Below are 72089 nucleotides of genomic sequence, written 5' to 3'. Positions count from 1 at the left end.
CTGTATTGAGTGTAGATACAATAAACTTCCCAGGCAGAGCTGTGTGAGAAGCCTAATGCAACATGTAATTCAGTGTACTTGCTATGTATATCTAATTAAGTAAAACTAACCTGCTCTATTTAGAAATTATGTTTAATTTAGTTACCTAATAAGAGGTTAGGTTTCAAAAGTGTTGAGAATCCAGTCAACTCTTTTCTCATTTTTAATAACTATTTTTATTGTTGTCCACCTGCAGTTATGTGTTCAGAGTGGTCAAGTAGGCAATAGCACTGATCAAGTGAATCTTGAGGGCCATTTACTCACGGATCTAGAATAAATGAGAACATCATTCTGATAAAATGGTCCCCTGTTTTTGTAAACATCAAAATAAAGCTTAGGCTAACAATGATTTTCTGCTTGCACATATGTTGGATTGTTTCTCCCAGTGCTATCCAAAGGGTTTTTACTTTTTAAAATAAAATATTAAGTCATAGAAAGATTGGGGGGAAGGTTATTTAAAAGGACAAAAATGAAGAAAAACAAAATGAACATCAAAGGAAATGTTTATTCCTGGTTGAAACTTCAACAACTGCTAAGAACTTCTCATGCACATTGACAACATTGTATAAGAATTAAACCAGTGTCACAATGTGGCTTGTAATGTGAACCAATCAAAAATAACTCATTGAAAAGAAAATAAATGTAATTTTCACTCTCATATGTGTCACATATATACACATATTTCTACATATACATGCATTGGAAAATCTCTACATACACATATACTTGAAAATTACGGTAAGGTTTGAAACCAGTGTATCTGTGAAGTGAAAAATACAATTTGCTCCACCTTCCTCTTAAGCAATTTTTGAGATTTTGGTTTGCAGCAAGTAACCTAAAAGCCTTCAGATCTGACAGTCATTTATTCTTGCAAAGACAAGCTCTGGGGTGGTATTGATTGATATTAAAGATGAAGCCAAATCTCTGGAGATAGGTTGCCATGACCTTGGCCTTGGGTCAGTGTTAGACTACTGACTTTTGAACCTAAGGCCTACCTACCAAATTCTGATATCTTCCATGCCACCTGAGCTAGTCAGCAAGGGACACATGTCTATGTGACTCTTGCCAAATCAGAATTGACTGGCCGGTCAGAAGCCTGTGAGCAGTGGGAAACATGGGTTAAAGTATGTCAATAATGTTTCAGAAGAATGATTTCTCCCAAGAATTGTAGCTGTTGGAATGTTTTGACATTTACTTGGTAGAGAAATGTAGCATGTTTTGTGAAGCACTTCAAGAGACCTGCCCGCTAACTGCTGTGGTATATTGATCTTTCTGTTAAATTGCATGGGCACACTTGGGAGATCATTGAAATTCAGGCAATGGGACAGAAAGGATAGGCTGCACCTGATGGTCACTAATGGTAATAGGTTTCGATCCTTGCACTTGAAGAAGCCATGATTTACTTGGTCCACTGATAAATTGAAGACACTAAATATTTTGACAAGAAAAAAAACATTTTTTTTTAGCATTTGCAAGGTAGTACCTCTATCATTAAATGTTATATATATTAGCAATGTAAAAATTTACCAAGTCATATTGTTTAAAATTCTGATTTTCTTACTGGTGCTGCTATTCTTTAATTACATCATTTTTTCATTGTTCCCTCATCTTTTGCATAAATAAATTTAAGACAGTCTCTTTATGTGTTTTCATTTAAATTTTGTTTCATCCTTATAAAAGAAATATGCTTTCCTGGTAGGGAAAAAATTAAACAAAAGCAAGATTAGATTGTACAGTAGAAAACAAAATGACCTCTTCTCCACTCAGTCATGAACTGTTTCCAAAATTTTAGTACACTATAGAATTATTATAACACACATCCCTACATATTAACACATATGCCACTATAATTTATTATTTGAGTAATTATATGTTACATAGTAGTGTAGTACTCACTTTGTATCAATATTTAGATTAATGCTAGGTACTTTTTTGCTGGCAAAATAAATTTAAAATATACTCGCATATTCTGATATTCTGAGTACTGTCACCAGTTTAGTTAAAGCATATTCTTAAAACTGTAGTCATTTTAATTTTAATAAGTATCACCACATTTTATTTTCAAATGATTGTACCATTTTATAGTGTTTTTAGAACTATTTTTAAAATTTTCCCGTTTATGTTTATTATTCCAAGATAACAGCTAAAGTTTGAATTAATTAATTAATTCTAATATAACTTTGAGGTTAGGATATAAAATAATTATTAAAATTGATTAGAGAATAGTTTATAAAATTATAAACTTCATAAATCAATGAAAGACCTTAAATTTTACTCGGGTTGATTTGTATTATGTAGTCCCATTCATATTCTGAAATGCATAATAATTTAAGTTAAAAAGTCCCTTATTATCTAAAGTAGGTTTAAATTTTGGTTTAGGATATATTTCTTTAACCCACAACTGGATGAGACAAAGATTCTCCTAATTAGAAGCATAGAAAAGGAGAAAACTGCTATTGGCTGTTAAACTTGAGGACATTTTGCAAACTTGTATTACATAGGAAATCACTTATGTGTTTCAATGAACTACATTCATGAGGAATACAAAGTACTTGTTGGTCTCTATTGTTGTTAAATGTAAAATGTTCACTAGAGCTCCTTGGGATACTTTCAGTTTTGAAGGTAAATGACATTTTCACATTGGCAGGAATCACAGGATGCAGACCTGTGACTGCTGTCACTGGGGCAGTTGCAGTGAACATGCCTTACAGATTTTTAAAAATATGCTTCAATAGTTTTTTTTGGAGGGATCATCACAGTGAAGATAAGGGATTATTCTTTCTATCCAACTAATTCACAGGACCTCATCTAACCTGGACAATAAATGTGCTAATTAGAACTAATAATTCTAATGGACACTCATCTAGTAGAAGCCCACAGATACCACTGTTTAATTCAAATAGGAAAGTATTTTGCTGCAGGCTATGAATGTGTTACAGAATGGACATGTGGGGCAGTGGTAGTGTGGTAGAGATTCCCTCCTGCAAGGGAGGTGGTACTCTAGAGACCCCACCCACCTACAGAGGGGCTGGTACTGTCATTGTGGCTCCCACCTGCAGAGGAAGTGGCATCCTGATAATCCCTACCACCTGCGTCACCTGTAGTAATGCCTGTGGAGGAAGTGGTATTGCCTGTGGAGGGAGTGGTACTGTGTTAGAGACTCCTCCCTCCTGCAGAGGGAGTGGTGCCAAGGCAGCCCCCAACACCTGTGGAGGGGGAGGTACGCTGGAGGTGGCAGCCCCATCTGCTGGGAGGCCAGAGGTGCAGAGACCTCTGCCACCTATGAGGACTGCAGTGCTAGAGGACCCACCTGCTGCAAAAAAGCTGCTGCAGCAAAGACTGCTCAGGCCTTGAAGGGGGTGGGAAACATAGAGACTCAGCCCACCTGCAAGGGTCTATTCCCTGGGTTCAGAGCATTAATGAGGCTGATTTTCTCATTATTCCTCTCCTTCTGTGTTCTACTATCAGGGAGGGTTTGTGAGACCACCTTTTTCTTCTGCACCATCACACAATTCTGTGTCTCTGGAAACTTGCTATTATGTAATGTTATCAGTGCATTAAGATAATGGAGTTCCTACCACCGTCCACACCATTGACAATACTGTTGCAATCTCATAATGATGCAGTAACTCAAGGAACCATTTACAGGCCACCTTTTATCATCACTCAAAACATATGTAGGGCAAACTGTCTTACAATAATAAATCAATATCTGTTTAGACATGGCATTCTTAGACATTGATTTACAGCAGTAAGTCTCCAAATCCCCTAGAATTCTACCCAGCAAGATCCCCTTAGGGACCAGCTCAGAACTATTCATACTGTCCCAGCAGAGCATGCAAAAACTCTTAACAAGGAAAATAGAGACCACATAAAAACTGGGTGTATTCTTAGGTGTTGTCCACAACTCTAATTCCACTATTCCAAAATAGTACTCAGAAGCAAATTTTCAACCAAACAGTTTTACTTCTCTGCTTCCTTCCCCATTCAATTTCCTTTTCACCTTTATTGAAGTGATTGAGCAGCCAATGCCCTCTGGAGAAGGGCAGAAAAATTCTGAGACTGGGAAAATCCTGGAGCCTCACTATCCCATACCTGAGGGGTTCAGTCTGCCATGGCCAATTCTTGGTCACATCTGGGTCACCAAAAACTATTACAGAATGGATCTATAGGGAGGAAAAAATACTATTACCAAATGGACTCTCCTTTTCCCCTGTACTAGGTTCGCCTTGCCCACCACCAAGAAAATATGGTTCTCAATGCCAGAGTTTGGTGAAAAGGAAAGGAACTATAGATTCAAAAGTTATGCAGACTTAGAGTAATGACTTAATGTCTTTGTTAAAATCTCAAAGTCCCTTAAAACACCCACAAACACAAACAGTCCTTCCTTCCCTGCATTGCTCAGTCAGGGGTACCAGAAAATAAATAAAAGTCTATGGCTCAGGTAGCCTCCAGTTCTTCCCAGTACTACATGGTTGGCTGGCAGGCCTCCAGCAGTTCCCAACACCAACAGCTGTGTCACCACCAAGATATCCAATTCTTAATCCAAACGAATGTGGCACCTTTCATTGCCCACCAGCAAAAGGCCTTTTATCCCTTCACTTCCCACAACATCATTTCTGCATTCTTCCAAACTACAAAGAGAAAGCTTTGCATCACTGCTACATCTTGCTTTCCTTCTTCCTAATCCATGTGGTTAAGGAAGCCCCAAAATGCTAAGGTTAGTCCCCCAAATTTTGTGGTTCCACACCTCACCAAAACTGCATGGTTCCAAATTTCATGGCTACCATGTCTGGGTAGCCATGAAAATTGCTGGGGTTTTTTTTGCTGGGTTTAAATCCCAGCAAAAATCTTTCTCTGCATCTCCATTTCCAACTCCTCCCACAATTGGCTACAACTACCAGCATTCCCATATTTCTCCAGCTTTCCTGGGCTGCCATAGGTAGTCCAGGCAGGCTTGACCCTGCAACATGGAGCCCATCATCTCCAAGCTCTCATGCAGGCACTGTAATCAGGGGGAGTTGCCTCCCAGTTATGTCATGGGTTGAAGTCACTTCCATTTCCCTGGCTCAAAGCTTGGCCACAGCTATCTAACATATCTATGAAGCCAGTCAAAAACTATAGATACATTAAATAACCATTTTATAGTTATTTGCAAAACTGTCAATATGCAAAATAACTCTCAATTGCCCTCCTCCATCTGTCCCATCTCCCAGTTCAGACTTGTGGGGGTGAAACCATCCTATATTTTTAGTATTTCTTTGACACCCCGAGTTCTGGACCCCATTACAAATCCCTCTTTGGGAGGGGGCCCTGGACGCACCCTGTTACAAATGCATGGAGTTTTAACTATTTATCTCAAAGTAAATATTTGTATGTGTGTGTCCAGAAGTCAGTAGAAGTCAGATCAGGAAATGTTCAACTATTGTTCTATAATGAGAATAGTTTATGCAACATTGATGTAACCTGGCAACCAAGGAGAGTGAACTGGAATGCACATGCACAAATAAGGATGACTTCACTGTATTAGTCGATAGGGGCAGTAGACACTGTTAAGTGAGCATGTGTAATGTGTGACTGCCACACTCAAAATGACTGAGTTAGTAGAGCAATGAATCTATCAAATTTTGCATTAAGTGTGAACATTTTTCCATGGAAACTATTCAGATGACAAAGGCTACACCTATGGGCAACTAGTGATTGGCAGTTCATTACTACAATGTGCCTGTTCATGTAACATGTCTTATGGAGGTTTTTGGTGAAATGTCAAATCACCTAGATGACTCAGCCTCACTATAGCCCAGATTTGGCACCCTATGACTTTTAACTTTTCTCCAAACTAAATCACCTTTAAAAGGGAAGAGATTTCCAACCATTGATGAGATTCAGGAAAATATGAGGAGTAGCTGATTGTGATTGGGAGAATTATGTGACGCCCCAAGGCACCTACTTTTAAGAGAACTAAAGTGTCATTATCCTATGTACAATGTTTCTTGTATCTTGTATCTTCTACAGTAAATGCCTTTATTTTTCATTGTATGGACAGACCTTGTATATGTTGAAATCTTCATATATTTTTATATACACTAAAATCTTTTCATAATTTCTAATAACCATTTCTTTGGGTTTTGAAAGAATGTTTAGATAAGAGAAGTTGTGGCTAATTTTCTAATTTCACCAATGAGCAAAATCAATTTTCTCTCAAAATATAGATTCATATAAAAGCAATATAAAACCAATTATGATATTAGATAAAATACTGTCTCCTCTTTTCCAAATACTTCAAATTCAGTTCTTTTCAGTAGATTTCACATTCCCTAATATTTCTCAGAATTATGTATATGTATCTCTCTTTCCACTAGAGGTTTTCCAAAACCCATTATCCAGGTATCTTCTGACTTTTGGAGATATAAAGATAGACATAGATTGACACATATAGTCATCCATTGCTTAATGATGAATATGCATTCTTAGAAATGCACTATTAGGTGATTTTGTTGTGCAAACATCATAGAGTGCACTTACACACACTTAGATGGTGTAGTCTACTATATACATAGGCTATATAGTATAGCCCATTGTTTCTATATAGCATGTTACTGTACTAAATATTATATGCAATTATAAAACAAAGGTAAATATTTGTGTATTTAAACATAGCAAAAATACAATAAACATATGGTATAAAACAAAAAATAGTGCACCTGTACAGGCCATTTGAGTGAGTGATTGGTAGGTAAATGTGAAGGCATAAGACATTACTGTACATTACTGTGAATTTCATAAACACTGTATACTTACTAAAACTATAAGAAATATTTTTCTTTAATAACCCATTAACCTTATCTTAGCATAAATATTTTACTTTAGGATCTTCTTAATTTTTTAAAACTTTTTGACTCTTATACTAACACTTAGCTTAAAACACAAATACATTTCCAGCTTTATAAACTACCTTCTTTTTATATCTTTATTCTATTAAATTTTTATATTTTTATTTTTTTACTCTGAATTTTTTAAATTAAAAATTAAGACACAAGTATACACATTAGGCTAGCCGTACACAACAAGGTCAGGATCATTCATATAACTTTCTTCCTTCTCCACATTTTGTCCCAGTAAAGGGTCTCCAGAGTTAATAACATTCATGGAGCTGTCATCTCCTATGATGAAAATCACTTCTGGAATACTTTCTGAAGGAACTGGCTGAGGCTCTTCTTGAGGAGGTATGACTATTTTCAGAAATATGCTCATGGTGGTTTGCTTGGTTCATTTATTTTTTTCATCATAAATATGCTTATAAACAGATAACACAAGATGAACATTCCTCTCTATTTATGACAATGTTTTGGTATTGGAATCCATGTGTTCAAACTTTTCAAAAAGATGATTGAAGCCTGAAAAAGCTTTTGCTAAATCTTCCACTGTAATTTTCCTTGGGAATTCTTTCTCTTTTTCTTCTCTTATGGTTTTTCTTTTTTCTTGCCTCCTCTTCAACTATTCATTACTCTTCTAGTTACCATGACTACTTATTAGTTAGTTCTTTTTTAAAATTTTTTATTGATTATGCTGTCACAGTTGTTCTATTTCCCCCTTCATTCCCCTCCACCCTACCCCTCGTCCCCACCATTACCCCCCTTTAGTTTATGACCATGTGTCTCAAGTTCTTTACGTTCTATATTTCCCATAGTATTCTTGCCCCCCATCTATTTTCTATCTACTGTCTACGCTACTTATTTTCTGTACCTTCTCCCCCCTTCTCCTCCTCCCACTCCCCTGTTGCTAACCCTCCTTGAGATCTTTATTTCTATGTTTCCACTCCTGATCTAGCTGTTAAAACACTGGTGATCAGGATCCTCACAGAACTGGTTGATTATAGCCACAAATTAGACAAACATATGAAGGAGAAACTAATTGAAATGAATGGAATTGCACAGGAAACCAATAGCAATGAAAAGGAAACTGGGACTCAAATCAATGGAGTGGACCAGAAGAAAGCAAATAATGGCCAAACAGAAAAGAGTCAAGAAGTAAGAATTCAAAGAAACGAGGAGAGTCTTAGGAACCTCCAGGACATCTTTAAACACTCCAACATCCAAATTATAGGGGTACCAGAAGGGGGAAAGGCACAGCTACCAGTGGAAAACTTATTAGTTAGTTCTTGAATAACTATTTCTAGGATCCCCTTAATATTATTCCCATCCACACCCAGGTTAAAGTGAAACACAGCCTTAATGATTTTTGAAACCTTGCCAAATTATTGACGTCATGGGTGAACCTCTTGTATGTTTTCTCCAAATGCCACTTATATATTCCTGAGTGACATCACCTTCATGCAAGGTAAGGCTATTTTTTGCAGTCATAAATGTAATGATCCTTCCAGAATTATATCACTATCTTCTTCAGTTGCAGCGGTTGCCTGGGAAATGGTACTCCTCTTGTAGTATGTCTTTAGGATTGCTATAACTCCTTGAATGATTGGCTGAGTCGAAGAGGTAGTATTTGAAGAGAGAAAAATCACTTTGATATTAGAATGAAGATCACCAATAAAAGGAGGATGTCCCAGAGCCTTATCAAATTAAGCAAAAATCTTGAAAGGTAATGTTATTCTCTTAATAGTACTTTTCCATTTTGCTACTATAGCAATTCTGGAGCATCTTGGAAGGGGGGGCTGGGTCAACCATGACTTCTAATTTCTACTGTAGGACATTGCCAGTGTGCACTTACTGATATGCTTGAAGGCCTTGGGCTTCTGATTGTAACAGATCACAGACAGTTTGTTTTCCTATTCTTAAGAGCCTTGTCACCTGGCATTAATTCAACCTTCTTATGTGTCAAATTTTTTCCAGGCATTCATTTCTAGAATAAGAAGGTTTCACTTGTATAAATATTTTCTCTGAAAAGTAATTTTCACCACATTCAGCTTATCTAGATTTTTCAAAAATTATTCAGCTGTCTTTATATCAGCACTCATAGACTCTCCACCAGTTTCACTGTAATGAATAACAACTCTTAAATTCTTTAAATGACTCAGAGCTATCAGTAATGTCAACACCATAACTGAATCCAGTTTTTTCATTCAACATTACAAACTTTTTGCTTTGGCTGTGATATCCATGGTGCTGAGAGGGACATGCTTCTGTAAATGGTCTTCCTTCAATCAGATCACATTAGAAGATTTTTATGTCTCATATAGACCCTTCTTAAATTTTTGTTAGTCTTGTTGCCTTCAATAAAGCAGATTTTAAAACATCTTTCATAATTTTCTCCGTATTTTTCAAGACTAGAGTTATGGTGATATGTAACATACCTGACTGGAGAGCAATAACCATCACTAATATTTCACCTTTGTGGTCATTAATCACATTTAATTTTCCCAGGTCAATCCATTGATGTGCTTTCTACTGCCAATGATACATAGGGACTATCATAGACAAAAACACGAGATTGAATCAAATATGAGATAAAATGGTGCCATCAACAGACACAATAAACATGAGATATCTGAGGCTCCTGTTGGCATTAAAGAAAATAACTCTTTTAAAGCAAATTATTTTTAATAAGAAAAAGAATACACTCAACAACAGGAGCATATACATGGGACCACCATGTATATGGAATTTATTACTGACTAAAACCTCCTCATACAGCACATGACCATAGATATAAATATAGACACTAGAGATAGAGATAGAGATGAGAGAGAGAGAGAGAGAGAGAGAGAGAGAGAGAGAGAGAGAGAGAGAGAGAGAGAACAAGGGATCTGAAAGCTTTGGTAGGTTGTTGCCCTAAGCTCATGAAATGGAATCATGAGCAGGTTCTCAGAGCCACTGTTGTTACCACACTGGAAACTCCTTGTTAAAACCATGCTATATGAAGAGATTGCAGCATTCCCATAGAATGAAGATATTCTCCTTGAATCTTTCTTATTTCTTTCAACATCACATTGTAATGCTGGGTCTGCTGCCTTTATGTATACATACCAGAATCACTGTTTGATTTCTACAAAATAACATGTTGAAATTTTGATTGGGATTCTGTTGAATTTATAAATCATGGATGGAAAAAGGGGCATCTTAACAATACTGGATCTTCCTTTTCCTGGAATATCTCTCCATTTATTTAGAATTTTTATTCTTTTTAATGTTATTATAATTCACAATTCCCTTATAAATGTTTTCTTCTTTCTAAAGACAGCCCTTGAAAAGGCAGAATAACCATATTAACCAACAAACTAGTTATCAAATGTAATAGAAGCTAAATGTAAGAAAAAAGTTGTTCCATTTTTATTCTATTTTATTCTATTTATTTATTTTTACTTGACTTATTTATTATTTAAAATATAATTGAAATATAATATTGTGTAAGTTTAAGTTATACAATATATTGGTTTAATACACATATTGCAATATGATTACTGCTGTAGATTTAGCTAACTAATATAAAGTTAGCAAACTCTAATATTGTGCACACTAATACAGATACCCTTATTTTATTTACTTTTATTTTTAGAGAGAGAGGAAAGGAGGGAGAAACAGAGGGACAGAAACATTGATGTGTGAAAGAAATATCCATCAGTTGCTTCTGGCATGCCCCCCAACCGTGGGCCTGGCCTGGCAACCCAGGCATGTGACCCTGACTGGGAATCAAACTTGAAATCTTTTGGTTTTCAGGACAATGCCCAAGTCACTGAGCCATACAAGTCAGGACCACTATTTTATCCTTACTGCTGTAACTCACAGGGACCTAATCAAATTACAGAAGGACATTCTCAGGTGGGTATTATTTAACTATTTCTGTTATAATATTGAGTAGGTCCACTACATAAGAATGTGGATGTGCAGTCACTTAATGTTTTTAAAACATAATTTTTTGCACATTAAAGAATTACTACTCTTCTAAGGGAGATTGCAAACTATATTTGATGTTTTTCTAATATAGTCAGTTTTGTATCCAAAGGTGAGAGTGGCCAGACAGAGAAGGTAAATCAATATGTGGACAGCACTTATGACAACATAATACCTTGGAGAATTTGGTTAACTGTGGCAGTATACTATAAAGGAAAATAAATTAGATTTTTCAAATTAAAAAGAGCCTGCTAAAGTGTTTTTATTAAAATTGAAGTTGTCATTTGTAATGTTGAAATTTTGATAAAATGTGTTAAAATATAGAAAATGTTACAAAATTAAAATTAAATTATCACTTTAATGAGGACACATCTTTATTTTTCCCTTTTTTATTGTGCTTACAGATGTCCCCATTCCCTCCATTATTCTCCCCCACCTTATCCATTCCCACCTCCCACATTCAATCCTCCCCTCTCTGTTGCCTTTGATGATGGGTCCTTTATATATATTCCCTGATGACCCTTCCCTTTCTCTTGGCCCCATTATTACTTTCCCATTCCCTCCTGGTCACTGTCAGTTTGTTCTTTATTTCCATGTCTCTGATAATATTTTCCTCACTTATTTGTTTTGCTCATCAGGTTCCACTTAATGGTGAGAATATATGATATTTGTCTTTCACTGCTGGGCTTATTTCATTTAGCATAATAATCCCCAGTTCCATCCATGCTATCACAAAGCGTAGGAGTTCATTCTTTCTTTCTGCTTGATTGTATTCCATTGTGTAAATGTACCAGTTTTTTTTATCCACTCATTTACTGATGGGCACTTAAGTTGTTTCCAGCACTTGGCTCTTATAAATTGCACTGCTACGAACATTGTGGCGCACAGGTTCTTCTGAATTAGTGTTTCAGGATTCTTAGGTTGTAATCCCAACAGTGGAATCACTGAGTCAAAAAGCAGTTCCATTTTTAGTTTTTTTAGGAAATCCCATGCTGTTTTCCACAGTGGCTTCAATAGTCTACACTCCCACCAACAGTGTACTAGGGTTCCCTTTTCTCTACAACCTCACCAGTGTTTATGTTTGTTGATTTGTTTATGATAGACACTCTGACTAGAGTAAGGTGGTATCTCATTGTGGTTTGAATTTGCATCTCCCTGAGTGCTAGTGATGCTGAACATCCTTTCCTATGTCTTTGGTCCTCTGTATGTCCTCCTTGGAGAAATGTCTGTTAAGGTACTTTGCCCATTTTTTAATTGGATTGTTTGTGTTTCTGGTGTGGAGTTGTGTGAGTTCTTTATATATTTTGGAGATCAAATCATTGTCCAAGTTATCAATGCCAATTATATTTTCCCATATGGTTGGTTCCTTTTTCATTTCACTGGTGTTTTCTTTAGCCATGCAGAAGCTTTTTAATTTCATGAAATTATCATTGGTTTAATCTTTCCTTTATATCCCTTATTTTAGGGGACATATTCATGAAAATAGCACTACTTGGAACATCTAAAATGTCCTGCCTATGTTCTCCTCTAGGATTTTAGTGGTGTCGTGACTTATATTTAAGTCTTTTATCTGCCATAAATTTACTTTTAGTTATATTATAAGTTGGTGTTTTAACTTAATATTTTACATGTAGCTGTCTGGATCACCTAGTACAATTTGTTGAAGTGGTTATTTTTACTTCATTTTATGCTTCTTGGTCCTTTTCAAATATTAATTGATCATAGAGACATGGGTTTATTTCTGGGCTCTTTATTCATTTCCTTTGATATGTGTGCCTGTTCTTATGCTAGTGCCAGATTCTTTTCATTACAGTGTCCTTGTAATATATTTTATATCAGGTGTTGTCATCCCACCTACTTTGTCCTTCTTTCTCAAAATTGCTGAGGCTCTTCAGGGTCATTTATGATCCCATAAAATTTGAAATATTTGTTCTATATTACCAAAATATGTCATCAGTATTTTAAAAGGAATTGCATTGAATCTATAAATTGCTTTGGGTACTATCGACATTTTAATGATGTTAATTCTTCCAATCCTTGAACATGGTTTATGCTTCCATATATTTGTGTCTTCCTTAATTTCTTTCCTCAGGATTTTGTAATGTTCTGAGTACAGGTCTGTTAAATCCTTGGTTAGATTTATTCCTAGGCACTTTATTTTTCTTTTTTTGCTATAGCAAGTGAGATACTTTTTTCTAATTTATGTTTCTGATAAATTGTTGGTATACAACCATGCCATCAATTTCTGAATATTGACTTTCTAATTTGCTGTTTTTCCAAATTCACTTCTTAGTTAAATAGTTTTTTGATGGAGTCTATAGCATTTTTATGCATTCTGCCATGTCATCCGCAAACAATGACAGTTTTAATTCCTTCATTCCAAGTTGGATGCCTTTTATTTCCTTATCTTGTCTGATCCATGTGGCTAAAATTTCCAATTCTATGTTGAATAGAAATGGCAAAAGCAGACAAATTGTCTTTCTCCTGAACTGAGTGGAAAAGATTTTAGCTTTAGGCCATTGAGTATGATGTTGGCTTTAGTTTTTTTGTATTTGTTTTTTATTATGCTGAGCTTTGCTCCCTCTACTTCCACTTTGCTTAGTGTGTTTATTAGAAATGAGTTGTCTACCTTTTCAAATGCTTTTTCCACACCTATTGATAAGATCATTTGATTTTTGTCTTCCCTTTTGTTTATGGGATGTATTATGTTTATGGATTTACAAATATTGTACCATCCTTGCATTCCTGGAATGAATCCCACTTGATCATGGTGTCTGATCCTTTGCATGTATTGCTGGATGCAGTTTGTCAATATTTTGTTGAGGATTTTAGCATCTGTGTTCATCAGTGATATTGGCTTGTAGTTTTCTTTCTTTGTTGTGTCTTTATCTGATTTTGAGATTAGGATGATGCTGGTCTATAAAAAGATTTTGAGAGTATTCCATCTTCTTGGATTCCTTTAAATAGTCTGTGAAAAATGAGGGTTAGCTGTTCCTTAAATGTTTTATGAAAGTCTCCTTTGAAACCGTCCAGCCTAGGACTTTCATGTGCTGGGAGATTTTTTTATTACTGCTTCTATTTCAGTAGCTGTTATTAATTCCTTCAGGTTTTCTGATTCTTGATCATTCAGTCTTGGAAGACTATGTTTTTCTAGAAATTTTTCCATTGCACCCTGGTTTTAAATTTCTTGGCCTATACTTGTTTGTAGTAATTTCTTACAATCCTTTGTATTTCTGTGGTACCAGCTATAATCTATCCTCTTTCATTGCTGATTTTTCTTTATTTGGATCCTCTTTCTTTTTTTCTTGGTTAGTCTGGTTAAAGGTTTGTCAATTTTGTTTATCTTTACAAAGAACCAGCTCTTGATTTCATTGATCCTTTGAATTGTTCTTTTAGTTTCTATGTCATTTCACTCTGCTCTTGTCTTGGTTATTTCCTTCCTTCTGCTCACTCTGGACTTTGTTTGTTGTTGTTCCTCCAGTCTTATAGAGTAGGATTATGTTGTTAATTTTAAATGTTTCTATCTTTTTATTTTAATTTGTTTAAATATATATCTTTTTATTTTTAGAGAGAGGGAAAGGAAAGGAGAAAGAGAGGGAGAGAAACATCAATGTGTGGTTGCTTCTCACATGGCCCCCACCAGGGACCGGTCCCACAACCCAGGCATATGCTCTGACTGGGTATCAAACTGTGACCGTTTGGTCCACAGCCCATGTTAATCCACTGAGCTACACCAGCCAGGGCTGTTTCTATCTTTTTTAGGTATAAAAAAGATCACTATGAACTTCCCTCACAGGATTGCTTTTGCTGTGTCCCATAGGTTTTGGACTATCGTGTTCTCATTTTCATTTGTTTCCAGAAGCTTTTTGATTTCCTGTTTGATCTCATTATTAACTCATTCATTGTTTAATAACATATTATTCTGTCTCTATGAGTTTGAATGTTTTCAAGTTTTCCCTTGAGGTTGGTGTTTGTTGAGGTCTTTGTGGACTGAGAAAATGCTTGATAGGATTTCAGTTTTCTTGAATTTGTTGAGGCTTGTTTTGTGCTCGATCATGTGGTCTATCTTTGAGACTCTTTTATGTTCATTGAAGAGAATGTATATTTTGTTTTTTTGGGAATGACAGGTTCTGTATATACCAGTCAAGTCCATTTGATCTAGGGCATTGTTCATTGCCACAATGTCATTGTAAATATTTTGTTTAGAAGATCTATCCATTTTTGACAGTGGGATCCTAAAATTCTGTAGTATAAGTGTGTTGCTGTCTGTATCTTCCTTGAAGTCCTCTAAATTTTTCTTATATATTTGGGTGCTTCTATGTTGGGTGCCTATATGTTTATAATGTTTATGTCTTTTTTATGGATTCTTCCCTTGAATATTATGAAGTCTCCTTCTGTTTCTTTTTTTATGGCCTTTATTTGGAGGTTTGTTTTGTCTGATACAAGTATTGCTACTTCATCTTTTTTTCTCCTCATTTTCTTGGAATATTTTTATAACCCTTTATTTTCAGTCAGTGTATGTCTTCTGTTCTGAGCTGTGTCTCTTGTATGCAGCATATATGTGAGTCTTGATTTCTTACCCATTCAGCTACCCTATGTCTTTTGACTGGAGTATTTAACCCATTTCCATTTAAGGTTATTATTGATATGAATGTATTCATTCTCATTTTACTCTTTTTGTACCTGAGTTCCTCTCTCTCTCTCTCTCACTCACTCTTTTTCTTCCTTTTCTTAAAGCAGTCCCTTTAACATATCATGCATTACTGATTTGGTGGAGATGTATACTTTCAGCCTTCTTTGTCTTAAAAATTCTCTATTTCACCTCCATTTTAATTGAGAGCCTTGGTGGGTAGGGTATTCTTGGTTGAAGGTGTTTATTTCTCATTACTTGGAATATTATTTGTAATTCCCTCCTGGTTTGTAGTTTTCCCATTGAGAAATCACCTGCTAGCTTATTGGGGCTCCCTTTTATTTTACCTCCTGTTTCTCTATTGCTGCCTTTAAGATTCTCTCTTTTTGTTGGGATTCTGGCATTTTAATTTTGATGTATCTTGGATTGGGCCTCTTTGTCTTCCCTTTGATTGGGACCCTCTATGCTTTCTGGATTTATAGTTTTTCTCTCATCAAATTAGAAACGTTTTTCATCATAACTTTTTCAAACAGACTTTCTATACCTTACTCTTCTCCTCCTTCTCTTATCCCTTTTATATGGATATTATTATGTTTCATATTGTCCTGCATTTCTCTTAACATATCTTTATTATTTTTGAGTCTTTTTTCTCTTTCTGGGAATTTTTTTCTACCTTGTCTTCTAGCTTACTTTTTTGATCCTCTACTTCATCTAGCTGACTTTTTATTCCTCTACTGTGTTATTCAATTGAAAAACGGTATCCTTCATTTCCTCTTGGCTTTTGTTAATAGTTTCTATGTCCTTTTTCTTGTTCATGTATTTTGCTGTAAGTTCTTTATAGTTCCCCTGTAGTTTTGGGTAATTCACACTGAGTTCATTGAGCTTCCTTGTAACCATTGTCATGAACTAAATATCTGATAGTTGACTTGCCTCTACTTCATTCAGCATTCTTTCTCAGGATTCCTTTTTTCTTTTTGGTTGGGTTTTTTTTTTTTTTGTCTTCCAATTACTTGTGAGGCTCTTCTTGGCCTCCACCTCTTAAATTGAACTGTTTTGACTCCCTATATTTGTGGTGTGCACTTCTGTGATAGGAATGCACCTGTGAAATTCAGTGACGCAGTCTCCTTGATCTTCTGAACCTGATGCTTTTGGGATGTCTGTTATGCCATTTATGCTGGTTTTCTGGATGTAATTGTGTTTTGATGTTACATCATTCTTTGGTGGGTCCTTCCCTTCAGGTGGTTGGCAGGTTCACTCTACCAATGAGGTCTTATATGTTGTTGTGCAGGTGTTGTCAGATAGTGCTGAAGCTGATTCTTTTGTCTGTCCAAGATTTTAAGGCTTCTCTCTCACTACTGTTCAGTTGTGTTTTTCTGGGTGATTTCTGCCCAGTTTAGTTGTATTTCCATAGTGATTCTGGGAGGTTAGTTTGGCTTCCATTCACTCTTCCACCATCTTGCCTCCTTTTAAAATATTTTATTGATTATACTATTATAATTGTACCACTTTTCTCCCCTTTATCCCCTCTGCTCTGCAACCCATTCCAACCAACATTCCCTCACCTTAGTTACTGTCCATATGTATAAGTTCTTTGGCTTCTCCATTTTCTATATCATTCTTAATACCCCCTGTTTTTTGTACCTATCATTTATCCTTCTTATTCCCTGTACCTTTCTCCCAATTTCCATTGATAACCCTCCACATGATATCCATTTCTGTGAATCTACTTGTTAGTTCTACTTGTTTGCTTAGTTGTTTTTTTTTTTGGTTTTTTTAGGGTCTCTTGTTGATAGTTGTGAGTTTGTTGTCATTTTACTGTTTATATGTTTGATTATCTTCTTTTTCTTACATATGTCCCTTTAACATTTCATATAATTAGGGCTGAGTGATGATGAACTCCTTTAACTTGATCTTTTACGGGAAGCATTTTATTATCCCTTCCATGCTAAATGATAGCTTTTCTGGATAGAGTAATCTCGGATGTAGGTCCTCGCCTTTTATAACTTTGAATACTTCTTTCCAGCCCCTTCTTACCTGCAGGGTTTCTTTTGAGAAATCAGCTGATGGTCTTATGCAAACTTTTTTGTAGATAAGTGTCACCTTTATTTTGCTGTTTTTAAGATTCTCTCCTTCTCTTTAATCTTGGGTAATGTAATTATGATGTGTCTTGGTTTGTGCTTCTTTGGGTCCAACCTCTTTGGATGTGTCTGACCTTCCTGGACTCCCTGGAAGTCTATTTCCTTTGCAAGATTGGTGAAGTTCTAGTCAATTATTTTTTCAAATAAGTTTTCAATTTGTTGCTCTTTCTCTTTTCCTTCTGGTATTATTATGATTTTGTTGTTGGAACATTAAAGTTGTTCCAGAGTTTCCTAAGCCTCTCCTCGTTCTTTTGAATTCTTGTTTCTTTACTCTGTTCTGGTTGAATATTTATCTCTTCCTTCTGTTCCAGTCAGCTTCCAACTTGTTTCTGGATCTGTCTCTGGTTTTCTCTGAGCTCCAGATCTTACTGTCCTACTCTTGAGAAATGAAAACAAAAGAAAAACAAAAAAAGCTCCTACTGTCACTGTTTGCAGATGACATGATAGTGTACATGGAAAATCCTATAGACTCTACCCAAAAACTGCTCAAACTAATTAATGAATTTGGCAAAACATCTGGTTACAAAGTCAATATCCAGAAATCTAAGGCATTTTTGTATACAAACAGTGAATCAGCAGAAGCAGAAATCAAGGAAAAAATCCCATTCGATATAGCAAAAAGAAAAATAAAATATCTGGGAATAAACCTAAGCAAAGAGGTAAAAGACCTGTATGCAGAAAACTACACAGCACTTTAGAAAGAAATCAGGGAAGACACAAACAAATGGAAACATATACCTTGTTCATGGATTGGAATAATTAACATCATCAAAATGTCCATACTACCCAAAGCAATATACAGATTCAATGCGATACCTATTAAAGTACCAATGGCGTATTTCACAGGCATAGAACAAACACTTCAAAAATTTATATGGAATCATAAATGAGCCTGAATAGCAGCTGCTCTTTTGAGAAAGAAGATCAAAGTAGGAAGGATCACAATACCTGATATCAAACTGTATTACAAACCCACTGTAATCAAAACAGCCTGGTACTGGCATAAAAACAGGCACATACACCAATGGAACAGAACAGAGAGCCCAGAAATCAACCCAACCCTCTACAGTCAATTAATATTCGACAAAGGGGGCAATAACATAAAATGGAGTAAAGATAGCCTCTTCAGCAAATGGTGTTGGGAGAACTGGACATCTACGTGCAAAAAAATGAAACTTGAGCACAGACTTACACCATACAACAAAATAAATTCAAGGTGGATAAAAGACTTAAATATAAGCCATGACACCATTAAAGTCCTAGAGGAGAACATTGGCAAGAAAATCTCAGATATTTCTTGCAGCAACTTCTTTACTGATATGTCCCCTAGAGTAAGAAATATAAAGGAAAGAATAAACAAATGGGATCTCATCAAAATAAAAAGCTTCTGCATGGCTAAAGAAAATAGTATTAAATTAAAAAGACAACCAACTGTATGGGAAAACATATTTGCCAATGATACCTCAGACAAAGGTTTAATCTCCAAAATATACAAAGAACTTACACGACTCCACTCTAGGAAGACACCCAACCCAATTAAAAAATGGGAAAAGGACTTGAACTGACACTTCTCTAAAGAGGACATACAGAATATCCAGAGACACATGAAGAGATGCTCAATATCGTTAGCTATCAGAGAGATGCAAATTAAAACCACCATGAGATACCACTTTACACCAGTCAGGATGGCTATCATAGACAAAGCAACAAACAACAAATGTTGGAGAGGTTGTGGGGAAAAGGGGACCTTAGTTCACTGTTGGTGGGATTGCAGACTGGTACAACCATTATGGAAAACAGTATGGAATTTTCTCAGAAAAATAAAAATTGACCTGCCTTTTGACCCAGCAATTCCACTGCTAGGATTATACCCCAAGAATCCTAAAACATCAATTTCAAAGAACCTATGCACCCCAATGTTCATAGCAGCACAATTTACAATAGCCAAGAGTTGGAAGCAACCTAGGTGTCCATCAGTAAATGAATGGATCCAAAAATTGTGGTACATATACACAATGCAATTCTATGCAGCAGAGAGAAAGAAGGAGCTACTACCTTTTGCAACAACATGGATGGAACTGGAAAGCATTATGCTGAGTGAAATAGGCCAGGCATTGAAGGACAAATACCATATGGTCTCACCTTTGACAGGAAGCTAAGGAATAAAACAAACAAGCAAACAGAATAAAAACAAAGACACTGAAATAGAGAACAAGTGGGCAGCGACCAGAGGGGAGAGGGAAAGGAACTTAAGGGGAAAAAGGGGGAGGGATTTTGAGGAACAAGTATAAAAGACACAGAGATGAGGACTGGGGGGGGGGAATGGAAGGGAGGGGGGAGACTGGGCCGGGGGTGGGGTGGGACGGGAGAAATAGATAAAAAAAAAATGTACTTGAAAAGTAACTAAATAAATTTTAATATTAAAAAAAAGCTCCTGCATAGCCAGTTTTCCAGATCTCATTTCCTACAGGCAGAGTAGGGCTGGGATCCATTTTGTCCTTTCCTGTGGTTCCAGAAATGGGGGCTCAAACTGGGCTACAATAATCGCAGTTGCCCAGTTTCTAGCCCATGCCCTCAGACCACTGTGTGTGCATTTGTGCCAGGCTGGAGTGAATAATCCACCTTCCTCTGCATCTCTTTGATCAGTCAGTGAGGTGCACTTAGTGGAAGCAAATTGTGCCCTCACTCCTCCCTTTATAATGATCAGGCTGCTGTTTGCACAAGCTCCCTGCACTGAACTTCTCAGTTACCCTTTTGAAAAAAGTATTTTTCTGTGCCACTGTCAGTGAAAGCCTATGCCTGATTGTCCACACAGTCCAACTTTTTGGCAAGTCTACATTCTATCTGGGTCACAGCCAGTCACTGCCCACCTCTTCTACCAATTCCACGTGTCACTGGGATACCCCAAATTCTCTGGGAATATCCCAGCTGGTGAATGCTGTCCCAGCCTGGGTACTCAAATGGCTGTGTCACTTGCTGTCTTTTTTTCTCCTCAACAACTTTATTCACCTAGGTCTCTCCTGATGTAAGTCTGGGACTTCTGTGCCCATGTAAGAGAGTGTGCCACTAAGCTGTTATCACTGATCTGGCTCTCCTGCCATTGGAGGAGGTAGCAGCTCCCACAGCTGCTACCTATGTGGCAGCTCTGATTTCAGGTGCCAGGGACCTCACTGTCACCCTATAAAACCTCATTACCTGTTTTGAAGCATCCTTTGCATATTTTGGCTTTCATACTTCATATTGGCTGAGATTCTGTTGGCTATTCACTTTGTTTTTTGGAAGATCAGCTAATTTTCCCAGCTGGGTGTATGAGCATGTGGGATCAGCACCCCCACTACATAGCTGCCATCTTTAACCTATCCACATCCTTTTTCCAATCTGTTGATGTGATCCCTGTTTCCACAGCATTTACAACTGATTATGTACAGTTCTAACTTTTGAAATATTTACAAATGTTAGATAATGACGACCTCAGGAGAAAATGTGGTAAACAGAAACACACAGAAGATAGCCCAAGGCAATCACAATTAGGTCATATCTATGTGACCTGTAGGCTTTACTTGTAAATCTTTTACTAAAATGTCTTCACACATGGTTTTGGGCTTTGTAATGAAACAAGTGTTCACCAAAGAAAAGTAGAGATATTTACTGCCATCATTAACAGGGAATCCAGTATTAAATAATATAAAAACTTGTTTTTTGTTAAACATTGCATTTATCAGAGTTTTTATCAGTTTTTATAGAAACTGATCCCATCTTCAGGTGCTCAAAGCAGTGTTTCTCATAAAATATCTATGATCAGTTTAAAGAACTGTGCACTGTTAATCAAGAAATTTTGCTTCAGGTCTCATGTTTGTCTTTCACTTCATGCTATTTGGCACAATATAGAAGAAGCTGAATCTCACAGGTCTATAGTCAGGATGTACCACCATGGCCTTATGAATGTTTGCATCAGTAAATAGGAGCAGATGAGACTGGGAGTTTAAGTAGGTAGTTTTTTGGTTTTTTGGTTTATTGGTTTATTGGTTAGCATATCATCAGTAAATAAAGCCGATGAATAAGGAATAATTTTATCCAGGTACCAAGCTAAAAATGTGATTGTTGTTTCTAATGTCATGTGTGTATGTGAATATATATATATATACACACACACACACACACATATATATATATATATATATATATATATATTCATTCAAGTTCTCCATTGGGTTATCTTTTTTTGATTTTTGATAAAATTATGCATTCAATTCAATATAGGAAAATTTTAAATGCTCACATATTTTTGGATTTTCTAACTATAAATTTATTGGTCAGGTAATTAGATCCATTTAACTTTCAAGGATACATTTTTAGAAAGTTGTCCAAATTTCCAACATATATAAAACCTGTTATTTTTAAACACATATATTTGCCTTATACTGCATGAAATTATTTATATTTATGAACCTCTTATTGAGGAAGGCTCTATTTTTATTTGACTTAAGAGTAAACTAAGAACATACAGGTCATAAGTAATAAAACTCTGAATTTATATAGTCTTAAGAGAATCCATATCTCATGCTAATATATTATTCATTTATTCATCAACAAATATTTATTGAGCATGGATAACATATTTGATCCTGTGAACACGGCATCTTTGCCTAATAGAGCTTATATTCTAGAAGATAATGATTGTCAGCCTTTCTCTGTAGAAGAAACTGCTGAGATACTCAGACTCTTGTAGTTGGTATCCTCTGAAAAATCCATATCTATACTTGGCTCAAAATCAGAGGATTCATTACACCACCATAACACTCTGTCAAGCCACCAGCTCTCTCCCATACCTGTTTCTCAACCCATTTCAAGGTACATGAAAATTAAGTTGCTTTATCCTCACAGTCTTGAGTTCATGGAATTTATGAAGCTCTCAGGCTTTGTCCTCCTCCCAGCCATAACTAATTTAAAGCTAACAAAACAAGAAAGCTAAAATTTTCTACAGAAAGCTTACCATCATAACAGAGAATCAAATGGAAAACAGGCACCAACATTCCAGCTTCTGCATTGGAGTTCTACAATCCACCATCATGGTCTCCAATTCAGGAAGGAGGGAGGGTGGGAGGATTCTTTCCTGAGATTCCACACACTTTTCCTCTGTGTTATTACTTCTTCCAATTGAGAAAACCTTTGCCATTGTTGAAATAGGAAAATTGTGAATGATTTTCACCAAAGTTTATTTTGTTTATTTTCTCAAAAATAGTTAAGATTTAAAAATTCATTTGAAAGCAAAAATCCAGGGCTTATTCTTTGTTCACTAACCCAATCTTCTTTCTTTGTTTTGTTCTGATATTTGGAAGAGGGGTTCTGAATCAAGGGACAAAAATTTAAAGCATATAGAAATGTGTTGCACTGAGTCTAAATATATTCCTTGTATATAACGAAATCTTGCTGTGGTATGTATGCAAGTATGTGCATACTTCTTTTTCTTTCAAAAAATATTATGTTATCTAGTATATGATCTTGCCTAAAGGATTACTTGCATACTTATTTTTGTATTATCTACAGATGATTATTTTTGATATATTTAAAATTCTCAGTTATGTTTTAAAGAACACAGTTTACACTGAGGGTTGATACACTGTTGAAACCCAGTTAAAAACTGATATCTTGAAATGAGCCTTTACAATATGTTATTGTTTTTAGGTAAATAAATAAATAAATGTATTTTAGCAGCAAGATCTTTCAGGAAGAGTAATATCAGGGTTATTAAAAAAATCAAAACAAGAAAACAAAAGAACCTTCTCCAGATAATTATAGTAATGATTACAAATGACTGAACTAAATTGTCTAACACTATTATCATCAAACTTTTCAAATGTGGAAGAACCAAAAGTTATCTTTGAGACTAAAGCAATATTTTTTCAGTATTCTTAAGGCTAGAGAGTGCTTTAAAAATATATACATACACATGCTGTTATATGTAGTCTGTTTACTTCTATTTACTTATTGGAGCAGAGAATATATCAACTTAATTCAGTGATGTCTTGGCAGTTTCTAATGCTAAAATGTAAAGATTTTTTTCTTCTGTTTATTTTTTTCTATAAAAGTTTTATATTGTTTTAGCGGATGGTCTAAAATCACCAAGTAAATTTAGGTGTCCATATAAAATGGCTTCCCAGACTGAAGTTGTAACACTCAAAACCCAATATGTGAGTTCAGCACAGAAGGTAACCAGCCATGTAACACAAAAAATAGACACATTTACTTAAGAAGATACAAGATACAAGAAACATTGTACATAGGACAATGACCCCTCGGTTCCCTTCAGAGTAGTCATCTTGGGACCTCATACAGTTCTCCCAATTGTCATCAGCTTCCCTGTAATATTTCTCTGAATCTCATCAATGGTTGGAAATCTCTTCCCTTCAAAAGTGAGTTTAGTTTTGGGAAAAGCCAGAATTCACAGGGCACCAAATATAGGCTATAGAGGTACTAATTTGATGTTTCACCAAAAACTCTGTACAAGACGTAATACATGAGTGGACATGTTTTCATGATGAAACTACCAATCACCAGTTATCCATAACTGTAGCCTTCAGAGTCATCTGAATAATTTTCATGGAGGAATGTTCAAGCTTAATGAAAAATTTGATGCAGATTCGTTGCTTTACTCAGTCATTTTGAATACAACAACCACACAGTACACATGCTCACTCAACCGCATCAACCACCCTTACTGATTAGTACAGTGAAATTATCATTGTTCATGTGTGTGCATTCCTTGGCTTCCAGGCCAAGTACAGTGCAGTACAGTGCACTGTCCTGGGCTTCCAGGTTACATCAATGTTGCACAAACTATTCTAGTTATATTAACAATGACTGGACTTTTTCCTCACAGACCTCATATGTTATTAAAAAAAGATTGTAAGAGAAAATATATACTATTCTAATAGTCATTTCTTGTGCTTTAAGCTCCATTCTCCTTTTTTGTTTACAAGTTCAGTGCAATCAGTGTCAAATCCAGAAATATATTACCTCATCCATTGCCATTTCATTATGAAAAACAGAACATTGAGATCGAGTACATGAATCAACATTGAGTAAGAATGTGAGAAGATCAATCTTTGAAGAAAAGACTAATAGATAAACAAATGTTGACGATTCAGAGAGATGGATTCCATGAAGAACTAATTCTACATGGAGGGAGGATGAGTGATTTTTCTTAGTAGACTGAATTGAATATGAAACCTGAGTAAAATTTTACCCAAAAGAGAAATTGGGTAAGCTTTTTTTTCAGGGCAAGGAACATCATGGATAAATGTACAGATAATGGTGATAATGTAGGACATCATGTAGTCCAGATGCTGCTAATCCTGAGAAATGTATGATGGGATTCAACCACCGATTGATTTCATGATACACGAAATAAGATTATTACAGCTCAAATATGAATTGTATAATCACTTAGGTGCTTTATATTAAACTCTGCACCAGAACCTGCTTGTGCCTCTTTTCAAATTGGTGTGAATCCCCTATGTCTCTTGATATTGACTCAATTGGAACTTCCACTACAGCAGTCTCATCTTTTGACACCACAAGTCTTTTTTTTGAAATTTTAATTAATTTTATTTAGTTATTTTTCCAGTACAGTTTTTTGTCTATTTTTCCCATCCCAGCCTCCCCCGCCCCTTGCTCCCCAACTCCCTCCCATTTCGACCCCCCTTAGTTCTCGTCCCTGTGTCCTTCCTATTTGTTCCTCCAAATCCCTCCCCCCTTTTCCCCTTAACTTCCCTTCCTTCTCCCCTCTGGTCACTGTCCCCTTGTTCTCTATTTCAGTGTCTTTGTCTTTTTTTTTTCTGCTTGCTGGTTTGTTTTGTCGTTTAGCTTCCTGTTAAAGGTGAGATCATATGGTATTTGTCTTTCAGCACCTGGCCTATTTCACTCAGCATAATGCTTTCCAGTTCCATCCATGTTGTTGCAAAAGGTAGTAGCTCCTTCTTTCTCTCTGCTGCATAGAATTGCATTGTGTATATGTACCACAATTTTTGGATCCATTCATTTACTGATGGACACCTAGGTTGCTTCCAACTCTTGGCTATTGTAAATTGTGCTGCTATGAACATTGGGGTGCATAGGTTCTTTGAAATTGATGTTTTAGGATTCTTGGGGTATAATCCTAGCAGTGGAATTGCTGGGTCAAAAGGCAGGTCAATTTTTATTTTTCTGAGAAAATTCCATACTGTTTTCCATAATGGTTGTACCAGTCTGCAATCCCACCAACAGTGAACTAAGGTCCCCTTTTCCCCACAACCTCTCCAACATTTGTTGTTTGTTGCTTTGTCTATGATAGCCATCCTGACTGGTGTAAAGTGGTATCTCATGGTGGTTTTAATTTGCATCTCTCTGATAGCTAACGATATTGAGCATCTCTTCATGTGTCTCTGGATATTCTGTATGTCCTCTTTAGAGAAGTGTCAGTTCAAGTCCTTTTCCCATTTTTTAATTGGGTTGGGTGTCTTCTTAGAGTGGATTCATGTAAGTTCTTTGTATATTTTGGAGATTAAACCTTTGTCTGAGGTATCATGGCAAATATGTTTTCCCATACAGTTGGTTGTCTTGCTAATTTAATACTGTTTTCTTTAGCCATGCAGAAGCTTTTTATTTTGATGAGATCCCATTTGTTTATTCTTTCCTTTATATTCCTTACTCTAGGGGACATATCAGTAAAGAAGTTGCTGCAAGAAATATCTGAGATTTTCTTGCCAATGTTCTCCTCTAGGACTTTAATGGTGTCACGACTTACATTTAAGTCTTTTATCCACCTTGAATTTATTTTGTTGTATGGTGTAAGTCTGTGCTCAAGTTTCATTTTTTTGCACGTAGATGTCCAGTTCTCCCAACACCATTTGTTGAAGAGGCTATCTTTACTCCATTTTATGTTATTGCCCCCTTTGTCGAATATTAATTGACTGTAGAGAGTTGGGTTGATTTCTGGGCTCTCTGTTCTGTTCCATTAGTCTATGTGCCTGTTTTTATGCCAGTACCAGGCTGTTTTGATTACAGTGGCCTTGTAATACAGTTTGATATCAGGTATTGTGATCCCTCCTACTTTGTTCTTCTTTCTCAGAAGAGCATCTGCTATTCAGGCTCATTTATGGTTCCATATAAATTTTCTAAGTGTCTGTTCTACGTCTGTGAAATATGCCATTGGTACTTTAATAGGTATCGCATTGAATCTGTATATTGCTTTCGGAAGTATGGACATTTTGATGATGTTAATTATTCCAATCCATGAACAAGGTATATGTTTCCATTTGTTTGTGTCTTCCTTGATTTCTTTCTTCAGTGCTGTGTAGTTTTCATCATACAGGTTTTTTACCTCCTTGCTTAGGTTTATTCCCAGATATTTTATTTTTCTTTTTGCTATATCGAATGGGATTTTTTCCTTGATTCCTGCTTCTGCTGATTCACTGTTGGTATACAAAAATGCCTTAGATTTCTGGATATTGACTTTGTAACCAGATGTTTTGCCAAATTCATTAATTAATTCGAGCAGTTTTTGGGTAGAGTCTATAGGATTTTCCATGTACACTATCATGTCATCTGCAAACAGTGACAGTTTTGCTTCCTCCTTTCCTATTTGAATGCCTTTTATTTCCCTTTCTTGCCTGATCACTGTGGCTAAAACTTCTAATACTATATTAAATAGAAGTTGTGAAAGTGGACATCCTTGTCTTGTTCCTGAACTTAGTGGAAAAGCTTTTAGTTTTTTTCCATTGAGTATGATATTGGCTGTAGGTCTCTCATATATGGCCTTTATTATTTTGAGAAATGCTCCCCACTTTGCTGAGTGTTTTTATCATAAATGGGTATTGTACCTTATTGAAAGCTTTTTCTGCATCTATTGATATGATCATGTGATTTTTGTCTTTGCTTTTGTTTATGTGATGTATTACATTTACTGATTTGCAAATATTGAACCATCCTTGCATCCCTGGGATGAATCCCACTTGGTCATGGTGTATGATCTTTTTGATATATTGTTGGATGCGATTTGCCAATATTTTGTTGAGGATTTTAGCATCTATGTTCATCAGTGATATTGGCCTGAAGTTTTCTTTCTTTTCTGTGACACCACAAGTCTTCAGGGATTCTGCAGTGGTGAAGGTTCAGTGCTAACTCAGTCCTCATCATGGATTCTGGAGCAGGAGCTGCAGTACCCAAATCCCTCTCACCTGTTTATTCACACACTTGTGGAAGGTACCAAGCTGTAGAGCATAGGAATTGGTTCCCCAGTGGCTGAGATAAAGGGTCGGTGAGGCAGACTTTTTCTAATGCTGGAAACCAACCATTCTTCTCTTCCCTCTGCACAAATGCTGTGTGTCTATTCCATGTAGAAATGATATTTAATTCTTCTCTTAAATTTTAAATCTAGTTCAAGTTTTAGACTTGCTTTAACCAACTTCAGGCCTGTGCGTAAGAGAACTGACTGCTTCTGCATTCAATATTTGTTGCCTAATTGCCAGGTAAATAAGTGTTGGTTAAAGTACTGAACAATGAAAATCTATATTGAAACAGAAAGGTCTAGTCAAACCGCAGCCATTGAGCTTCCCTAGCTGAGTTGATGAACACAGAAGAGAGGCTATTCTGAATGTCACCCCCCAGCCAACCTCTCAGCTGAATGATGCCACAAAACAAATTAAAATAATTAGAACTATATGTGTTATCATTGGGGAGACAATAAATGGTAGTATTGGGGGAATGGGCTTGGCTATAATAAGATGTTTCTATTATGACATCATTAAAAATGAAAATCTTGTTTTTAAGACAAAATACATAGCAGAATGTTATTTTTCTTTAATTAAAATATTTTCAAGGGTGTGACATATTTTAATATACCATGTTCCTTTCAATTTTATGCCAGAAATTTTATAAATTGAAATTAGTACATTTCATTATTTTCTAGCATTTCAATTTAAATGTCAAGAATTACACATGAAGGCTAAGATGGCAGAGGAGTAAGTGGTAGTTACACTAACCCCCTCCTAGGATCAATCTGGATTTACAACTAAATTGCCGAGAAGCCTTCTGGAATAGACAACTGAATGATATCTGGAGAGAAATCTTGTAACTTCAGACAGACAGAAGAAACCACGATGTGGTACAACTTGTTTCCATTCCACACTCTTACTATTTCTCCCTCCTCCAGCCTTTTTGAACTATTTTTCTTGTCATCATTCTTCTCACATTGCTTTTCCTTAAAATACCCTTCATGCTCCACCTTTCTCAATCTTTGCTCACTGCTTGTAGATATGGTAGTGGTTGTTGTATTTCTCCAATTTTGTTCCTAGATCTTCACTTATTTACATTTCAAACATCAATATTGACTGTTCCCTCCATCTACTCCATTTTCTCTTTCTCCTGCTCTTTGCTTCTCATTTTTAATTTTAAGTTTTCCCTGTCTTGGCCTGGTTTTCTTTCCTCCCTCTTAGTATTCCTTTTCCTTCTATCATCTCAAAAACACTCCCCTTTCTTCTATATCTGTCTTAAGCTTTTATTTCTACTTTTTACCTCCTATTTCAATTCTACCTATATTGATCTTTGCTTATTTGTTTTTGATAGTGCTGTGGTAGATCTTTTACTTCAATTTGGTTCCTATTTTTTCCTCATTTCTTTCTCTTTATACATACATATATATATATGTATAAAGAGAGAAAATATATGTATATATAAAGAGATAGAGAATATATGTAATGTATATATATATACAAAATATATTTTCAATATATATACACATAAATATAAATATATACATTTTATTTATATTTATATAAAATTTTATTATTCATTTATATATTGAAGTTTTAAGCTTTATTTATTTATTTATAACAAATAAATAAATTTGTTTATAAATGTATTTATAAACACCTGTACCAGAGAATACAAGATGTGATGGGTAGAGTGACTTTCAGATAGCCAGGGAGGTGGAAGATCCCATCAAAGGAAAACCCAGCAACAACCAACACACAATTACAGCCAGAGAGCCCACACAAATAGCATAAGGAGCATCCCAAGAGCATCAAGTTCAGAATATCAAGGAGACAGCACCATTAAATCTCACAGCTCTCCTGGCACAGAAAGTCATATTATAAAGACAGAGTCAAAGCAAATCAACCTAAGAAACAGAAACAAACACGAACAGTCACCTAAAATGGATAGACAAAAAACAACCCCCAATCAAAAAGAAAGGAGAAATCCCCAGAAAGAGTGTTAACTCATATAGAGGCAAGAAAACTATTAGATACTGAGTTCAAAATAATGGTTATAATGATTCTCAATGAGCTCAGGGAGAACTACAAAGAACTCCAGGAAAGCTATAAGGAACTTACTGTGAACTATACCAGCATGAAAAAAGACATGAACTCATCAATAAGAGCCAAGATGAATTGAAAAAAATTAAAATTATGAATTGAAGAAAACAGTAGAAGAAATTAAAAACAGGCTAGATGAAACAGAAGATAAGATTGGCTACCTGGAGGACAAGGTAAAAAATAATTACTAGACAGAACAAGAAAATTAAAAAGACTCAAAAATAACAAAGAAGGTTTAAGAGAGCTGCAGGACAACCTGAAATACAATATCCATATAATATGGATACCAGAAGGAGAAGAAGAGGAACCAAGGGATAGAAAAACTGTTTGAAAAAGGAATAACAGCAAACTTCCCTTACTTGATAAGAGAAAAAGTCGCACAAGTTCAGAAAGCATACAGGGTCCCAACTAAGATGAACCCAAAGAGTCCCACCCTAAGACACATCATAACTAAAATGGCAAAATTTAAAGATAAAGAAAGAATTTTAAAGGCAACAAGTGAGAAAGAGCTAGTAACATAAAAGGGCACCCCAATAAGGCTATCAGCTGATTTAACAACAGACACACTACAAATCACAAGATAATGGCAAGAAATATTTGAAGTAATCAAATGAAAAGGACTGCAACCAATTCTATTCTACCTGGAAAGGCTGTCTTTTAAAATGGAAGGTGAAATAAGGAGTTTAAAAGCTCTCTTTTAAAACTGAAAGTGAAATAAAGAGGAAGTTGAAATAAGGAGATCAAAAAGGCTAAAAGTATACATCTTAACCAAACCACTATTGCAAGAAAGGCTAAAGTGACTGCTTTAGAAAAATAAAAGGAGGGGGGAGAGGACCACAACTAAAAGGGGATAAAATGACAATGAATAAATAGTTATCAATAATAACCTTAAATGTAAATAGATTAAATGTTTCCATCAAAAGTCATAGGGTAGCTGAATATATAAAAATATATGACCCACATATATATCGTCTACCAAAGACACACCTAAGACCTAAGAAAAAATCTGTACACAGACTAAAAGTGAAGGGATGGAAAAAATATTTCATGCGCATGGACATGGAAAAAATACTGGTGTAGCAACACTTATATAAGACAAATTAGATGTCAAAACAAAAGCTATAACATAGGACAAAGGACACTTATTCATACTTAAGGAAGAAATCCGACAAGAGGATATAACCCCTGTAAACATATATGCACCTGAGACAGGGTAGCCAAAATATATAAGGAAAATATTGGAGGACTTATAAGAAAGAAATATACAGCAATGCAGTTATCACAGGAAATTTTAATACCCACTGTCAACAATGGATAGATTGGACAAACAAAAAATCAACAAGGATAGTTTGGCACTGAATGACACTCTAGATTAAATGTAATTAATTGATATTTATAAAGCATTTCATCTTAAAGAAGCAAAATATACATTATTTTTATACACACATGGATAATTTTCAAAGATAGACCACATGCTAGGAAATAAAGCAAGCTTAAAAATTCAAGAAAATTGAAATCATATCAAACATTTTTCTCAGATCACAATTGCTTGAAACTAGAAACCAACATCAAGGAAAAAAACTAAAAAAACATTCAAAATCATGGAGACTAAATAACATACTATTAAATAATGAATGGATTAATGCTGAGATCAAGGGAGAAATCAAAAAGTTTCTGGAAATAAATGAAAACAAAGACGGAACAGTCTAAAACCTATGGGACACAACAAAGGCAGTCCAGAGAGGGAAGTTCATAATGATACAGGCCTACCTGAAAAAGATAGAAACATTTCAAACAAAAAACCTAACCCTTCATCTAGAAGAAATATAGGAACAAAACAACAAACCTTAGAGTGAGTAGAAGGAAGGAAATCATTCAGATAAGAGCAGAATTAAGTGACATAGAGACTATAAGAACAGTTCAAAGGATGAATAGATCCAAGAGCTGGTCCTTTGAAAAGATAAATAAGAGTGACAAGCCTTTAAGAAGACTTATCAAGAAAAAAAAAGATGACCAAAATAAAATCAGAAATGAAGAGGAGGAGCTCCTTCTTTGTCTCTACTGTGAAAACAAAACAAACAAAACAGGAGAAATTATAACCAATTCAACAGATTTACTACAAAAAAATGCTATACAAGAAACATGACAACCTAGGCAAAATGGACAAATTTTATAATCATATAATCTTTCAAAACTGAACCAAGGATAAGAAGAAAGCCTGAACAGACTGATAACAACTAGCAAAATTAAAGCAATAATCAAAACCTTCTGGCACACAAAAGTCCTGGACCAGACAGCTTCATAAGAAAATTTTGCCAAACATTTTGGGAAGAGCCAAATCCTATTTTTCATAAACTATTCCAAAAAATTCAAGAAGAGGGAAGATTCCCAAACTCTGTCAATGAAGCCGATATTATCCTAATTTCAAAACCAGATAAAGGGAAAACTATAGTTATTTTTGTGATGACCAATATTTGTGATGAACATAGATGCTAAAATTATCAACAAAATATGGGCAAATGAGATCCAGCAATACATTAAAAAGGTCATATTCTATAAACAAGTGGGATTCACCCCCCAAATGCAAGGATGGTATAATATTCTCCAATCAATAATTATAATACACTACATGAACAAAATGAAACACAAAAATTATATGATCATATCTATAGCTGCTGAATAGCATTTGATAAGGCACAGAACTCATTTATGATAAAAAACACTCAGCAAAGTGGGAATAGTGGGAGCATACCTCAACAAAATAAAGGCCATGTATTTTTAAAAGGGATTGAAAGCATAAAATGGAGTAAAAATACCTTCTTGTACAAATGGTCTTGGGAGACCTAGATAGCTCCATGAAAAAGAAATGAAACTTGACCATCAATTTACATTATACATAAAAAATAAATTCAAGGTGAATAAAAGACATAAATATAGGTCACGACACCATAAAAGTCCTAGAGGAGAACACAGACAGGGAAATCTCAGATATTCTATGCAGCAATATTTTCACCAATATGTCCCCCTAGAGCAAGAGACATAAAGGAAAGAATAAACAAATGGTATTTCATCAAAATAAAAAGCTTGGGCATGACTAAGGAAAATACAGTGATCCCTCACCTATCATGGGAGTTACATTCCAGAGACCAGATTATAGGTGAAAATCCACAAAGTAGCAGTGCTATATTATATAGCACACTCCTGTAAACCTTTCCCACTCTCTTATTAACCTTTTCCACACTCTTATAAATACTTTACATGCTCTTAAGACACTTTCTACACTCTTAAACCTACATAATTTTAACAACATATAAAATTTTATATGGGTATAGTATACTGCAAAATCCCACGATATAGTGAAAACTCCACAATACAGAATTATATATATATATATATATATATATATATATATATATATTTTTTTTTTTTTAAATCCTTGATACAGTGAAGCCACAATACGTGAACCATGATACAGCGAGAGATGACAGTAGCATTAAAATCAAAAGAAAACCAATCATATGGCAAAATGTATTTGTCAATGATACCTCAGACAAGGGTCTGATCTCAAAAATATTTAAAGTACTCACACAATTCCACTCCGGGAAGACAAAAAAACACAATTAAAAATTGGGCAAAGACCTGAGCAGACACTTCTCCAAGGAGGAGATACAGAGGGCCCAGAGACCTATGAAAGGCTGTTCAGCATCACTAGGCATCAGAGAGATGTAAATTAAAACCATAATGGGATACCACTTCACACCTTTGAGAATGGCCACCACAAACAAATCAACAAACAAGTGTTGGAGAGGATGCGGAGAAAAGCAAACCCTAGTGCACTGTTGGTGGGAATGCAGACTGGTACAGCCACTGTGGAAAACACTATGGAATTTCCTTAGAAGACTAAAAATGGAGCTGCCTTTTTACCCAGCAATTCCACTGCTGGGATTATAGCCTAAGAATCCTGAAACACCAATCCAGAAAAACCTATGCATTCCAATGTTCATAACAGCACAATTTACGATAGCCAAGTGCTAAAAGCAACCTAAATGCCCATCAGTAAATGAGTGAATCAAAAACTATGGTATATTTAAATAATTGAATACTAGGCAACACAAAGAGAAAAGGAGCTCCTACCATTTGTGACAGCATGGATGAATCTGGAGAGCATTATGCTAAGTGAAATAAGCCAGGTGACAAAAAACAAATACCATATGATCTCACCTATAAGAGGAACATAACGCACAAGACAAACAAACAAGCAAATAAAACCAGAGGCATGGAAATAAGAAAGAGCCTGACTGGGACCACTGGGAGAATGGGGCAATATAAGAATGGAAAGAAGGAAAAGGGTCTAGTCAAAGAATATATATAAATGACCCATGGACATGATAAAAGGTGAGAATTGACTGGGAATGGGGCATGGGATAGGCAGGGGAGAAGAAAATTTGGTAAAACTGTAATAGAACAACCATTAAAATAAAAGAATTATACTGTTTTTAGACCTCAAACTTAGAATAAAATGTCTCTCTCAAATATCATAATGTTTTTTTAGTAATGATGCACACTTATGAGAAAAAATAGAATAAATTTATTAATTTGATTTTACATAAATGTTCAAAATATTTAGATTTAAATATGTAATATAATGTGATTGACTTCTTAGGACTTGTAAGTATGTGGTGACTTGAGTCTAATACTTTAATACTTTTGCTTAACATTTTTCCAGTTAGAGAAAGGGTTGGATTTTAATGACTCATACTAAAAAATATCATCATATTATCTTAATAAATCCTTTTCTGAGCATGTAATTGGGTCTAAAGAGTATAAACTATGCCATTTATCTTTTCATTTTCATTCCCTCACAACTACAGTCCTACAGGAAAGTATCAACTGTTTCCTGACAACATGCCTGGCATTACTTACCCATCTCCTGAAAGAAGCACTTAATCCCTTATGTGAAAGCATGGTTAGATCAAATATTTTCTTTAACTTTACAATAATTTTAAAAGCCAACATAAAACAACAGAAACTGCAAACTTAAAATTATAAAGTGGGAGGCATCACAAGGTAAATCAAGTCACAATTCAAATATGAGGAGTAAAAGTAAGCAAAATGATTTGCCATCAACAACACCTAAGCACATCCCCTTCATTTTATATTGGATTGATAGTGAAAATATATATAAATGTTGCAAAAATATTTTAAAAGTAATTTTCCCTTGCTAATGTGGCTCAGTGGATTGAGTGCCAGTCTGCAAACCAAAGGGTTGTTGGTTCAATTCCCAGTCAGTGCACATGCCTGGGTTGCAGGCCAGGTCCTCAGCAAGGAGCACATGAGAGATAACCACACATTGATGTTTCTCTCCCTCTCTTTGTCTCTCCCTTCCCCTCTTTCTAAAAATAAATAAACAAAATCTTTAAAACAAAAATAAAAATACTTTAAAGTGATTTTCTTAGAAGTTAGCAAAATAGGTTTGATTTTCTAGAAATGTAATTTTTCATATAATAGTGGATTTTTAATTACTGTGCACTATTCAGTAATTTATATAATAAACTAAAATAAGTTATGAAAAATTTGTAATAGAGGTACTATTGAGCAATGGATGGAATATTGATATTAAAGTTAACACCATTATAGTGGTAAGATACCACTGTTAGAAATGATATCAATAATCTAGTTTAAAGAAAATTTTTTCCATAGGATATTAGCCCAAATTTAGCTAAACCATATTATATTTGACTTTAGGTTCCTAATAACATATTTTAAACAAAGTGCTTTTTCTTATGTTTAGAATTGTAATGAATGAGTGTTGAAGATATTTTGGAAAATACATAAAAAGTCAATAAAAATTTAAAATATTGTACTCTTATTAACCAGTTAATATTAAGTATCAGTACAAATAACAACATCACTTAGAGTTAAGCAAGATGGCTGATTATTTCACTCATGTAAAAGTTCTTTCCACACTTCCAGGTACCTTGGTTCCCTTTTCTTGCTGCTAAGCCACAAATAAACTTGATCTTCTGGTATACTCCAAGATGATAACAACCACATTGTAAGTGATAGAAAGTGAAAGGGAAAAGAAGAGATCAAATGATGAATGTGATCTCATTAATGTGTGAGCTCATTATTTCTTACAAAAGCTTCTCTGACTTCTGGCCAAGATGGAGGCATAGGCAGACACACTGTACCTCCTTGCACAACCTAAAGAAGGACACCAACAAATTTAAAAACAAAAACAACCAGAACCAATAGAAAATCAGACTGTGTGAAAATTTGATGACCTAGGAGTTAAAGTAGAAACATTCATCCAGACTGGTAGGAGGAGCAGAGATGGGCAGCTGGGATAGGGAGGACTCCCAGCAAGGCAGCAAGAAGTTGAAAACTTACTTGAGAAGTAATGAAGAAAAATTTCCCCAATCTGGCAAAGGAAATAGGCTTCCAGGAAGTCCAGGAAGCCCAGAGAGTCCCCAAATAATTGGACCCAAAGAGGAACACACCAAGGCATATCATCATTAAGTTACCCAAGACTAAAAGTAAAGAGAGAATCCTAAAAAAAAAAAAAAAAAAAAACCAAGAGGAAAGGAGAGAGTTACCTACAAAGGAGTGTCCATTAGGCTATCAGCTGATTTCTCAAAAGAAACCTTACAGGCGAGAAGGGTCTGGAAAGAAGTATTTGAGGTCATGAAAGGCAATAACCTACATCCAACATTACTCTATCCAGCAAAACTATCATTTGAATGGAATGGCAGAGAAAGTGCTTCTCAAATAAGGTCAAGTTAAAGGATTTCATCATCACCAAGCCCTTATTATATTAAAGGAACTTAGCTAAAAAAAGAACATAAAAATATGAACAGTAAAATGACAACAAACTCACAGCTTAACAATCAAACCTAAAAAAAAGGATAACAAACTAAGCAAGCAACTAGAATAGAAACAGAATCACAGAAATGGAGGTCACATTGGAGAAATGGAAGGGTCATCAGTGGGGCAGTTGGAGGGGAAGAGAGAGGGAAAGGCACAAAGAATAAGTAGCATAAATGGTAGGTAGAAAATAAACAGGGGGAGCTTAAGAATAGTGTAGGAAATGTGGAAGCCAAATAACTTTATATATATATATATATATATATATATATATATATATATATATAACCCACAGATATAAAGTAAAGGAGGAGAATGCAGGTGGAATGGCATGTGCAGGTTGGAGGGCAATAAGGGGGGGGTGGAACAACTGTAATAGCATAATCAATGAAACGTATTTTTAAAAATGTCTCTGAAATTTTCATTTAGTTATAATATTATACCTAGTTGCAAGCATGACTGGGGCATGAAGGCTGCATTATGAACAGCCACTGCTTTGCATTTTTATAGGATGAGAAGAGCATAAAGTTTTTCAAGGGAAGAGTAGAAATCTATGTCATACCCACAGTGGCCACATTACCAATGTTAATACTTTTATTTTTAATTTTATTTCTTTGTTTATATAGGCATAAGTTTATATAGCATCAAAAGATAGCCTGGAATTTTTTTCATTAATATAATTGAGTAATTCTTTTTCAATGATGAACATTCCATCAAATGCGTAAGTCTTTATTTAAGGAAATTCTTAATGTTGAAAATTAGCCTTTCTCAAAACTATGTTAATACCACAAATTGACTGTGGTAGACATTATTTTCCTAAAATGTTACGTGTCTCACCATTCCCTTATATTTAATATTTTAATTTTGTAACTGGCCTCTTTGATATGAAAAAGAAAACAGATTAAATATATTTTTAATTAGTTGTCAAGTTACTCAAGTTATACTTTATATTTCTGAGTTCAAGTTATATCTTAAACTTTTAGTGTCAATTTACCGATTATGGTATTTAAGCAATTTAAAATTTAAAATACAGTATTATTTGCAATTGTAAAAGCAATCACATTTTTCTTGCCTATGATTAGCATTTTATTTACTTATACATTAAAAATTTAAATCCCATGTTTTTTAATGACATTTATCAATTACTAACTAAATTGTATTAGATGTTGCAAATGAAAATTTCAAATTCAATATAGTTAATTTTATCTTAAAAAATTAATATGGTATACTTAGAAATCTAACATAGTGACTTTTTATAAGTACTTCCCTTTAAAACTAATAAATTAATATCTTTAGCATTTCATAAACCTTAAAAAATTAAATGGTGATCATAAACTAATTAATACTATTCTGTTTACTAAAATATACTTATTTTTACAATAAAATGGGATTGCATATCAACTCCTATTACCAAGAAAAAACAAATTAACCATTACCTGAAATATGGATATTCAATAATCAACAGACAATATGTATTGCTAAAACAGAACAAAACAAAACAAACATTCAAACTTTATTCATCCTGAGAGGCAGGTAAGAGGACAGTACGACATCCAATGGATTTGTACATTAGTGATCTGCTAGCAGAAGGACAATGTGGCACATAAAGATAGGACTAAGATATAGGATGACATGTTGCCCTTTGATGTAAGACTTCAATCATTAGCAAAATGAAAACAAGTCCTGCTCCTGATTCTGAAGTACCTGAAATCACTATTCTATGTGGAATTAATTTACATAATGTGGTTTTATATTCACTGCTTTTGTTTCTCATTACACATTTATATTTCAACTTCTGTTTTCTGTTAACTATAACTGCTATTTTATTAGTTATCAGTTACTTTGAGTAAGCAGAATAATGACCCCCTCCAAATATTTATAGATCATAATGCTCAGAATGTATTAATATGCTGCCTTATATGGAAAAAAGGACTTTTTCAGATGGGATTAAAGTTATAGATACATTATCTTAGATTATCTGGGTAAACTCAATTTGGTCTCATTAGTCCGTAAAAATGTATAAATTTTCACAGCTGTGCTCAGCAATAGAGATATAATGATGTAAGAAGATTCAGGCAGATGTAATATTGCTGGCTTTGGACACAGAGTAGAGGGCACTTAGTCAAGGAAGGCATATAGATGCCTTCTAGAAGCTAGAAAAGACAAATACACAAATTATTTTCTAGATCCTCAAGAAAGAAATGTGGCTCTGTCAATACTTTGATTTTAACCTAGTGAGACAGGTGTTGTGTTTCTGACCTATAAAGAGTAAGATAATAAGCTTGCATTATTTTTTTAAAGATTTTTGTATTTTTACTTTTTAGAGAGAGAGGAAGAGAGGGAGAAAAAAGGGAGAGAAACATTGATTGGTTGCCCCTTACTTGTCCCCAACCAGGGACCTGGCCTGAAACCCAGGCATGAGCCCTGACTGAGAACCAAACTGGCTACCCTTTGATTCACAGGCTTGCATTCAACCACTGAACCACACCAGCCAGAGCAAAGCTTGCATTGTTTTAAGCCAGTGTTTATAATCATTTGTGATAGCAACAATAATGAACTAACAGTGACCTATATGTCACCAAACTCAAAGGATTAGGTAAAATTATTTTGTTACTCTATATCATCCTGTGATACTTCTATCTGACTACTGTTTACATCATAATCTCCTGAATGTCTTTTCCAAGCTTCACTCCCTTCAACTTTTTTACCATTTGACCCAGTTAAATATTTAGATGACTACTAACACAAATTTAAGCTGTTTATGGAATGAAAATTGAAGTAAAACAACATCTGACTCCAAGGTCTTTGGAAATCTAGTAGGTAGACTAGTCCAGAAAATGTCTAGTCAAGGATAAGCCAAAAAGGAGGAAAGGTATTGAATGAACAGAAACCAAGTTGTAGACAATAGAATCCAGAGAATAAGAACATAATTTAATCACTGAGCTAAACACTGGTAGTTTCATATATGATTTCCTACATCGTTCCTTCCACTATATTTCAACACTGTCAGCTTGAACTTCACCCCTGCTTGAATGTACTTCCATATGCAGGTATGTTATAGATCTATAATTATTTCCCTCTCTGAATGTCATAACTATTAGCAATGATCCTTGGTTTGAAATTGAGTAAATCTTGTTTGGTTGTTTTTATTCTTCTGACTACACTCCTCATCTTTTAGCTCAAGTGACAAGCTTCTGCCTAGATGCTTTTTTCCTTGAATTAACTCTGACTTGATATTCAATTCTTTCATAGGACTAGGATACTGCCTTTCTTTAATCATCTCTGATGAGCTGGTACTGAAGGAAATGTCTGGTTCCAATTACTCATGTAAAACCTTCCAGATTCAGTTTGCAAGAATATATGTAATTCCACCTGTGGCTCAGGCCTATGCGATGCACTTCAGTAATATTAAGATAGAGTAGTCAATACTTAGGATAATAGTAATGGGAACAACTGTTCTGTTTTCTCCTACCTCTCAGAAAATTATTGTCAGCATATAGTACTGAATGGTTTCAATGAACCTGTTGTTTCTCTGAGCAGTTTATAGTCCCAGGTTTGAGTTATGTTCTCCTCCTGTTTTACAGACAATACTAATAGAAAGACTAATCAAACTCCACTGATACAGCTAGTAGATAAATAGCGTTGTATAATTAAGATCACTCCCCAATTACTAATTAATCCATGGCTTATGTTGAAAAACAAAGTACACAATTAAATTTAACCTTAAGATTTACGACTTTTATAATATAACCTTAAACTACCTCCCCAGGCTTACTTCCTCCTTCTCCCATATGTATAACCTGCATTCCCACCACACTGTAGACCCTACTCTCTTCTAGGGAAAATCTTATTAACTGTCCCCAGAACTTCTTCTTAATCACTTTTGCCTTACTTTCTTTAAGTGATATAATGCTATTTATCTTTCATTGCCTCTCCTTCAAGCTATTCATTTATTTAGCTACCAACTATCTTAATCTGCATTCATTATGCTTCTTTCTGGAAAATATATTATAGTGTATGACATATGTGTAGATTATGTCCATTCGTGTAGTTTTCTCATCCCAGACTGTCCAAGTAATATTGTAATTTCTATGATTCTCAGTCCTTGTTTTAATCAACATAGCAGTTTAGATTGCTTGGTTATGAGAGAAAAACTAGATGTGGCCTGAATTAAATAGTAGTTTACTTATGTCTATTATGTAGGGGTCAGTTATGTTAAGTGAGTGATGCTCCGTGATGGCCAGGATACTACCAGAAGCACTTTTTTGTAAGTGGCCTTTATTCTCAAAGGGACCTCATGATTCACCATGGCAGTTCCAATTTCAACCTGAAGCCTACATTCTATCCAGCAGGAAAGAGAAAATGGACAATGATTTTTAAGAACATTTATGCTTTTAAGGTTATTTCTGAGAAGTTGAATATATTGTTTGCATGTTTCCCATTGATCAGAATAAAGTTACACAGCTACTGTAATAGAGTCTGACTCCCACTTCCCATCTGGAGTAAGCTGATAATAATACTCAGGGGTTCCCTCTTTTGCCTCTGGAGGAAGTTTCAAACTATAGAAACCTCTGCCCATACAGGGTAAACCCTCACATTGACCACACTTCCTAACCACCATAAAAATCTGAAACCAGTCTCCTTTCACTGCATTTCACAGTTAAAACATTTTTGGATCTGATCATGAGTTATATTCTTTTGCCCAAAAAGTCTCATTATGTGAGTAATAATCTTTTCATGTACTCTTGATCTGTGTATATAGCATCATTGGTTTTGGGTCTAGATCAAATTTTGTGTGGGACTCCATCATGTTTCAGAAAATACCAAGGAGAAAACCCTGAGAAATGAATTCTCCCTTCTGACAATTCTGTGTCCCCTTCAAATCAGGTAGTTCTATTGCCAAAGAAGATGGGGGAAAAGTTGATAGTGGCAACCAGCAGTTTATTTTGTTGATCTTTATATGCAAAAAATAATGCTTATATTAGTAAATATTTAGTATATAGCTATTACAAGTATTGTATGTATGTAATTTAAGGATAGTTTTTAGTGTGTATATAATGTGGTAGTTTGTATTAGATTTGTTTGCATTTAACCAAAAAATATTACCAAATAAATATATTTTCACACAAACACATGCATTTATCAGTGCTAAAAATACCTCTTTTTCACATATTAAAACAAAATAGCACAGAACAGAAAAAAATTACCTACAGTATAAATCAAAGAGGCCCTTTTTAGGACAAGAAGACTGAACCACTACAAAAGCTCATTGCTGGAAGACATTAACACACACCATTGGGTATTTTATAAATAAACGCGTTTTAATAAATGTTTGCATTAGAAGTAGTGTTACTTAAAAGTGATTATATATATACATATATATATACATATATATATATGTGTATATATATATATATATATAGAGAGAGAGAGAGAGAGAGAGAGATATCAACTTTAAAGATTTTTGTAATTCATGATTATGCTCCAAGCTGTTGACTTGTTAGTACCATTAAATTTAAATTTTATTTTATTTTTTATTTAATTATTTTTCAAGTACAGTTTTGTCTTTTACTTTCATCCCAGCCTACTATCCCCCTTAGTTGTTGTCCATATGTTTTTATACTAGTTCCTGTAAATCCTTCCCCTTTTTTCCCTGAAATTCCCTCCCCTATCCTCCCTGGTTGCTGTCCCCCTGTTCTCTACTTCAGTGTCTCTTTTTATTTTGTTTGCTTGTTTGTTTTGTTTTTTGGCTTCCTGTTAAAGATGAGATCACATGGTATATGTCTTTCAACACCTGGCTTATTACACCCAGCATAATGCTTTCCAATTCCATCCATGCTGTTGCAAAGGGTAGAAGCTCCTTCTTTCTTTCTGCTGAACAGAACTCCATTGTGTATATGTACCATAATTTTTTGATCATTTACTTACTGGCAGGCATCTAGGTTGCTTTCAACTCTTAAATATTGTAAACTGTGCTGCTATGAACATTGGGGTGCATAGGTACTTTTAGATTGGTGTTTCAGGTTTCTTAGGAAATAATCCTAGTAGAGGAATTGCTGGGTAAAAAGGCAGGTCGATTTTTATTTTTCTGAGAAAATTCCATACTGTTTTCCATAATAGTTGCACCAGTTTGCAACCCACCAACAGTGAACTAGGGTCCCATTTTCCTCACAATCTCTCCAACATTTTTTTCTTTGTTGCTTTGTTTATGATAGCCATTCTGACTGGTGTAAAGTGACATCTCATTTTGGTTTTAATTTGCATCTCTCTAATAGCTAGCAATATCTTTTCATATACCTCTGGAACCTCTGTATGTCCTCCTTGGAGAGGTGTCTGTTCAAGTCCTTTTCCCATTTTTTAATTGGGTTGGTTGTCTTCTTAGAGTGAAGTCATGTAAGTTCTTTGTATATTTTGGAGATTAAACCTTTGTCTGAGGTATCATTGGCAAATATGTTTTCCCATACAGTTGGTTGTCTTTTTTATATTAATGCTGTTTTCTTTAGCCACATAGAAGCTTTTTATTTTGATGAGATCCAATTTGTTTATTCTTTCCTTTGTATTCCTTGCTGTAGAGGAAATACCAGTAAAAATGTTGCTTTGTGAAATATCTGAGATTTTTCCTGCCAATGTTCTCCTCTATAATTTTAATGGTATCATAGTTTATAGTTAAGTCTTTTATCCACCTTAAATTTATTTTTGTGTATGGTGTAAGTTGGTGCTCAAGTTTCTTTTTTTTTTTTTTTTTGCACGTAGCTGTCCGGTTCTCCCAAAACCATTTGTTGAAGAGGTTATTCTTACTCCACTTTATGTTACTGCCCCATTTGTTGAATATTAATTGACTGTAGAGAGTTCGGTTCATTTCTGGGCTCCCTGTTCTGTCACATTGGTCTATGTACCTCTTTTTATGCCAGTGAAATTCTGTTTTGATTAGTGTGGTCTTGTAATACAGTTTGGAATCAGGTATTGTGACTACTCCTACTTTGCTCTTCTTTCTTAAAATTGCAGCTGCTATTCAGGGTTGTTTACAGCTCCATATAAATTTTCGAAGTGTTTGTTCTATATCTGTGAGATATGCCATTGGTACTTTAATAGGTATTGCATTGAATTTGTAAATTGCTTTGGGTAGTATGGACATTTTGATGATGTTAATTCTTCTAATCCATGAACACTGTATATGTTTGCATTTGTTTGTGTCTTCCTTGATTTCTTTCTTCAGTGCTGTGTTGATTTCTGCATACACGTCTTTTACCTCCTTGGTTAGGTTTATTCCCACATATTTTATTTTTGTTTTTGCTATATCAAATGAGAGTTTTTTTCTTGATTTCTGCTCCTGCTGTTTCATTGTTAGTATACAAAAATGCCTTTGATTTCTGGATATTGACTTTGTAACCTGCTGTTTTGCCAAATTCATTAATTAGTTCAAGCAGATTTTGGGTAGAGTCTATAGGATTTTCCATGTACACTATCATGTCATCTGCAAACAATGACAGTTTTGTTTTCTTCTTTCTGATATGCATGCCATTTATTTCCTTTTCCTGCCTGATCACTGTGGCTAAAACTTCCAATACTATATTGAATAGAAGTGGTGAAAGTGGACAACCTTGTCTTGTTCCTGATCTTAGTGGAAAAGCTTTTAGTTTTTTACCATTGAGTATGATATTGGCTGTAGGTCTCTCATATATGGCCTTTATTATATTGAGGAATGCTCTCTCTATTCCTACTTTCTTAAGTGTTTTTATCATAAATGGGTGTTGTACCTTGTCAAAAGCTTTTTCCGCATCTATTGATATGATCATGTGTTTTTGTCTTTGCTTTTATTTATGTGAAGTATTGCATTTACTGATTTATGAATATTGAACCATCCTTGCATCCCTGGGATGAATCCCACTTGGTCATGGTGTATGATCTTTTTGATATATTGTTGGATGCTATTTGCCAATATTTTGTTGAGGATTTTAGCATCTATGTTGATCAGCAATATTGGCCTGAAATTTTCTTTCTTTGTTGTGTCTCTATCTGGTTTGTGAATTAGGATGATGCTGGCTTCATAAAAAGAGTTTGGGAGATTTTCATCATTTTGGATATTTTTGGAATAGTCTATGAATAATAGACTTAAATGCTTTGTAGAATTCTCCTGTGAATCCATCTGGTCCAGGGCTTTTGTGTGATGGGAATTTTTTGATTACTGCTTCAATTTCATGGGCTGTTATTGGTCTGTTTAGGTTTCAGGTTTTCTACTTTTTTTTGAGTTTTGGAAGATTATATTTTTCTAGAAATTTGTCCATTTCACCTAGGTTTTCAAATTTCTTGACATTCAGTTCTTCATAGTAATTTCTTACAATCCCTTCTATCACTGTGATATCAATTGTAATCTCTCCTCTTTCATTTCTGATTGTGCTTATTTGTGTCCTCTCTCTTCTGTTCTTAATGAGCCTTCTTAAAGGCTTGTCTATTTTTTTATCTTTTCAAAAAAAAACAGCTCCTGGATTCATTGATCCTAAGAATTGCTCTATGTCATTTAATTCTGCTCTGATCTTGGTTATTTCCTTCTTTTTACTTGCTCTGGGCTGTTTTTGTTGTTGTTCCTCAAGTTCTCACAGGCATGGCATTGGGTTGTTTATTTGAAATGTTTCTATCTTTTTTAGGTAGGCCTGTATTGCTATGAACTTCCCTCTCAGGACTGCCTTCACTGCGTCTCATAAGTTTTGGGTTGTTGTGAGTTCATTTTTATTTGTTTCCATAAACTTTTTGATTTCTTCCTCCCAAATTTCATTCTTTACCCATTTGTTGTTTAATAGCATTTTATTAAATCTCCATTAATTGGAGCATTTGGGGTTTTTTCCTTTGGGGTTGGTTTCCAGATTCAGTCCCTTGTGGTCTGAGAAAATGCTTGGTATGATTTCAATTTTCTTGAATTTTTTGAGGCTCGTTTTGTGTCCTATCATGTTGTCTATCTTTGAAACTGTTCCATGTGCATTTTAAAAGAATGTGTATTTAGCTTCTTTGGGATGAAGGGCTCTATATATATCAATTAAGTCCATTTCATTTAGGGCATTGTTCAATGCCACAATATCTTTGTTGACATTTTGTTTGGAAGATTTGTCCATTTTGATAGTGGGGTATTAAAATCCCCTACTATAATTGTGTTGATGTCAATAACTTTCTTGAAGTCCTCTAAGATTTTCTTTATATATTTTGGGTGCTCCTATGTTGGGTGCATATATTTTTACAATGTAAATGTCTTCTTGGTGGATTTTTCCCTTGAGTATTATAAAGTGACCTTCTGGGTCTTTCTTTATGGCCCTTTGTTTGAAGTCTATTTTGTCTGATATGAGTTTTGCTACCCTAGCCTTTTTTTCTTGTCCATTTGCTTCGTAAATTTGTTTCCAGCCCTTCACTTTTAGTCTGTATAGGTTTTTTGTCCTGAGGTGGGTCTCTTGTAGGCAGCACATGTGTGGTTCATGCTTTCTTAACCATTCAGCTATTGTATGTCTTTTGATTAGAGCATTTAATCCATTTAAGTTTAAGGTTATTATTGATAGGTACTTATTCATTGCCATTTTTGTACCTGTGTTCCTCTCTGTTTCTCTGTACCTTCCTTAAAGTATTCCTTTTAGCATCTCTTGCAGAGCTGGTTTGCTGGAGGCATATTCTTTTAGCTTTCTTTTGTCTTAGAAGCTCTTTATTTGTCCTTCTATCTTGATTGAGAGCTTTGTTGCCTAAAGTAGCCTTTGTTGCAGGCCTCTGGTTCTCATTTCTTGGAATATTTCTTGCCATTCTCTTCTCTCTTGAAGTGTTTCCATTGAGAAGTCAACAGCTAACTGTGTTGGGGCTCCTTTGTATGGTTCTTCCTTATTCTCCCTTACTGCCTAAATATTCTCTATTTATCTTGGAATTTTGCCATTTTAATGACGATATGTCTTAAAGTGGACCTCTTTGGGTTTCTCTTGATTGGGACTCTCTGTGATTCCTGAATTTGTGTGACTTTTTCTCTCATTCAATTAGGAAAGTTTTCTCTCATTATTTTTCACATAGGTTTTCTACCCCTTGCCCTATTTCTTCTTTTTCTGGTATCCCTATTACTTGGATATTATTAGGTTTCATATTGTCTTGCATTCCTCTTAATCCCTCTTCATTCTTTCTGAGCCTCTTTTCCTTTTCTTGCTCTTTCTGGGAGTTTTTTTTTCTACTTTGTTTTCCAACTCACTGATCTGATCTTGTGCTTCATTGATTCTGCTTTTGATTCCTTCAACTGTGTTTTTTAATTCAGAAATTGTATTCTTCATTTCCTCTTGGCCCTTGCTAATAGTTTCCATTTCCTTTTTCATGTTGATATAGTTTGTGGTGAGATCATTGTAGCTCCCCTGTAGTTTCTGGTAGCTCATTGTGAGCTCTTTGAACTTCCTGATAACCAGTGCTTTGAATTCAATATTTGATAGTTGACTTGCCTCTATTTCATCTAGCATCCTTTCTGAGGGTTCCTCCTTTACTTTCATTTGGGGACTGTTTCTTTGTCTTCCCATTGTTTGTGAGACTCTTCTTGCTAGCCTCAGCTTCTTTGACTCATCTGTTCTGACTCCCTGGGTTTATGGTGTGAACTTCTGTGTGGAATGCCTGTGAAATTCAGTGGTGCAGTCTTCTTTGGTTATTCTGGCGTTCTCCACTTCTACCTACTCCTTTTTTGTGTGATCAATTGGATGGGGAGGCAAAATCATTTATGACAGCGAGAGTATTTTATGATATTTACAGTCACAGCCAATAGAGAATAGATAGAAGATCTTTAGGCTATATATAGTGTTAACCATAATCTTCAACCCAACTTTCCACTTTTAAGAGAGGATTGACCAGATAAGTCTCTTGTTGGAGAGGTAAGGGCAGTGAGTTGGATCCAGAAAGCAGTGAGGTTGCGGGCGGTCAGATTCCAGGGTAAGGTGAGAGTAAAGGATAGTAAATAGGTGTAGTGTATGAGCAAATACAGTTTACTCCAGTAATACAATTCAGGAAACTGTGAAGTGGACTAAGTCCAGGAGGGGTGTTGTGAAATATTTACAATTGTATAGAACAGCTGTTATTTACAATAACATTAGAGCAACAGTCATATGACAGACTCTATGTGATCTGTCTGGATAGGGGGTATGGAACTTTGGGTAGTATGCTAAAGGAACACAAGTGATGTGAAGGATAGAAAATTAGCAATACACTGTGGAAGAGAGAACAGGGGAAACCTGTCAAATGATAGAATATAAACAGCCAAGGCAAAGAAGCCTATACGGAAAGAGGAGGAATACGAAGATACTATTAAAATATAAAAGAAGTGAGAATAATGAAAAAATAATAATTTTACAAATATGCAGCAACTTGTGACTTCTTTGCTATAGCAAAGTGAAATTTGTCTCTCTAACTCTACTGTTGGGAAGCCTCTTCTTTGGGTCCACCTCTGGTCTTTTCTCAGTTTCAAGTTGTTTGTGTTGCTCGTGGGTAAAGGAAAAAAAGTGGAGGAATGGAGGAAAAACTGATAAGTTTGGGAAAAAAGGAAGAAGGGATAAAACAGAAAAGAAGAAAAAGGAGGAAAAAAGGTATTGAAAGATAAAACAATAATAAAAGTTTAAAAAATTAAAAATTACTTTAAAAAAATCTCTTGTTTGTTTCAAACTGGCCAAACCAGTTTTTCTGGCTACAGCAGGCTAGTGTGGTCTTTCTATTTTTTTTTAATTTTTATTTAATTATTTTTCAAGTACATTTTTTGTCTATTTCTCCCATTCCAGCTCCCCCACGCCCCGTCTCCCCACCTCCCTCCCACCCCCCACCCCCAGTCCTCATCCCTGTGTCGTTCATACTTGTTCCTCAAAATCCCTCCCCATTTTTCCCCTTAAATTCCCCTCCCTCTCCCCTCTGGTCACTGCCCACCTGTTCTCTATTTCAGTGTTTTTGTTTTTATTCTGCTTGCTTGTTTGTTTTATTGTTTAGCTTCCTGTCAAAGGTGAGATCATATGGTATTTGTCCTTCAATGCCTGGCCTGTTTCACTCAGCATAATGCTTTCCAGTTCCATCCATTAAAGTCCTAGAGGAGAACATTGGCAAGAAAATCTCAGATATTTCACGCAGCAACATTTTTACCGATATGTCCCCTAGAGCAAGGAATATAAAGGAAAGAATAAACAAATGGGATCTCATCAAAATAAAAAGCTAGTGTGGTCTTTCTAAGAGCTCCCTCCAAAGAGCCAAACTGGTGCCTCTCCCAAACTCTCAAGGAAAGGCCTCCAGAACTTCCTCTCAGCACTCTTTTCCCAGGGGTTACCATCCTGGGCTAGGTTGTGGGATGCCCCTGCCTGCGCCAGCCAGGCTGCCTGGTTCCTGTGGGTTCAAGGGAAGACCCGTCCCATTTCTGTGGGGGAACTCCAGGTCCTCTGCCCAATCTCAGGTTCGATGCCAAGCTGGGTGGGGAGCAGACTGGGCAGCTGTAACTATTGGAGTCAAAGCCCCACACTGTGCCTCTCAGTTCTCCAGGGCTGGCGACCACAGAGTCCCCTGTTGATCTCGGCCCTTTGTCCTCAGCACCCTCTCTGCGAACTCTAGCAAACAAGTCTCTCCCAGCGCCCAACCTTGCTTGGCCAGGGAGGGAGGGAGCTGATAACCCAGCTCTTTCCCAAGGACCCTTCGGCAGGCCCAGGGCTCCCAAAGAGTCCGAGGAAGATGCACCGGGAGCTCGTCCTGAGCACTGGGCGCTAACTCAGGAGTGCTGGGCGCCAACCCAGGTGCATTGGGTGCCTGCCAAGTTGCACTGCATGCTGGGCACTGGTTCTCGGACTGCGCACTTGCCGAAGTCCCTGCTGCTCCTGTCTTTGCTCCAGTCCTTGAGACTCCACTGTACCACCGCTGTCTCCCTACCATCTGAATCCTCTGTGACCCTCATGATTTCTGGTCCCTTATTTTCATATATGCTGGGAAACTGCTGGCTGCCTGCACTGCTCCTCTGCTGGTGGGCCAGGATCCTCTCCCATGAGTACAAGGAAATGGAATCTGCTCCGTTCTACTCTGTCGCCATCTTGCCTCTATAAATTTAATTTTTTTTCATTTCATCTATCTTATGTGTTATTTAGGAAACAACTATACAATAATGAGAATTAACTTTTTTTTCCAAAAATCTATGACTTTTATTCCTATTCAGACAAAAATTCCATAAACCAAGTATGACTAGAAATATATATCCCACACCCCAACATCAATATTTTTTTCTTGATTTGAACATGAAAGCTAAATATTACTTACAGGAGTTCTGGATTTGGATTTTTGAGGTTTAGCCTCTTTCGTGAGACTCCCTGATCAATCAAGCACAGAAATAATGGACAATTGAAACACTTCCCTCTCATTTTGATGCTGAAACATGTTGATGTGTTTCTTTTTTTTAATTCTTTTTTTATTTTTAAATTACTTTATTGTTTTTCAGTTACAGTTGTCTGTGTTTTCCCCCAGCCAATCCCACCTCCCTCCCTGGCTTCCACCCTCCCCCTTGGTTTTGTCCTTGTGTCCTTTACAGCAGTTTCTGTACCCTCCTCCCTCACCTCTGGCTATTGTTAGATTGTTCTTAATTTCAATGTCTCTGGGTATATTTTATTTGATTTTTTCTTATGTTGATTATGTTCCAGTTAAAGGTGAGAGCATATGGTATTTGTCCCTCACTGCCTGGCTTATTTTACCTAGCATAATGCTCTCCAGTTTCATCCGTGCTGTTGCCAAGGGTAGGTGCTCCTTCTTTCTCTCTGCTGCATAGAATTCCATTGTATAAAGGTACCATAGTTTTTGATCCACTCATTTACTAATGGGCACTTAGGTTGCTTCCAGCACTTGGCTATTGTATATTATGAATGCAAACTGGTGCAGCCACTGTGGAAAACAGTATGGAATTTCCCCAGAAAACTAAAAATGGAACTGCCTTTTGACCCAGCAATACCACTGCTGGGATTAAGAATCTTGAAACACTAATCCAAAACAACCTATGCACCACAATATTTATAGCAGTGTTATTTATAATAGTGAAGTGCCAGAATTAACATTTTTAAAATTGCATTAAATAATTTACTTCATTGTTTTAAATTCACTTAAAACAACAAACAAACTTTGAGTTCTGGCTGGTGTGGCTCAGTGGGTTGAGTGTTGACTTGTGAAGCAAAGGGACTCTGGTTTGATTCCCAGTTAGGGAACATGCCTTGGTTGAGGGCCAGGTCCTCAGTAGGGGACATGTGAAAAGCAATCACATGTCAATGTTTCTTACTCTTTCTCCCTCCCTTCCTCTATCTAAAAATAAATAAATAGGATATTATAACAAGTTTAAAAAAATAAAATTTAACACCTCTTAAACTAGTTTATATCCTAAAAGCAATAGCATACAATCGTTTAATTTGTAGTGTTTTTTCTCTCCTACAACACAATATAATTAATGTGGCAATACCAAATATGTACTTTTGACTGCTTCAAGTAATTCTTTTCTTGTACAAACATTAATAGTGTTTGTAACTTTAGAGATAATATTTCCTGGGTTATGCAAATTTTTCACTGTGTAAAAAGTTCTTCATGACTTCTAAGCATCTCATTTCTTGGTTGTGTAATGGTTCACAACCCAATAACCATTTTCTAACATTCTCAAATAAGAGAATTACATATTGCCACTTCTGTCTGAAAAAGAGATGTCTGGACCTTTGCAAAGAGTAAGTCAGTGTGTGTTTTCAAATTTATTAAGCACTAGTGGTAAAATAAACTTTCATTTGTTGTTTGACACTGAGAAGAAACAAAGACTTACAACTGCACAGGTTTTGAGATGACATAGTAGGTCATTCTGTGTATCCAAGGAGACAGTGCTGGAGACACATAAAAAGCTCTAAAGAAATGTGTACTATTAAGTAAAGAGTGTTCACAGCAGTGCTATTTGCAACAGTCAAGTGCTAGAAACAGCCTAAGTGCCCATCAGTAAATGAATGGATCAAAGCTGGGATAACTGTAATAGAATAACAGTAAAAAAACTAAAAAAACCACACCTGAATAAATCAAAGAAAATTAAGTGAAAACAAATTCCTAAACATCTCAATTACCAAAAATTATTTTAGTTGTACTATTTATTTTATCTTTTATCTATATATTTGTAATATGATCATAATAAACAAAAATGTAGTACCCTTTACACAGTGTAATACTATGCAGCAGAGAGAAAGAAAGAGCTCCTGTCATTCACACAGCATGGATGGAACTGGAGACTATTATACTAAGTGAAAAAAAATAGTCAATGAAATATCATAGGATCTTATGTATAAGAGAAAGCTAATAAACAAAATAAACTAACAAAATAGAACCACAAACATGGAAATATGGAATAGACTGGCAGTGACCAGAGGGAAAAAAGGAGAGGGCTAGTGGTGGAAAGAAGGGGAAGGGCTTATTTAAAGGACATGTATTGATGACCCATGGACTTGGACAATGGAATGGGAATTAACTGTGGGAGCAGGAGATGGGGTGGAAAGAGGAGAGCAAAGGGGAAAAATTGGGGCAACTGTAATAGAATAACAATAAAAAAAAGAAAAAATTATTTAGGTTTATGTTTAAGGTACATGAAATGTTAAACCTAACTCTAGTGGTATAAATAACAGCTGTTTATTTTTCACACACACAAAAATATTTGTTTTTAGATATCTGGATCTGGGCTCCATCAGGTCCTCAATTCCCAGGTCTCATTTTTTCCCTGCTTCTCCATACTTACTTGTGGCACTTATGCCCTGTTCAGATGTACTGCTTTATGGTTACAAGATGGTATGTGGTTCCATTAGATTACATTGTACTTGGGTGAATATATGCTTCCCATCTTATCATAGTAACTAGTTAATTTAATTTAAAACAATCTGATGAAATAAGAAGAGTACATCTTCTGTGATTAATTATTTTGATATTGATAGAAATGTCTTATGTGGAAATGATGGAGCACTCAGGCAGACTAGTCTGACTTAAGAAGAAGGAAATTTTAAAATAAGGTATAAAATATCTACTCTGGTTGCTGGCATTCCAGTGAAAGTACATACTTGGTAGGCTTATGATATTTAGACAATGTTACATATAATAATCCAGTTTAGAAAAAAGAGGCTCTTACCAAATGGAAAAATAGAAAGAAAACCAGGAAAAAAAGAAAGTCACAGAGGAAAACGCCAAAAAAAAAAAAAAAAGAAAATATAGGTAGAGAGGGAGTTAGAAAAAGAAACTCAAATAAGTTCATAAATTCTCTCACCATGGGGTAACAGTAAAGGTTTCCCCCAAAGTGGGAAGAATTAACAATACTGATGAGGGCAAAATCTAAGAAATGTATACTATAAAAAATAGCTTGCAAGTGTTTTTGATTAAAATTTATGAAATGCAAATGCCCAATCAGATGAACCATGGCTAGAATCATAATGTTTAAAAAAATCTGTGTTCCTATAAATGTACTGAATCTGTCTGAGGAAACTGCATGTTTAAGGAAAAGTGATTGTCTACATGGATTCTAGAAAAAAGATCATCTGAAGAACAACAATTGACCATCTGTCTCCAGCCTTTTTCCTGGTAGAGAATACTCTAAGGAGCTGAAAAAAAGTACCCTATCAGCTCAAAAGTTCTATTTCTTTTTTAAAAATAATAAATTGGGACTAAAACATGTACCTGATATATGAGAAAGAAATATTCTAGATATATGTACTCATCAAATTTTAAAAAGTAATGTATTGATTTAAAAAATTATTGGCTAGCCATGAAAACATTTTTCAAAATATAAGATGTCATAAGACATTACAGCAGTGTTTGTAAAGTTTCATTTGTAGTTCATTAAAATAAGCTGTATAATAAGATAGAACTTTTTGAACTCTAAGGAGTTCTCTTACACATATGCATGGAAGTGCTGGGCTGAATAACTGCTATTCTTATATTTCAATACTGAGACATTCTGAGTATATTGGAGTTTAAATGATATTGCTATTATCAAGGTTTATTTGAGGTAAAGTGCTATAAAAGATTGAATCAATACTAACTTTAGAAGTCAGAATTTAGAAATGCTGTTTTAAAAATTAGCCATCAGTGCAATGTAATGCAGATATGTGTGTAACTATTTTCTTGGGGTGCCTAAATACAGATATGAAGTAAATATAGTGGAATGTAATTATGACATAAAACAGACTTTGTTGACAAGCCTATAATTCGGAAAAATCAGAATTATGTAATAGATTGGCTTCTGATGTCAATACTTCTTTATAGATGAACTTTACAGTAAGATATTTAGAGCCATCATTGAAGACACTCAGCAATTAATGAAGAATACCCTTCTAACTTTTTTCTAAAGCAGCAAATATTGACAAATATGAATAATTTTATGTATCATTCTGGAATAGAAAAAAAAAAAAGCTCTTTCTCTCTTACTCTTCCCCCTGATAATGCAATGCAGCAGTAGCATTAGAAAACACTTTTATTTACTAACTCAATTCCTTGTTTACACCTAATTTCTTGTCTATATAAAGTAGATATTAACACTTAACTCATATGGTTGTGTGAAAATTCAATTGTATATGTTAATGTAATTTAAAAGATTAGCAGAATATCTAGGGCATAGTAATCTGTTTGGTAAATGTAACTTACACTATTCTTGTTTATAAGTATTTCAATTTCAAGAGATTTATAGATCTCTTTCCAGGTCCAGAAAAATTCCCCTGAGAATAATATTTTTTCACTTAGCATATTTCTGTAATATTCACCAATAAAAATGGTACTAACACTGATATTAGACTAATAGCTTCCTCCAATTTGCTGCAGCAAATTTCAACAATCTTAGAGATATAACAAGACAATTTTATTCTCCTAATGCTCCAGAAGTCAGAGTCTAAAACCAACTTGTCAGCTTGGTTGCATTCCACCTGTGAATACAACCAAGCATCTTCTAGATCTTCTGATCTAGCTGATCACAAGAGTTGTATATCACAGTATCATTTCCTTGACTTTTCGTGCTCTCAGAAACCTCTGCACAACTCAATTCATGACCCTTTCCCCATGTGACTTTAACCCACTGCTTTCATCCTCCAATCTCCTTCTACTGACCCTGATTTTCCTGATTTCTTCTGTAAATAATCTTGTGATTATCAGTTGTACCCAGATAATGGAGAATAATCTTCCATTATCAAGATCCTTAATTTAATCACAACTGTGAAGTTAGTTACCATGTTAAATAGTGCATAATTACAGGTTCTAGAAATTAGGCAGGGACACCTTATGTCCATGTGAGACATTATTGGGAAGAATGATTAAACCTTCCACAATTTGTATGGTTTGAAGAGTAATTCTACAGAAGTTGTACATAAGTTCTTGTAGGATTTATTTGCTGTCATTCCCATCAAATGCTACTCCTGGTCATAGACTGACAAAGCCAGACTTTACCCTCCATTATTCTAACTTGCTTTAATTTGATTTAAATTGGGATGTTCAACTTTTAAGTATCACTAATCATATTTCTCTTTTTAAAACATAACTCTTCCTGATAATTTGCTTCTAAAATAAATAATTAGGGACATATAAACATTTGCTTTTTAAGTTAAAAAAAGAGAAAAATTGTCTTATTCATAGATAATATAAAATCTACTTCAGCATGGATCTTTCCACTAGAAACACCAATATATGTTTTTAAAATTACAATTCCCTTTTGTCACTGAATTTTCTACCTGTTGCTTATCTGAGTCTAGTAATTCATACAGTAAAGAAAGGGCTTAATGGATTATCAAGGAAAATATACTTACCAGTATATTTTCCAACATTAAATGTTTTTTAATATTGACATAGCTTTTACAAATTCAAATAGCAAATTTTTCTCAATGGTGTAATTACCAATCCTAGATTTTTTTTGCAGTTGTGGTTCTATTTTTAATTAGATGTTTATTTTTCTATTTGATTTTTAGCATATGTTTAAGTTTCAGTATTATTTTACTATATATTCTTTGGATGGTTTGTTACCAGGAAACTAAGGTGGCAATATAAACCAACAGAAGGAGGTGAAATTTTGTGATGTGAGTGTGAGCCAAGAAAAGAAACCTCAAGAAACACTTAAAAGTTTTTTAATTGGATTTATTGAAGGGGCATGATTAAAAAATCATATATGTTTCAGGGATACAGTTGTATAACACATCATCTGTATATTGTATTCTGTGTTCACCACCGCAAGCCATGTCTCTTTCCATCACTTAAAGGTTTATGGAATGTACATTTCTACCTCGAAAACTCTTGTCACTTTCCAAGTGATGGGTCTGTTAATAAAAATAGCAAGAAATGACCAAAATTTCTGTCTCTTACTAATACTCATCTGCAGCTTTATTTTTTTACTGATTAGTAGATATATTTTGAACACCTCAGGGTTTCCAGCCAAGATGGATGCACAGACAGATACACTTCACTTCCTCTCATGATCCAAAGAAGAATAACAATCAAATTAAAAACAAAAAATAAGCAGAAATGCCAAAAAATTGAACTGTATGGAGGTCCAACAAGCAAGGGCTTAAAGAAACATTCATCCACACTGGTAGAAGGGGGGAAGATAGGAAACCAGGGCAGTGAGGCCCCATGAGAAGGCGGTGGATGGTGGACCAGGATAACCCACATTAATGTATGGATAAGCCAGGAGGATCAACTGGGGAGCAAGACAGACTGTACAATCCAAGTTTCCAGGGTGGGAAACTAAAGCCTAAAAACCTCTGAGTGTAAAAACCTGTGGAGATTGCAGCAGCAGGAGAAACTCCCAACCTGACAGCAGAACCATTGGAGGGGCCCACAGAATCCTAGAATGGACACAAGCTTACCCACTTGGGAATCAACACCAGGAGTTCCAAATTTGCTTCTGAGTGGTGGGGGAAGTAACTGAAAGTGAATCAAGAGCCATGCAGAAGGCATTGTTCCCTCTCTGACCCCTCCCTTATAGACAGCAACACAATGCAGCTGTGTGGGTTGCTCCACCCTGACAAATACCTAAAGCTCCACCCCTTACAATGTAACAGGTATGCTGAGACAAAGAAATAGGGCCCAAATGAAAGAACACATCAAAGCTCCAGAAAAAATGCAACTAAGCAACAAAGAGATAGCTACCCTATCAGATGCAGAGTTCAAAAGACTAGTAATCAGGATGCTCACAGAAATGATTGCATACAGTAACAAAATAAAGGAAGAAGTGAAGGCTATGCAAAGTGAAATAAAGCAAAATATATAGGGAACCAAGAGTGAAAGGAAGGAAACCAGGACTCAGATCAATTACTTGTAACAGAAGGAAGAAATAAACATTCAACTAGAACAGAAAGAAGAGACAAGAATTCAAAAAAATGAGGACAGGCTTAGGAACCTCTGGGACAACTCTAAATGTTCCAACATACAAATTATTGGGGTTCCAGAAGAATAAGAGGAAGAGCAAGAAATGGAAAACTTATTTGGAAAATAATGAAGGAGGATTTCCCTAGTCTGGAGGAATTAGACATGCAAGTCCAGGAATCCCAAAGAAGTTGGACTCAAGGAGGAATGCACCAAGGCACAACATAATCAAGTTACCCAAGACTAAAGATCAGGAGACAATCTTAAAAGCAGTGAGAGAAAAGGAGACAGTTACCTACAAAGGAGTTTCCATAAGACTATCAGCTGGTTTCTCAAAAGAAACTTTGCAGACAAGAACAGGCTGGAGAGTATTCAAAGTCATGAAGAAAAAGGAACTGCATCCAAGATTATACTATCCAGCAAAGTTATCATGTAGAATGGAAGGTCAGATAAAGTGCTTCCCAGAGAAGGTCAAGTTAAAGGAGTTCATCATCACCAATCCTTTATTATATGAAATGTTAGAGGGACTTATCTAAGAGAAAGAAGACAAAACTGAACAGTAAAAAGACAAGAAACTCAAAACTATCAACAACTGAACCTAAAAAACAAACTAAGCAAATAGCTAGAACAGGAACAGATTCACAGAAATGGAGATCATATGGAGGGTTATCAGTGGGGAGGAGGAAGAGGGAGAATGGGGAAAACATTAAATAGAATATGAAGCATAATTGGTAGACACAAAATAGGGGAAGTTAAGAATAGTATAGGAAATGGACAAGCCATAGAACTTATATGTATGACCCATGGACATGAATTAAGTTGGGGGAGTGCTGAAGGGAATGGGGTGCAAGATAGAAGGAGATAAAGTGGAGAAAAATGGGACAACTGTAAAGGTGTCATCAATAAAATATACTTTTAAAAATAAAAGTATATTTAGAACAATGTGGAATGATAAAAACCTGCATTTTCCACAGTGGACTCTAGCTGATCAGAAGAGTTGTATATCACAGTACCATGTAAATAACCCAGAATATAATGTCATGTGGTCCTATGTCCAAACACTTGCAATATTCATTATTTGTGCCCATGGTAAAATTATTTTGCTTAATACCCTAAAAATACCACATGACAAATTTTAAGTTTTCAGAAGTTTATTTCATATTTGTTAAATCAAAGTATCTGGCATTTTATATGGTCAAGATAGTTTTGAGAAACAAGTCTTTTATTTTGTGAATTTACATTACAATAAAGATTTTATAAAATTATTTGTAAAATAATTATTTTATAATTATTTTTATTTGCTAGTGAGTAAATGGGCATTCTGAAAATAAAGTTATAAAAGTTACTGTGGACTTAAGTGAACCCTCTTTCTCTTTATTTCCCATATTAAAATAATCCTATTGTCTAAAATAATACAAACTTATGGTATTTGAAATATTATCATCCTATTTTCCAGGTCAGAAAACCAAGGCTCAAAAAGGTTGTGAAACTTACTCAAGGTCTCATATCTGGGATGAGGCAGAGATAGGCTTGAATCTTGGTTGCCCTTACTCCAAACAGAGATTCTTTAGTACCATATTATGCCCCCTCTCTTTTACTCTTCTCATCCCTTCTTTTCTCATTTTTAAACTGTTATATCACTATTGTTGATGTTAAAAAATTTTAAGTCATGCTATTTACAGTTTAGGGCTTTATGCTTTAATTTATTAAATTTCATCCAAAGATTGCCAAGGATGTATATGCAATATCTTTGAGGGAGAGTCTATGGTTCATGGTCTGTCTGTCTCCAGGATTTGCTTGCCTTGTGCTCTTTCCATAAACTATACCATAAACTTTCCATAAACTTTTTATCTATTCCTCCCACATGCTTCCATATTCAGCATGGACACACAGTTTCCAGCACACACCAGAGTTTCTGTGTACTGGAAACTTAAAAATGCAGAAGTTAGGAAGAAAACAAGTTTTTGTCAATCTTCAAGAGATAAATTTACTGACTGCTTAGAGATTTCTACACTCATAGAAGCATGTTCAAGCAAAATAAAGTCCTAGAGCAAAAGAGGATCAAGATAAGAAAAAGAGGTTACTGAAACTTCAGAGCAAGAAACTCATTGTTAAGAGTAAGGAATGAAGAAGAAGGCCTAAAATTACTAAGAGCAAATCAAAACAACAGCAATGTAGAAAATAAATTGGCATCATTTGGTCACTAGGATTGTGATTTAGACAGTCTCTAGGTTAAGTTTAATTGAGAAACAGCTAAAATTTAGTCATCTGAAAGGTAAATGGAAGTGAGAATCTAAAAATGTGACTTTCTGTGTTTTTAAATAAAGTCAACACATTTAAAAAATTATAAAATAGTTGAAAAGCAAAAGGATTGGAGAAGTTAACTACTACAGATTATTTGATATAAAGTATAAGGGAAGAAGGTTTGTAAAAGTGCTGTGTGAGCTATAACATGCTTTATACAAACACACACAATCATTGAATAATAGCTGTGAATAGAAAATTTTAAGTATTTAGCCCTCCCTTTCAGAGTATAATCTATAGTGGAGAGTAGTTACTGTCAGTTTGACACTCCAGAAAAAAAATACATGACTAGCTACTGCATCTGGTAGTGATCTACCCATGGGTGAGCCTTTATTGTTCTTTTATTTGCTCTTCAACATAAAAACTGCATTCCCCACACAGTGTAGAACACTGGTGACTCTCAGAAATCCTTATCTGTCTCTCCTTCCCACTTTTTTATTACAGATTGAGAGTGGTGGCAAATGATAATAGAGGCAGTCATGCCACTTTTGGGTAAGGCCAGAGTCTGGCACCAATTATTGGTTGCTTACTTTAGACTACGGATTTGCAATGTTAGTTGTTTTTAGCTAAGTGTCCCAACACTCAAGTCTGGCACAAAAGGAAAAGTCTGACTAGATCCTTATTATATATATATTTTAAACATTCTCTGATAGCTATAGAAGGAAAGGGAAAAGTGACTTATAGGGAACCTATCCACATGGCAGTGTTGAATGTAGCCCAGCCCCTGATTCAGAAAACCGGCAGGGAGTGAGTCAGCACACAGGAATCGAGCCCATGCATGAGTTTTCCCATGAAGAATCAGGCCTGCATTGTACCTAGGCTGTTTTAAGGCTTGCTTTTTGCTAAAACTTCCTTACCCTAAACTGAGGCAGTAAATGTTTACTGCATATCTTTAAAGTAACTTCCTAAAATCTATGCTAAACCTGCCAAGGATGGTGTGTAACCATTTCAATCACTTTTCCCCTTGACTTGCAAATACTGTTCTCTTTGAAGTAATTAGCAAAACTCTTTCCTTTGTTATCTGTAAAAGGTAATCACCTAAAGTGACCCTGTGCATAGTAAATGAGGACCATCCTTGTAAGAGACCATTATGCCTGGTGTGGGCCCAGCTCCCAGTGGAAAGCAAGATCTGGTGCACAGGAACCATGCCCATGGATATGTTCTCCCATGGGGAATCAGGCCTGCCTTGTATCTAGACTGCTATGAGACTTGCTTTTGCTAAATAAAACTCCCTCACCCTGAATTGAGACAGAAAGTGTTTACTGTAACTTCCTAAAATCCATGCTAAAACTCCCCAGTATGGAGCATAACCAGTTCAACCACCTTTCCCTTAGCATTTGCAAATATCTTTCTTCTGTGATGTGATTAGCCACATCATCTTCTTTGTTTTCTGTAAAAGGTAACCACCTAAAGTGACCCTTTGCATAATAAATGAGGACCATCCTGCAATGTGCCCAGAAAAGAAATAAAGGCCTCTCATGGCAAGGGCTGAGGCTTTTTCTCCTTTTGAGAGAAATCCATGTTGTCCCTTTTCCTCCATAGGACTCAGTAGTCTATGTGAATTTTTCATGTCTCATCCACAATGTGGTGGATCTGACAAGCTGGGGTGCGCATCACATCCTCAATGTAATGTACCCAGAAAAGCAATAAAAGCCTGTCCAGTCAGGGGTCAGGGCTGTCTCTCACTTAGAGAGTGGCCATGCCATACCTTTTTCTCCACAAGATTTCTGTAGTCTATGTGAATTTGTTCATTGCAGCCACAATTTATAGACCTCGCTGGCTGGAGTCCACATGAGTGACTTACCCACTGTTACATCAGAATTTGAACTTAAACAGTAGCTCTTAGTTTATTCTCATTTTTTAAAAAATTGATGGTAGTAAAACAATATTCCCAAAATATATCTATTTATAATAATATCTGTATTTCAGTAGTCATCTGTGAGTTCTAAATTACCTGAAATCTTTGGAAGACCTTTGAATGATGTACTTGAACAAACAATACAATGTTTGGATTAGAGTAGAGCAATGTTTAAGAGATACTAAGAGGTGAATTTGTTTAGCATTTTTAAGTTATTCTGGCTTACTGGAAATATATGGAATGAGGATATCATTATAAACCTGAATGTTTTGAAGAAAAACACATGAAGTGATTCACTATAGAAGGCTAATTCCTAAAGTATGTATAAATCCAGATGTGGTTGGACTGAGGCACTTACTTTGTTTCTATTCAAGTAACACATTTGTGGGAAACTGGCCAAGAATGAGATGGAAAAGGAATCTGTGGCTCATTATCAACAGGGCCATCCCCAGTTGATTGTAAGAAGTTACCTAGCAAAATAAGGTAGCCACTGGAATTCATAGTCAAGTAGAAGTTAAGTTATAGAATCTTAAAAACAAAATAAAAGACCAAGCAAAACAGGAATGTACTCAAAGACTCAGAGAACATTTTGGCAGCTGCCAGAGAGGGGGAGTTTGGGTAATGGGTGAAAAAGGTGAACAGATTAAATTATAGCATAGGAAATATAGCCAATAATATTGTAGTAACTTTGTGAAGTCAGATGAGTATTTGGTTTATTTAAGGAATCACTTATTAAGTTATGCAATGTCTAATCACTGGGTTGTACAACTGAAACTAATATAATATTCTATGTCAAATGTAATTAAAAATAAAAATAAATATTCAAAGTAAATTTTTTTTAAAACTTAAGATGAAGTTTTTAGTCTGTCAAAGTGGAAGGGGAAAGGTCAAGAGTACTGATAAAATCTGAGAAGTCTTGAGGGAAAGAACTTGAAGTCCAAGATGGCACATACATTATAACCCTTTTCTGGTTAGGAGATACATTGCAAGGGCAATGTATCATTATGATACTTAATTCTGAGCACTGTGTTGACATTGGAGTCTGAATTATGTTAAGCAGGATGAAAAAAACACTACTATAATTCAATGTATTCATGAATTTAGTTACACAGACCCACAAGGGGAAAAATATGTATTGATAAACAGTAAATGAAATGATACTTTAAAAATTTTCTTGCACTACTTGCTTTTCTCAAATAAATTTTCAAGTTAGAGAGACTATTCATTCAGTAACTCAATGAAAATATGTTGATTTTTCCAAATATATGCCTGACATTATACTAGGCACTGGGTAAACAGAGATTATTTCTTAAATTGTAACCTTATAAAAATATTTAGAAAAGGAAAGGGATGTGAAAAACAATAATTTAAAATATGCAATAATAGGAGTGCACAGCCATTGTCAGAGAGGTAGAAATGTTTCTATATCTGAATTATATTACCTGGCTCAGAATCCAAGCCTGACCACCAGAGTCAACACTTGTCTCATTGCATGCAAGAAAAATGCTATGTCCCTTCAGGTGGCAAAGTTAAGGTTGCTAAGAATCAAACAATTTATTGAGGGGAAAATTAAAGCTGCTGTTAGGGATGATGAAGCCAGTAGTCTGAGAGTCATAAAGAAACTGGTGGTAAAAAAAAATCCAGCACCAGTTATATTTTCTAGGAGGTCATCTCTAAGATTCACATATACTCTCACCTTGAGTTTGGTATTTTCTGAAGGCAATATTTTTTATGTTTTATTAAGGTAATTTTATTTTAGTTTTTTTAAAAATCAACTATACAAAGAAAGACCTGATTGCATTTCTATAAAGATATTATTTTAAAAAGGGTTATCAAAAATTTAATATGTAGTATATGGATAATGGAATAGCAAGGGGAAAAGATCATGGCTCACAGTTAAGCATTTCTAGCACAGATTATTCTGCTAATGATCTTAAGGGCAATTTCTTTTGTTCCAGGTATGGCAGTGTTAGCTTAGGTAGTTATCTAATTACTATTAAAGAACAGAAGCAAAGTTAATCAGGCATTGTGGATAATAAACTAGGGAGCTCAGTAAGATACTGGGCATGCCTCATGAGGAAGTTATAGCATTCCAATAAGCTTGCTTTACTAGGAAGCCATAGCATTTACAGTTTCATTCATACACTCCAGGATACCATTGCACCTCCACCCTCAGGACTTAATTCTCCAGGCTGACAGAAAGTCTCCCCGGGGTTCAACCAGCCTGATATCAGGATTATCCTGGCAGAGGAAGGAAAATTGATCTCCTGGGCACATGCACAATGGAAACCAGATGGCAGGCAGCAGAACTGTGGGACACGCACAACAGAAGTCATTGTGATGCAGGGGGAGGTGTTTCTACTGTGAGGCATGTGCCATAGTGGTGACATAAGGTGCAGAATCTAGTCTGGAAAAAGAACCAGATTGGATAGGGAGTCCAAATTTGATAGCAGTATGGAGTGGATAGGTAGGTCCAGGAAAGGTTTAAGGTAGATGAAGGGCCCAATTCAAGTCTGGGAAGAATCAGAAAGTGGATCGGATGGTTTTAAATGACAACTTTATCATCAGTGAGAACCAAGAAAATATATGGAGGATTATCAGGAATCTCCAGGCAGTTGCTGGAGCTGCCTTCTCTCTACAACCTTGAAAGGTTATTATTTCCCTTCACCCCAATAAAATCTTACCACTATGTTTAAACTTCTTCCATGTGTGTGCCCTTTGACATTCCTTTCTCATGACTCTACAAAGGACAGGTTTTCAGCTGCAACAGAAAGATGATACATAGTACTATTCCATCTACCCCATAATGTTTCTACAAGGACTTACAGGGGGTTGATATAGCAGATATGCAAGATCTTTTGAGCAGAATGAAAAGTGACAATGAGAACTGAAATGAGAATAAAAGTAACACATGTTCTTCAAATTGTTAAAAGAGATAAAAAGGAAAAAGGCAGAAGAGAAAATGACTGGGTGACTCTGGATGGTAGAATTAAGATGTTAAAACACATATAAATTAGTAAAATACAAAAGGAAATAAGACGTATAAGGCAAGGTAAAAGTAGAAGTAAGATAGGAAATAGTATCTCGTTAAGGGGTAGATCCCTATTCCCTCTCATTATGGACCAAATATTACCAGTGGTAAGAATGAAAAAGGAAAAAACTGGTCAGGGAAGATGCTTGGGTTGTGAGCCAGATTAATGTATCTCTCACACATGGATGTTTCTCTCCCTTGTCTTTCTCCCTCCCTCTCTTCCCCTCTCTAAAAATAAATGAGTAAAATCTATTTAAAAAGAACAGAAATTCAGTCTTTAAAATATAAAGTGAGATAATATATGAAATTCTGTAGATATTTTACAGATTATAGATGCCTCATTTCACAAGAACTGGAAAATAGATTTCCTCAAAAATTTCACTTGCTAGCTTTTAAAATTGAGTATACCAAGAATGTTCTTTATGTCTAGATTTCTACTCCTTAGTTTTAAACTTATTCTTCAAGTCTGAAGTTGAAGTTTTGTATAAAATTCAAAATTTGAAATGGTAAAATAATACTTTAAATAGACTGCCCTTTCAAATATTACCTTATCTTGGGTACTAACAGGAACAAGTATGAAGGACACAGGGACAAGAACTAAGGAGGGTGAAAATGGGAGGAAGGTGGGGAGCACGGAGTGGGGTGGGCTGGGATGGGAGAAACAGACAGAAAACTGTACTTGAAAAATAACTAAATAAAATTTTTAAAAAAGAAACCTCTAAAAAAAAAGAGGAGAGAGATTGGTCTATGGTGTTGACAAGCCCAGGCTATAAAAGATACCCGCCAAAAAGTTGACAACAAAATGTCACCTTTCCTAGTTCAAGCAAAGCTCTCTTCTTTTTAAAAAATTATTTAATTGTTGTTCAAGTACAGTTTTCTGTTTTTACTCCCATTCCAACCCCCCCCAAGTGCTCCCTACCCCCCTCCCATTTCCACCCCCTTAGTTGTTGTCCACGTGTCCTTTATACTAGTTCCTGTGAATTCTTCCCCCTTTCCCCTGAAATTCCCTCCCCTCTCCCCTCTGGTCACTTTCTGCCTGTTCTCTATTTCAGTGTCTTTGTTTTTTATTTTGCTTGCTTGTTTGTTTTGTTGTTTAGTTTCCTGTTAAAAGTGAGATCGTATGGTATTTGTCTTTCACCACCTGGCTTATTTCACTCAGCATAAAGCTCTCTTCTGTTTAGAAGACAAAAACCAACAATGCAAGGTATTTGTATTGTTTGCATGACATTCTTAAATTATCCGTTTACCAAGAAAATGATGAAAAATAGTATCAGTTTTCAAAGTATGACTAGAAAAGTCACTTTCGATGACAATATAAAGTAGATTTTATATTTGTTACATTTAGTGCTTTTATGCAAATATTTTAAAGACATTTGGTTATTATCAAACAGACACTAAAGCTAGGGAGATAAAATGTTCTTAACTCACCATTATGTAAAACTTGTTTAGTAAAGTTTTTACATCAGGGGTGAGCAAACTTTTTCAAAAAGGCCAGATAGTAAATATTTGCTGGCCACCTGGTCTTTCTCATAAGTATTCAATGTTGCCTTTAAAATGCCAAAGCAACTATGGCCTGTATGAAACAAATGAGTATGGCTGTATTCCCACAAAATTTAAATAATAGGCAAGCGGAGAGCTGAATTTAACCCAGAGGCTTAAGCTTGCTGATGACTGCTTTACAATAAGTACAGAGCAATATGCTCTGTATAATCAAACTTCTCCCCTTTATCTTTGAACTGATAGTATTTAATAGTAACACAAGATAGGTGTCACAGTGAAGCAATAAGGAGAGGGACCACTGAATGAAAGAGAACTAATAATTTTTCCAAGTGTCTCAGGTAAAAAGGAATAAAGAGGGTGACATTCCAAACAACATTCAGTTATTAATATTACTAAGTTCTCCGTGTTCCTGAATAGAGATGTGCCTGGCATTCTGGAAATCCTCAATTTATTATCAGGTGAGTCTACCAGCCTTTATGACCTAACCTATGGCAGGAGATATCATCCCTATAAGCTGTTCCTTGTTTCTGTATCTCCACTAAGAATTTTCTCAATTTCTAATTCACTCTAGAGTCTGTAAATTATTCAATAATCTAGTCAAATTTAAAATTCCTTTTTAATTTTTTTGGATTCAGGGTTCATACCTGCCACAAATTAGAGATTAGCAAATGTATAAAATTAAATAGCATTCTGTTGGCTTATAGTTTGTATGAAAGTGGGAAGAGTTTAAAGGTAAACAAGAAAAAATAGTAAACAAAGAACTTTAATGAACTATGAAATCTGATTATATTTTAAGACTTTGAGAGAAATATTCTGTTTATAACTGAAATTTAACTGTGGTCTACTCACTAAATTAGAGATTAGCTCAATAAAAAAGGATAAAACAATTTATATATTTTTCAAAAATGGTAATTTTTTTGTTTTTGTTTTTTTTTAATTTATTGAGTTATTTTTCAAGTACAGTTTTCTTTTGTCAATTTCTCCCATCCCAACCCCCCCCCTCCACCCCGTCTCCCCACCTCCCTCCCATCCCCTCCCTCCCCACAGACCTCATCCCTGTGTCTTTCATACTTTTCCTTCAAAACCCCTCCTTATTTTTCCCCTTAAATTCCCTTCCCTCTCCCCTCTGGTGGCTGCCCACTTGTTCTCTATTTTAGTGTCTTTGTTTTTATTCTATTTGCTTGTTTATTTTGTTATTTAGCTTCCTGTTAAAGGTGAGATCATATGGTATTTGTCCTTCAATGCCTGGCCTATTTCACTCAGCATAAAATGGTAATTGAAATGATTAGTATTTTTTCATCAGAGCAGATGGACTCTTTGAGCAGTTACTTTTTAGTCAGGAGCATAAGCAATCCATTGAAAAATTATTGATTACATATTTAAGCATGAAAAATATTATAGTAAGTATCACCCAGAAAATGCAAAATTGAAAGAAGTCTCTTCAAAATATACTAAGGCAAATCAAGATACGTATAAGAATTGTCGGAACTATAATTAACAATAACTCTCAATAGTTATAAACTAGTATTATAAAAACAGCATATGAACATCCTGATGATTTAAGGTTTTCAAGTTTGAACACATAAAAATGGAACAGGGGCAACCAGTGAAGCAAGAGTGAGACCTGAGGTAAAGCCAGTAATAAGTGTGACTCGAGAGATGAGGTCTTCAGCCTCTGGAAGTCAGCACAAAGATGAGTTCAAACAAGACATTGTGAGAAAACTGTGAGAAACAGCCCTAGTTAAAGAGTTACAGTGACAGTTGTGGGTGACCCAAACCTACCTTTAATACTTGATTATGTTCCTGTGGCATCTTGTTTCATAAGTGTTTAGTATGTCCATTTATTCATTAGTTCATTTATCCTATAAATATTTATAATATTTTTCTCAGTGATTGTTGTCATAGCTATCATGACCTAAAGACCATTGCCCAAGACCAAACAGTGATAGAAATTGACAAGTTCAGTCACACATACCAGGAAACTTCACTGGAAGATCAGCTGGCTCATTCTACCACACCAGCATATGTGGCCTTGGCAGGACAAGGCTTTAGTATTGAATCACATAGGGAAAAATTACCAGTTTCTTCTCTGAATATATTCAAGTTTTCTCCTTTTAAAGGAGAAAACAAGGGCCTAGTAACAAGAAAGAGAATGTATCCCCAGGGCCTTTGAACTTTATTATAGCAAGTTGTGCCACTGCTCACACCTAGATACTGAAATTTTAAACTTTGTAAAGAATTAAATAGAAAAAGGGGTATTCCATGTTCATGGATTGGAAATGTCAATATTGTAAAGATGACAGATCTTCCTACCTTGATCTACAGATTCAACAAAATTCCAACAAAAATACCAACAAACTATTTGTGAAGATCTATAAACAGATTCTAAAATTTATGTGGAAAAGCAATAGACCAAAAAGAGTCAGCAAAATACTAAATAAGAAGAACATAGTTAGAAGACTAATAGTACCCAATATCAAGACTTACTATAGCTTCCTGTCTGGAGTTCTGGCCAAGATGGAGGCATAGATAGAAACTCTCTGCTTCCTTACACAACCAAAAGGAGGAAAACAACAAATTTAAAAGCAATAAACAACCAGAAGTGCCAGAAAAGCAAATTTCATGGAACTCTGACAATGAAGGAGTTAAAGAAACATTTATCCAGACCAATAGGAGTGGCAGAGACAGGCAACTCAGTGGAGAGGATGTGTAGCAAGGTGGCAGACTGCACAGGCAAGGCGGAGATGGTTGAAAAAACATGAAAAAGTAACTGTAAAATATTGTGGCAGTTGAGACAGTAAGAGAAACTCCCATTCCCACATAAGAGTTTGTTGGAAAGTGGGGCTAGAGCAGAGCAAGTGGCATTGTTTCCTCTGACCTCTCCCCCAAAGACAGTGCAACAATACAGCAAAGAGTATTGCCCTACTCTGGTGAATACCTAAGGCTCTGGCTTCTTACAACATAATAGGTGCGCCAAGACAAAGAAATATGTCCCCAGTGAAAGAAAGGCTCAAAACTCCGGAAAAAAGCTAAGTAATGAGGAGATAGACAACCTATCTGATGCAGAGTTCAAAACATTGGTTATCAGGATGCTCACAGAAGTAATTGAGCTTGGTTGCAAAATGAAGGAAGAAATGAAGGTTACACAAAGTGAAATAAAGCAAAATATACAGGGAACCAACAGTGAAAGGAAGGAAACTGTGACTCAAATTAATGATTTGAAACAAAAATAATAAATAAACATCTAACTAAAACAGAATGAAGAAATAAAAATTCAAAAAGTGAGGAGAGGCTTAGGAAACTATGAAACGACTTAAGCACTCAAACATTCAAATCATAGGGGTGCCAGGAGGAGTAGAACAAGAGCAAGAAATGGAAACCTTATTTGAACAAATAATGAAGGAAAACTTCCCCAATCTGGCAAATGAATTAGACTTCCAGGAAGTCCAGGAAGCCCAGAGAGTCCCAAAGAAATTGGACCCAAGGAGGAACGCACCAAGGCACAACATCATTAAGTTACCCAAGATTAAAGATAAAGAGAGAATCTTAAAAGGAGCAAGAGGAAAGGAGAGCATTACCCCCAAAAAGAGTGCCCATAAGACCATCAGCTGATTTCTCAAAAGAAAGCTTACAGGCAAGAAAGGGCTAGAAAGAAATATTTGAAGTCATAAAAGACAAAGACCTACATCCAAGATTACTCTATCCAGCAAAGCTATCATTTAGAATAGAAGGCCAGATAAAGTGCTTCCCAGATAAGGTCAAGTTGAAGGAGTTCATCATTGCCAAGCCCTTATTATATGAAATGTTAAAGGGACTTATCTAAGAAATAGAAGAAGATCAAGATCTATGAACAGTAAAATGACAACACTCATAACTATCAACAACTGAACCTATAAAACAAAAACAAAAAGGAAACAAACAAGTAGAGCAGGAACAGAATCAGAGTAATGGAGATCACATGGAGGGTTTTCAGTGGGGAGTGGGAGGGGAATAATGGGGGGAAGGTAAGGCAATAAGAAGGAAATAAGGAAATTGGTAGGCATAAAATAGATGGGGAGAGGTTAAGAATAGTGTAGGAAACAGAGAAGAAGCCAAAGAATGTATATGCACAACCCATGAACATGAACTCAGTCAGGGAGAGAATGCTGGAGGGGGACTACAGAGCGGAAGGTAGATAAAGATAGTAAACAAAGTTGGGAAAACTGTAATAGCATAACCAATAAAATATACTTAAAAAAGAAAAAAAGAAACATTTCATTAATAAAGAAAAAAAGACTTACTATAAATTTGCAATAATACAAAAACATCATAGCATTGGTGAAAGAGTAGAAATATGCAACAAAATAGAAAAAACTAAGAACCAATAAATGGTTCCATACAACTACAAAAAAAATTTACACGGGAGTAAAGGCAATTAAATGGAAAGAAAATGATACTTTCTACATATGCTGCTTGAACAATTGGATGTTAGTATGCAAAAGAAAAACAAGTTAAGATCTTAGACACAGGTCTCATACCTTACATAAAAATTATCTCAAAATGGAGTAGAAAGAAATTTAAAATGCAAAACTTTAAATTTTAGAAAAAAAAAGAAAAGAAATGTGACCTTGGGTTTGATGAGTTTTTAGATACATTAGAGTTAGAAAATATTTGTTTTAATTTTGATAAGTTAAACTTCATTAAAATAAAAAAATGTATTTTAAAGATAAGTAAAAGAATGAAAGACAAATCACTGAGAGAAAATACTTGTAAAGCACATATCTGATAAATGATTTGTATCAAAATCATAATTTTTATTTTTATTTTTATCATTGACACGGTTAGCGATGTCCCTATTTTTCTCTCCTTTGCCCACCTCCACCCAACCCTCACTCCCCCTTTCCTTTGGCCATCACCACATACAGTCTGTGTCCATGGATTATGCATATAATTTTTGGCTAATCCCACAAACAGCCCGATTTAAGAAAATAATCTAAATAAAAACTTCACCAAAGAAGATATAAAAATGGCAAACAAATATGTGGAAAGATCGTCACCACTATTTATTGTTATGAAATTACAAATAAAAAAAACATTGAAATTGTATCTATGGAGAAAATACACATTTATTACAATGACTATTTTTTTATTACAATGCTAAAGGCTGCTCAGGATGTGGAAAATCAGAAAGTCTCATTTATTTCTGGTAGGAATACAAAAGGGTATAGTGACTTTGGAAGACATTTTCAAAAAGCTAAATGAACAGCTGTGCCATCTAATCATACCATTGCACCCTAGTTATCCAGGTTGTTTGAAAACTTGTGTTTACACAAAAACCTTTGTGAAAAATTTTATAGACATTTTGTTCATAATCTCCAAAAACTTGAAGCAACCGGTAAATCTTTCAATAGGTGCATGGAAAAACAAACTATGATACATCTTTTGAAAAAAAGTAAAAAAAAAGACTTTATTTAAAATGAATTTAAGAAGCTAACATTAGCTCTCAGGTACCGCAGCTCGCGCAGAATGGAGGTCCTTGAGTTGGGGCAATGGGAGACTGAGGAAAACACAACACAGACAGTTTAAAGAAAAGTAGGGGCCAGATGGGACATCATCCTCTGATGGAGAGTCAATGACGCCTGAACATGGTATCTGTGTTTATTTTATAGGCGTTGGTTAGATACAGCTCAAGGACCTTTTGCAAACTCCTAACTCCCAGTTAGGGAGATGCTGCAGGCACAGATTGTTTTGTTCCCAGGCTATCTAACTGATACATGTGTCTTCTGCAAAAGTTACAGTCACATTCAGATGAAGTTTGCGGTTATCTATCTCCTGTTCAACCCCATGGGTTCCAGCTGTCTTCAGCTCCTGGCTTGATCCACCTAGCAGATGCAAGCAGTCAAATGCAGCTTTGTTAAGCACTCAACTTTGGCTATGAAGCCAGCCTTCACTACCCACCACACTCATGTATATGCCACTCATTACAGCTTACTTTACATACCCAGCAGGAGAAAGTTTACTTTGCATACCTCAACAGAAAGAGAACATTTTATTCTTGCCCAGAAACAACTCAGCCAATGAGAAGCCACCACAACTCAAAACTCTCACTCTGAATAAATGTTTGTTCAAAACTATCTCCTCCAACTTTCTCCCATCCTGTATAAAAGAATGCTACCCAGCTTTATTCTCTAAACTTGACTGTGGTT

The sequence above is a fragment of the Artibeus jamaicensis genome, unplaced genomic scaffold (assembly GCF_021234435.1).
Source record: "Artibeus jamaicensis isolate MK-2021 breed Jamaican fruit bat unplaced genomic scaffold, CSHL_Jam_final contig_384, whole genome shotgun sequence".
NCBI classification, from domain to species: Eukaryota; Metazoa; Chordata; class Mammalia; order Chiroptera; family Phyllostomidae; genus Artibeus; species Artibeus jamaicensis.
This window is presented reverse-complemented; position numbering follows the sequence as displayed.